At 44.0% G+C, this 71,874-nt stretch overlaps 1 protein-coding gene, 1 long non-coding RNA gene and 1 pseudogene across 3 annotated transcripts; 1 reads left to right on the forward strand and 2 right to left on the reverse strand.

Moving 5' to 3' along the window:
* Positions 1 to 2,381: 2,381 nt before the first annotated feature.
* On the reverse strand, positions 2,382 to 13,143 carry F3 (coagulation factor III, tissue factor). Its single transcript, XM_017664713.3, has 6 exons — positions 12,913 to 13,143; positions 11,657 to 11,768; positions 7,646 to 7,836; positions 5,401 to 5,579; positions 4,674 to 4,833; positions 2,382 to 3,321 (listed from the first exon to the last, which is right to left on the reverse strand). Exons 1-6 carry the CDS (start codon positions 13,010 to 13,012, stop codon positions 3,188 to 3,190), a joined length of 876 nt encoding a protein of 291 aa, XP_017520202.3. The 5' UTR covers positions 13,013 to 13,143; the 3' UTR covers positions 2,382 to 3,187.
* A 112-nt stretch (positions 13,144 to 13,255) lies between these two features.
* LOC108399763 (uncharacterized) lies at positions 13,256 to 18,350 on the forward strand. Of its 2 annotated transcripts, XR_005055875.2 has the most exons (5): positions 13,256 to 13,485; positions 14,583 to 14,674; positions 17,134 to 17,244; positions 17,371 to 17,485; positions 17,996 to 18,350. It is a non-coding gene; the product is annotated as an uncharacterized lncRNA (long non-coding RNA). The 2 variants fall into 2 exon arrangements; XR_005055874.2 differs by lacking the exon at positions 17,371 to 17,485 and having other exon boundaries at positions 17,996 to 18,270.
* Positions 18,351 to 23,101: 4,751 nt separating this feature from the next.
* LOC118968340 (U6 spliceosomal RNA) lies at positions 23,102 to 23,196 on the reverse strand (annotated as a pseudogene).
* Between the last annotated feature and the right edge of the window lie 48,678 nt (positions 23,197 to 71,874).

Below are 71,874 nucleotides of genomic sequence, written 5' to 3' on the forward strand. Positions count from 1 at the left end.
GAGCCCTGAGATTCATCCTCTGTGCCTACCTCACACCAGTTCTGCAGCCATGTGGAAGGAACGTGCTGAAAGGCAGAGCCAGAATCACCTCGATCCCCCCTTGAAAGCAGGGTCTGGAGGAAAGGAGAGCTAGTGTGTGCTGTAAGCTCTGCAGGGAACTCATGTTGTGATGATGATAAACCTTTCCGGCAGCCGTTGGAGAAAAATAACACATGTAAAGTATATGTGTCCTAGAACAGGTGAAAAATGCATTTGGAAATGAGTTCATTTGCTATTTGATGGATAGAGATAATTATAATTGTTCCTTTGTTTAAGAGACAGGTACTTAGATGACAGGCCATCTGCTGAAGGTAAAATGTCTTTGGATTTCACAAGCACTAGTTTTCCTTACGTTAAGTCCTTATGGCCAATAACTTGGTCAGTTACTGACCTGGTCAATACTTGAAGATGGCAAAAATCTCCTTCAGGGCGTGTAGGTTTAGTCTACTAACAGTGAGGTTTGTGGGAGACTTTAAGGGAGAGTGTAAGCAATGTTGTATAATTTGGCCCCCAGGAGGGCCATGGTTTTTGGGTGCCAGCCAACGATTTAGGGTTTTCTGCTGCAGTGCTACTTACAGTGTTGATGTGAGCAGCAGCTCCTTGATCTCAGTGAGAAGGACAGGTGTGGAAACTCGAGGTGTGGTGATAATCTGCAGTTTTGAAACTTCTGGATTATTGCAGCCTCAACTGGATCTGTAAGGAATTCTTCCTCTGTGAACAGCCAGGAATCTCAGTACTACCCAGACCTGCCAGTACGTTCTTTAGTAGGACATTCACATTCCTTAGATTATGAGGCCATGGAATTATATAATGCTGTAATTACTCCTGGCAGGGAAAGAGTAGCCTGATGGAAACGCCCAGCCAGACACCCTGTTGGGAGCTCACTCTGCCCCTCATGTTGTGCCCTCAGCAATGCACCCAGGCAGCCACACAGGAGCAGGAATTTCAGATAATACCAAAGCACACTTCTTTCAGGACATGCCCCCAGGCTGGCCTCTCTTTGTCGACTCCTTGCAAACACACCCACCCCGCTTTCCCTGGCACAACAAAACAGCCTGCAATTCAGCCTCTCCACATCCACACAGATTACAGCAAACACACTAACGAAACCGACCTGAAAAACCAGCCACTGGTCTGCTGGTCTGTTTCCCTTAATCTCTCCAAAATGTCTACCATTCTCTTTCTTTCAGGCTACCATTTTTATGGGAACAACGAAGGTTTCTTTTGCCCATTCTTCTTAGGATGGACTGTTATAGCAAACACTTCATGTTTAGAGTTATTGACAATGCTTAGTTCTTTGGAGCAAAGGACCAGATGGATTTAAAATTCATGGAACACCTGGACAGCGAACTGATTCTTTGCGTGCTTGCCCAGTGTCTCCTTGGTGTGACACTTCCAGGTGGGGGTCCATCGGGACGTTTTTCCTAGATGGCACAGGTCCAGCCTTCCAGAAGCAAGCAGATATGCTTGCAACCCACCTAGGTGCTAGAAACCTTTTTCCTCCCTAGTTAGGATCCTCTTTCAATACATTGGTGAGATTAAGACTGTTCTGCTTTTCTGCGCACGTGAATGGAGCAATCACTATTTGTACATTCTAGAGGGAGGTAGAAGTCAGTTCAGCTCAGCCATAACTAAGAGTTCACTGACCACCTTAAAGAAGCAGGAAACATCAGCTACCAAGTCCTGCCCGCAAAGAGCTCTCAGTCTAATTTGCTTTTAATTAACTCTAGAGACTTCACTGCACTTCTCTCCCTATTTTATATTGTCCTTCTATCCAATTTTTTCTCTCCATGCAAAACTCCAAAGAATTTTCCAACCTTCTCCTCTCCAACCTTCATCTGCAATTCGAACTAATGCCCATGGGAAGAAATCTCTCCTGGTCGGCAAAGGATTGTGTGATTTTCTCCCCTCCCCGTAGCACCGCACATCCCTGCCCACAGCAACACATGTGGTACCTCGCTGGAGGCAGAGGATTGTCAAAATTGGTTGTGTGTCTTTCTTGGGCCAGTGGCATGTGAGCAGAAGTGATAGTGGGGTCAGTGTGGAGCAGATGTTTTAAGAGGCAGCCTAATGTTTGAAGACATGGCTGCCTATTTCTACCAGGTTTTTAAAATTCCTTTGTCCTGATCCAAATAGGAGCTTCACCTTTGATTTGGGTGCTGGAATGAGAAGACATTAGGAAGAGCTGCAGTCCACCCACAGCCACTGAAATGTAATGTAAGTGAGAAATAAAGATACTGTTGTTATAACCACCAAGAATTTTAGGGTCATTTGTCACTGCAGCAGAGCCAACTAATACAAAGACCAAGTCATAAATAAAAATGCAAGATAAAATACAGCAGTCACAATTCCCAGTCACCTTTATTTATATAAAAGTAATTAAATAAATTATCTCAATATATACAAACAGAATATTATCTTTATAAATAGAAAATCCCATATATAAGACCTTTCTAAAAAAATTATGTAAATATATACAATGTAGACAATAGAGGCTTGAAGTACCTTAAATCATAAACTCCATGTAGTTTTTATAGTAGTCTTATAAAAATGTAGTTAGCTGTCAAGTGTTTAATCAACAGCATTTAAGTCAGATAAAGTGCTAAACTGTAATGCATGTTAGGAATGTGCCCCAAATAGAAGTCTTCTGCACTTAAGACGTTCACGTAAAAGTTTGCCAATTGTTTTGAACCTCCAAAAGAATTCAAGAAGAAGATCCTAAACACCATATATTATTAAAGAACCAAGGTTTAAAGAGGTTTGAAAGCAGCCTCTTGAAAATTCTCCAAAAGCTCACCCAGGGTTTTTTAAGGTACTTGTTCATTAGTTTCTGCTTAGATGATCTGGTTTCATCCTGGGTACAGAATATATAGTCTAAAGCATAATATGTGCAAAAGGTGCCATAGTGTTAAAATAGAAATTTTAAAACTTGGTTGTACCGTTCTTTACATTCCAAAGTGTCTATGCTGATGTTGACACCAGAATGCTAACTGTGAGAACAGGTCAGATAAAGCGCTTTCTTTGAACCCAAGGGTCTCTATGCTCCCAGACAATCATTTGTTTTTCCATATATTCTATCCTCTTAAAAGTTCTTGGCCACAGTGCAAAGTCAACTCTGCTACAGCGGGCAGTTCTGGCGGCACGTTCCTCACGCGGCGTTGAGCGGGGAGTTCTCCTTCCCGCTCTTGTCTGCTCTCGCCTTCCTGCACTTGCGCAGAGACACGGACAGGACAATGATGAAGATGATGGCCACGATCACCACCGCTCCAATGATGAACACATCTAAACACATACGGTAAAAGGTCTGTTGAGAGGGCTCTCGGATGCCATTCCTCAGAGGGCAGAATTGAGAGCCTAACTACAAATTACATCATCCTGGTTTTGCATAGCTTGAAACTTATTTCCTCTCCTCTTTCTACTACAATATTTGGACTAGAAAAGAATTTGTCAAACCCTAGGTGTTTCAGGGTGACTGGCGATGGCAAGAAGCATTTAATGGGCCAGCTGATGAACCAGGTAATGCCCAGACTCTAGAAGAGATCCAAGTGATGGAAGCAAGAACAGCTGTTAGAAGCAAGTGGCTAAAAATCATGCTAGGTGTGGTGGCAATGAGTATAGAAGATGAACTATCAGCGCAAAGAGACAGATGCACAGCCAGGATTCAGGTGAAGAAGAGATAATAGCTGGTTGGGCAATAAGAAGGCTTCCTGGTGGAGGTGGCATTTGAAAGAGTTCTCAGAGGACACATTTCCATAGGCAAAGAGGCAGGGGAAGCAGCAATCTGGGTGTGCAAGACAGAGGGGCCGCAGAACTCGAGCTGCCTTGAGGACAATGGATGTGAGGGCTGTGGGTGTGATGGCCAAGGAGAACCTTGCCTTCTGTCAGTGTTAGTAAACAGGAGAGAATTTATTTAAAAGTGTTTTAAAATGTTTAAATTTTGTCTTAACATTGAGGTAGGTTGTCATTACTCTCCTCTGGCTCTTTGTTCCCTGAACATATGCATGATTGATGTGGTTTCCCTATAAAACCTAGGGAGAGATGTGTCGGCTTTCAGCCTCACAGACATACCTGGACACCTGCGGCACTTCCAGTTAGGAGCCACTCCTCACATGGTGTCTGGCCCCCAGCGTATGTACACGCATGGACACACATGTTGGCCATGTGCACATGTGCATGTGGGTATATTTGATAGGCTCAGTCCCTTCCTTTCACGGGTCAGAATTTATATCCTCTGTGGTAATAGCCTGTAGTGGGTGCCCACAAATGTCTAGGGGGTGCTGTTGCAGCTGGTCCAGAAGCTCCCCTCAAACTCCAAGATCAGAATTTAAGTATGAAAAGATGCCCAGAGGAATCTGTGATTTGATGCTAAATCCTAAACATGTACTGTGCCCAGTGCTTAGCAGAGAGCTTAGCACATGGTAGGTGCTCAAGAAAACACTTGCTAATACAAGGGAACAACACAGAAACAGTTCTAAATGGCTAAACTTGTGAGAATACACAAAAAACCCACAAAACAAAACAAAAGACCAAAGCAGCTTCTCCCTGAACAAAAGTGCATCCTGGTGCTCAGGGTGGAGCTAGGCCCCTGGAAGGCGTCCACGCCTCCTGGCCAAGTGACATGCAGAGCCACTTACCTGTGAATGTGTCCTTCTCCTGGCTAGTGCACGCAGTGGGACTTTCTGTGCTTTTCTGGTTAGTTCTTCGTGATGAAATCACTGCTTGAACATTAAAACAGTAGTTTTCTCCTTTATCCACATCAATCGAAAACTCATTAGTGTTTGTCTTGGCTGTTTTCTGTCAAATAAAAAGAACTCTTAATCCATTCGGGCTCAGAGTGAATTCCTTCCCCTTTACTAAGTCACTGTGGAAGTAAAAGCCCACATGGACACTTCTAACAAATAAAGGATTAGAAGTGACTTGGCTAATCAGTTCCTTGTGATAACTGCTAAGGATGCTTTTTTCTAAGACTGAAGATACTCCATTTAGGCACATTTTAGCCCTTTAATACCCCAACTCAATTGAGCTCTTTTAGAAGATATTTGCAGTAAAGGAAAAAATGAAGCATTAAATGTTGAATGGAAAACAAATTTTGTCTCTGGGATCCTCAATGGAGGAAGAAATGTGGGAGCTGGTGGCAACTTTAGAGATGACCTAGCCTAGCCCCATGGCCGGAACCTGAGAATCCAGGGGGTCCTGCCCAAGGTCACAGGCAGAATCTGGGCAGCAGGCACCCCTCCCAACCCCTCACACTGCCCGCAACCACCCCACTCTGATATTTTTGAATTGGGGAAGAAGTAGGCTATACAATCAAGGATCCACAATTTAAAACAAGTCCATATAAACAAATGAAGGAATTCTCACCTTTCCTGTACTTGCAGCTTTCCAATAATAAAGTGCATAACTTAGGTTCTTGCCAAAAACATCCCGGAGGCTTAGGAATGTGCCGTTCTTTCTGACTAAGGTGCGTGCATCCTGCACAATTACATTCAGTTTTGTCCCAACCTGTCTAAAACTCTGAATTGCTGGCTGTCCAAGGTTTGCTAAAACAGAAATGAGCTTCGTTGGAACCAAAGAATTCTATACAAAGTAGAATACATTTAGTTATCATAGTTAATGACAATGTAGTCATCCCTCATAAAAGACTAGCAGAGAATCAACTGCTTGGCAATGGTAAGCTAAATGGAGTTGAACTCCAAAACGTTTTACTGGTCAAGGGAAATGTAATGGGAGCCAGAGATACAATTTTACATTTGCTTGTGGTAGCATTAGAAAATGTAAAAATGAACAAGTGAAATGAATTTTAATAATTTTTTATTTAACCCAATCCAGCTAAAATATTATCATCTTAACATGTAATCAACATAAAAGCTTTTGGAGATATTTTCTGAAATCCAGTGTGTATTTTATCCTTACAGCATTAGCCATATTTCAAGTTCTCAATAGCCATATGTGCTTAGTGGCTACTATTGTAAACACTCTAGTTGCATAAAATTTCCAATACCAGATACAATAAATTACAGGCTGTGGAAAGGTCCTTGGTACCTCAAGGAACCAGTTTCAGCCACTGAGTCTCTGCAGTGCTCAATTACCTCCTGTGCTTTAGTTGAATGACAGTAAAACAGAACCTAGTAATTTAACACAAATCATATGCAAGTATGTATGTGTCTATGTAAGCACATGCAAAATAAATCTATAAGATATTTCCTATCTTGCACCAAGAAAGGATTTGAAGTGGCTTACAAAATAACTCAAGAACTGTAAAAGGACATCATGAGACACCATCAGTGGAGGGAGAATGCGTCTCAGAGACCCTGCAGCATCACTGGGAGTGGCTGCCCACAGGGTGTTTCTGCTCTAGCCAAGTGCCCTGAGACACGCTGGTTGAAGGCACTAGAGGAGTCTGACAACAGGGAAGGCAGCCAGATTCACCGGGCCAGGCTGCCCCAGTTTTACTCTCAAAGTAGACACTAGAGGGGAAAGGTTGTAGACTCTCCTTCTGCCCTTCTCACCATCCCTGCCTCAAGAACCTCTTCTCCCTCACTGGGCAGTCAGAGGGGTAAACATGAAAACACCGACAACACAACACTTTCATTCTAGCTCTTCTTAAAAGAGCAGCTGATTTCACTCTTTTCAGTGTGCTACAGTATGCTATATGTTTATTTAAAATACCTAGTTCAGACCCATACTCATGACAGAAAGACTTAACTTTCCTACTTGGCAGGAATCCTCTGCATTCTCATAATAGATATTAACTAAGGTCAGCTTACTGGGGCAAAGGCTGGAGAGGGAAACATTCCCCATTTTGAAAAGCAGCATGAAGGAGGTAGGCTGGGAACTCAGGAGGCAAATCATGGTCAAGTGATTAAAAAAGTCAGCAAGGCATCAGGAACAACAAATTCGGGGCTGTGGAAAGGTCCTTGTAGCTCAAGGAACCAGTCCCAGCTCTGCAGTGCTCAATTGCCTCCTGTGCTTTACTTAAATGACAGTAAAACAGAACCCAGTAATTTAACACAAATCATATGCAAGTACATGTGTGTCTGTGTAAGCACATGCAGAATAAATATATAAGATATTGGAAATCTTATGCAACTAAAATAGTAGCCATTAAGCACATACGGCTGTTATGGGCTCAGACGGAAACTGGACTTTCCCCATGGATTTGTGACTGTGACCCAAAGCTGGGACTTTGAGTCTGCTGATGGGACATAAATATATAAATATAAATATATATATAAAAATATTTATATCTACCTTAGCTATAAAAATTCTCCTAAATACAGGAGCTCAGGGGAAACCTTGAAATCCCAGCTTTGGTGGCTTCCCTACTCCTTGTACTGCATCCAGCCAGTTACTGGTAAGGTCTGGGACAGACCAGCAGAGAAAGTTACTTGATGACACTGTTACCGACTCTAAAGCTTGTGTTCTGAGAACCTCCTACCATATCTGGAATGAGTTAAGTGACTGTGGCGCTTTCCCAGTTTCTGAAAAAGATGTATTTATGGCTAGATATGTTTTATGTAATGGCCCCTAGGGGTCACAAGCTCACAAGAATATTCAGAATAAGAACAAAAGGTTATTTAGAGTAAGAACAATTCGAGCTACTTACTTTCCTCATAAGGTGTGAACTCGGGGGAGTTTGTAAACGGAGACTCCCCAGCAGAGTCAGTGGCACTTGCAGGGTAGGAAAGGACCCTCGCCATGTATGTCTGTGTCACATCTTTCACAATCTCATCAGTGAGGTCACACTCTGTATCTGTTGTGTAGAAGCATTTATTTTTCCAATTTCCTAATCTGTGACTAAAGGAAGGAAGGACGAGAAATGGAACATTATGATTTGCATCCCACAAGACAGGCTGCTTCCTGGCCGTGGCGCAGTGTTAATAAAAGTAGCCACAGCCAATCTCGAGGAGGCATCTGATATGCTGAGCACTTTAGATGCAACCTTGAGGTGGCTCTGTAATTGTCTCTTGTTTTTACAGATAATGCAACAGAGGCAAGGTGAGATTGGGGGACCAGCTGAAAGTCACACAGCTAAAATGTGAGCCAGATAGCAGTTGGATGGCAGGTCTGTGCTCTTAACCGTTTTGTTAAATTTATTCCTTAAAATATGGGTGATTTGTCATGGTTACATGGAAGAAAGAGCAATTTTTCATCAAGCCTCATTTACTATAGTCGCTTATATCACATACTGCTTTTCTCATTCTATATGCTATGTTGAATATAATCAATGTAGCTGTAACAGCCTATAGAATAATATATTCTATACATTACAGTCTATGACAACCATTATTGGTGTGATGATTTGACATTTATGGAATCTATTGTATATGCCAGGTACTGTACTGGGCCCTTTATCCATGTTACTATTTTTAACATAACACTTCCAAGAAGATACTGGCTCTCCTTTACATATGAGAACACAACCTCAGAGCTGCTAAGAAACTTGTACAAGGTCACTTAGCTAATGAGGTGAGGGCTGGGTCTCATACAACATGTGTCCCTCACTTTTATAATGTGAACACATCCTATCAAAGATTACAGAATGACAATACAGGCAGTATCTGTCCAGCAAAGTGAGAGACTAAGACACTAAAGACACATCTTTCTTTTGTAAGGCATTATTGAAAAGGAAATGATTTAAAGACTTCTACTAAAAATGAAATTATTCTAAATGACCTAGACAATTCACAGATGAACATCACAGCATCTTGAACCACACACTTCAGTCCCACATAACTTGACTCTTTCCCTTCGCATCACTGACCATCAGAGCCCTTCCCATCACTCAAGGCCACATTCCAATCCCACTATCCCCAAGAATTTCCAGATCTTCTCGCTCAGAATTGACCTCTCCCTTGCTTGTCCCCCCAGTGCCATTATCTCCTTTAAAGCACTTAATGTGAACTTGTTACCAGGAGTCCATGCCCTTGTGCTCCAGTTAACAGCAGGGTTTCAGGGCTTGCACAGCTAGGTCTTGCTGAGTGTTAGATGGCTTGCATTTACCGGTTGAATTAGGGGAAAAACAAGCTGCTATATGGATTCGATTGTCTAAATCTATGCATAACAACAATGCATTTTTAAAAATCTGAACTAAATAATCAGGCTAAGAGGGTATGGATAAACACACTGAAATCCATAAACTAAAACTGAAAGGAAAATATTTGGGCTTCTTAGACTTATAATTTTCTAATTTCTCAAAGTGGAAAAGCTGTCTTACTTTCAGAATGAACAAAATGCATTTCTAAAAATTACATCACTTCTATTTTAAAAAGTGAATGAGCACATCATGGTTCTTCTGCATTGCTATGGCAAACAAGTTGTCCAGGTAACAGGGGCAAGACTACAGGGCTCCGTGGCTACATTCCATCTGAGAGAGAGATTTGCTTCCTTCCAGCTCACAGGGAAGAAGCACAGTGCTCCGTGGCAACATAGCTCAAGTGCCTAGTCACCAAAAGCGGTAAAGTCAGTGAAGTGTGAACAGGTAATGAAGGGCCAACTGTGCAGTGAGTGCCTTTGCACGCCGTTATCAGCATTAACCCTCGAAAAGCTTTCGAGGTTCCTAGGTATTGCCACACCTCCTGATTTGGAAATAATAAATGTCCCACCAGAACTACTAAAAAATTCCAACAGAATCTGGACTTAACAATTTAGGGACTTTTCTAGAAGCTTTTGGAGTTTACTTCTAGAACAAAGAACATTCCTATGGAATTAATATTACAGATGACAGATCAGGGCCAAGGCTCAAGCCAAGAACACTTCCCAACCACCACTCAAAGCCATTTGCAAAGGGGAAGAATACAGCTGGGGCTCCAAGCAGGGGCTTCAGGTACTGTGGTGAGGGCAGGTGGGTGAAGAAGAGCAGCAGCTTAAGGCGGTTTCTCTAGGGAAGGAAAACTGGGAGGAAGAAGGCCCACTGCCGAGAGGGTGTGTGCTGAGAGAGGCGTGGGATCAGCCCTCCTTCCTCCTCCCAGCTTTGGGGCCTCACATCAGGACGAGGCAAAGCCTCCTAAGGAGGTAGTAGTGTGGGGGAGGCTTGGTTTCAGACCTGCCTGGGCACTTGCTGTCAGTGCAGTCATGAATAAATCCCTCACATTCCTTGGCCAACAGTTTCTTCTTCTATAAATGATTGCTATGGCCCTTTCCACCCAGGAATGTCTTTACCCTTGGGGAGATCATGGAAGAGTTGCGGTTCTCTGACAGGGCTGGAGGAACAGCTCACAAGTCAGCTCAGGGCCCAGAGTGCGGGCAGATCGCCAGGATGGCAGGAAGCCCTCAGGCTGCAGTGTGCGCCAGGAGGTTTGCCCATTAGGGGCCACATTCACTTAAGTAACTGCAGTCTTGGAAAGTCTAAGAACTTGGAGCTAACAAAGTCTTATATTTGGAAATCAGGGAAATCATGAATACGTTTCCCTATGTTCACCAAACATAAGATTGAATATACTTAGGAGCTTAGCATTCCTCCTAAAATCTCATTTTTATGATCTAGAAGGAAGGTGTTTACAAAGGTAAACTTCAGTTCTGTTGCAGAGGAATTCATCACTGATTTTCAACTAGTGGAATCTGAATTGATAAGTTTGATCACACCATAATTGTTATCTTGGACTACTGAATTCCTTTATCTCTCTATATACCTGGACATGAATGCATGCACACACACAAATTCTCTTCCCTGTTGGTTTTGGCAACAGTCATCATGAAGTTCATTTTGAAAAACAAGAATATCCACCTAAAAGATCCACTCCATACTTAGAAGTTGTACACCTAATGCTATTACAGGGCTTGACGCAAGCTAAAACAAAACAACTAAATGCCTTTGATTTTAATGGGTGATACTTTTGTTCCCTTACACAATTAGAGTTAAAATAATTTCCACAGCAGCTCTTCTCTATTTAATAATATCTTTACCAAGCCTCCTAGAACATTTCAGATACCAAAACTTGCCAATATGGTGAAAAACATCAAGAAAGGTATCTGGTACCTGCTGCGTTTACATTGAATATGCTGAATTATCAGCTCTTAGAGAGGGAGCTGTCAGCCAGAGACCCAGATGACTTGGCTGAGCAGCCCTGACAGTTGAGGGTGCAAAGGCGCCTTTCTGCACAGTTTAATGAGTCATGAATTTGATTTCCTCTGAGACCAGGTATGCAACTGAACTTTGAATCACAGCATCTAAAATTTACTGAATCAAACACTGCTTAAGGGCAATGTATACATCTGAACTCCTCCCCACCGCCTCTTCAACACATTAGATGCAGCTCACAGTCTAGACAGTGATGTAGAAGACGTGTATGCTTAGACAAGATTACTTATCACTCATCCAGAACCACATCTCAGTGCTGCCATGACCTGCTCAAGAAGATTCACCTCTCCAGAGCTTACAAATTTTCCCATCATCTCCAAGAACAATTATAATGGTCTATCAGTTTAAGGTATGCAAGTATTGTAACCTTGAGGGAGTATGGCTCTGGCCACCAAATTACCATGAATGCCTCTTCATTGCCCTCTGTTGAATCTCATCCATTAGTCAGTTTGAAAGACATTTATATTCTGCACAAGGAAATGGAAACATCAAAAGCCTTAATTTGCTTTTTTAGATTACCTTAATTTTCCAGCTTACCTTATCTGAACAGTGTAGACATGATTGATGGGTTTGGGTTCCCACTCCAAAATTGTCTTGAAATTAGTTGATTTCCAAGTTAAATTATATGCTGCCACTACATCTGTAGTACCTTTAAACCAAAGAGAAACAGCTATTATTACATGAACTTTTCAGCACATGACTTCATGTTGCTGGTAGAAAACGTCTCCCCCACTCTCCCCAGCATCACCGTAAACCTCACATTAATTTTTTGTCCCAACCACAAATGCTTCCCTATTTCATCAAGAGAAAAAATCTCCAAAGTTTTTCTAAACCCAGAATTTCCTCATGGCAAGATCAATTTTGTAATCTAAGGACATAGGTGAGGATACTGAAATCTCCGTTTGAAGTCACTCATCCTGTGATAACCTGACATGGAAGCACAGCCGGGGAGCCATCAGCAACTCAGGGTGTCCACCGTCCAGTGCCAAAAGTGCAAAATACAGGTTCAACTCACTAGGAAAGGCCAGTGAGGAAGGGTTTTCACTCAGTTATGGAAATGGGCAACCCCCATATTTGTGAGAGAAGTTAGGGCTGCACACAATGAAAAAGCCATTTTCCCATTTTTATCTAACATGTCTGTACACTGAAGCTTCCACAACTAACCAGGCAGAAGTATGGCCTGTTATCCCCTCGGATGTATTCGGTTAGGAGGCTTTATTATTTAAGTATGCTTTGACAATACCCAGCAGGTCACAGTCTCTCCCCTGCCCCACACACCTAATAGGCGTATGGGGGCATGCACAATGTGGTGCCTGCTCCAATCTAAGAGACCTTTTGCAACAGGATTGCCTCTAACTCAGTCTAAAACAAATACAATTAAGAAAAGATCAAGAGCTGCTCTTTATTAAGGAAAGTGTGTCTGCAATGAAGGATAATAGTCAAACGTTGCAGGCCGAGGGCAGGTGCGGACTCACGTCTCACCTCCTTCAAGGTCACGGCTCACTGGGAAACTCTTTCCCCAAACTTAAAGCAGGAGCTGAAGACCCACTTACGCAACAACAATGGAATCCCGAGCAAGCTTCTTTAGCAGAAAGGGCAGCTAACCCCCTACCCTCCAGCTCCCGCCTGCGCGCCCCGGGGCCTGGGTTCATTGAAACTCGGCTGAAAGACAGCAGCCGAGTCTCGCGGACGCAGGGGACACCTTGGGGCATCTGGGCGAGTCGGATACCAGCCAGGGCTGACCCCCTCCTCCGGGCAGCGCGCCTTGGGTTTCGGGGGCGGGTGCTACTCACCTGTGGCTCCGGCCACCTGGAGAAAGACCCAGAAGAGCAGGAGTGTCCGAGAGACAGTGGCCTTGGGGACGGGCACTCGGGGCCGGGTGGGGGTCGCCATGTACACGAACTGGCGGGGAGGCCGGGAGGATTCCGCTGTGTCCCGAAGCCTGAGGATGCGGGCCGGATGCGTTTCTGGGATACCGGAGGTAGCCGAGGGTGCGCGGGGCGCCGCGAGTCTGGGGGAGCGGGTGCCGGGCGCTACTTATGAAGAGCTGCGCGCCCGCCCCCGCCGCTCCTCCCCACTCCCCGCCCCTGGCCCGGTTGCCCAGTCGCGGTGGGCAGCCCCAGCCAATCCACACCCCTGTCCCGCCTCCTCCGGGTAGGAAACTCCAAGACCCTGCAAGGGGTGATTCAGCCGTGATTCAGCCGCGCCGCCGCGCGCGAATCTGCCCTTCGGCTCTTCAGGTGCTGCGGTGCACCCGCCGTCGGCTTCCCGGAGCCCCAGGCACCAAGGGCCCCCAGCCGCCTGGCCCCCCGGCCCCCAGGCCATCCAGGACGGCGGCCCCGATGTCCAGCCTGGGTGGGCAGCAGGTCTGTGGGGAAGGAAGACGGGGAGTATTGGAAGGAGTCTGGAGGTGGAGGACAGGGATTCTTCCCTTCCACTTCGTGACTTAATGCAGGCCCGTGCGTGCGGTAGCACTAAATTTAATAGAAAGTAACCGGCCCCGGCTCCGCTGGCGCAGCCGACAGTATTGCTCACGTGGGGCTGAGCCGCGGAATCTGCAGCCAAGTAACGGTGGCCTGACCGTGAGCAGGGCCCTCTCCCAGATGCGGGTTCGTCTTCTACCCCGAAAGCAATGATCTCTGGCCTCCTACCTCGCGCGGCCCTTAGTGTAGGTGCACATTGTGCAGGTGGGGCGAATGCAGGTGCGTGCCCGCAGGCGCAGGTCAGATAGTCCAGCACAGCACAGCCCACCTCCGGTAGCGCCTGAGGAACAGCTGCCTCAGACCTGGCAGTTTGCCTCGCGGAGAATTCCAGGGTGACATCTGCAGCCCCGCGGTTCCAGGAAAGATTTTCTCACGTTGAAGAAGTCTGTGGGACTAAGCTCTTCCCAAGTGTAGAGTAACCAAAAATGAAATTTAAAAATGTAATCAGACTTTCGTGCCCCCAGTCTGAAGAACTGTATTTTTCTGAATTTATTTCTAGCTTGCTTTTCTGGGCTTTGCTCTGAAATTGTCAGGCAAGAGGATGTTAAGTCATATTCTACTGAGTGGCATTGTACAAGGTCTTGTCAAATTATTTCCCATCGTTTGCTTATTATTACTGAGTAGTTTTTCCCACTGCAGACGAGAGATTTTAGGGGGAGAGTGGAGTGTGTTTTCTCTCTTTCTTATTTTTTTCTAGGGAAATCAGCCGTGCATTCCAGTGCATACTGTATTCACATTCTCCATATAGCCTGCTGAGCCATAGCATTACACTCATTTTAAAAGAAATAAAACTTTGCAAAATTTTTATTCTTTCCCTTTGCCGTCACTGAAATAGCACAATCAGGCGTAGCTCTTGTAGTCCTTCCTTCCTAGAATCCGAAAGCTACACTTGCTGGTTTCCTTGTAGAGCTCTCTTCCACCTCTGAAACCCACAAAGTTTATATTTGCAGAACTAAGCCATGCAATTCTCCTTTTGGCAGTCTCTGACCTGAGTCAGCTTCCCTAACAGAGCTTTCACCCCACCTGGGATGTAATTACCGTTTTCAAGAAGAAGAGAAGGAAACGGGCTATGGTAAGTAACTTTTCATAGCAGTCTTCTCCTGGTTGCTCAGACTGGCAGGGGATCAGCTTTTGCTCTTCACTGTTAAAAGGACGTTCTTAAAATTTCTCTGTTGATGTTTGCTGCACAGGAATGAACTATTGATAAAATTATTCACTAACCTTAACACAATTTTTTAAAACCCCCTTCTGTAATGTGGAGCTCAGTGGTTAGCAAATTTCCTCCTAAATGATACAACTTTGAGATCAAGTTTGAAAATGTCCTAAATTATAATGGTAATCATGTGGCCTGACCAATTCCTTTATGAGCAGACCTTAGTCTATTGGAGGGCTCACAGACATCCTTTTTCAGATGCGGATCCTGCTACTAGCTGTCCTGAGTAAGATGACTTGCCTAACCTCGTCATGCACATCTGGTCTTGTGACCCCAGAAGCTATCTTTCTGTGACCATGCTTTTTTCTATTCCAGTGCATGGAAGTCATGTTGGGTCATAAGCCCAGGCTTACTTCATTAATTTATTATCCATAGATGCTCAACAATGCTGTACAGTTGGTGTAGAAAATACTTGCAGTTTGGGGGACTCACTGTTCTCCTGCAGAAAGAGCCTGATGGTTACTCCTTGAAACATGCATGCCTGCAGTCATGTTAAGAAAGACTGCGGTTCCCATTGCACACCAGTGATGCAATGTGGCTGATGAAGAGTTTCGAGAACTGGGATGCTGCTGCAGCCCTTCCTCTGTACTTTCATGGTACCCTACCAAGTTCATTGAGTTGATTTCCTCGAGGCCTTCGTTTGATTTCACCTGTGTGCTTGTTGTCTGTGTTCCCCACTAAAGCTACTGGCAGCAAAAAGGACTGTTTCTTTTTTTTCTTTATATCTCCCAATGCTCTGCATAATTACCAGCACATGATAGGCTTTTAATGTATTTTGAATCAATGAATACTTTTTTGGAATCATGCATGAAGTCAAATAGTTTCATTGCATTCAAGAGATGAAATTTGTCATTGCAATTTTTCTGTCTGGTGGCTGGGCAATGTGTGCTTTGTAATGCTCAGATTGGTGAGAAAATACAAGTCCATCGTAGGTTGCAAGGCAATACTTGACAGCAAGCTCTAGCTGTCTAGCTAGTGATTGATGATTCTTGCTACAACTGAAAAATCTAATCTGGAGGAGAAGGAGCTGAAGAGCAGAAAACAAATGTGGAAGTTGGGTAACTGGTTAGTGTTTTTCTAAGAGCCTGGAATCTCTGGTGAATCAGAAGAGTTTCAGTCATATGATGAGGCTGTTGATTAGCTTTCCTTGGATAGAAAGGCTTAATGACTTTCCAAAATAAATTGCAGAAAATGTATATCTCCCCAGGAAAGGGATAGGTTAAGCTTTATGATAGTAAATGAAATTGAGAGTAATCCATATAAAACTATAATACTCATAGGAAATAGCAAAAAGAGCAAAAAAACCATTTTACCCAAAATTCAGGTAAAAGGCAAAGCATGAAAAATGGCCAGGGGGAATTAGCAGTGGGAACATGGAGTTCTGCGGGAAAAAATGTGACTTAGCAGAAACTGAAAAACATCTGGTGGGGTAGAGTTAGTCATGGAAAAATCAGCAGTCATGATTATGCATTTTGTGAAGATAATTATATGCTAGTCTAACAGTTAACGTTTAGACTGAAATTAAATAGTTCAAAGCCCATACAATGAAATCTCTTATCCTGGTCATTCAAAATACTGCTATTAACTATCTAGATTAGTTTATAGGAAGCCTTACAAATAAGTTACCACATAGCAACAGTATTCTGAAAAGTGTAATTTTAGAGGAAAAGCTTCCAATTCAAACCTTAGACAAGATTAGTATTTTCAGCACACTATTATATTTATAAATCTAAGGCTTATCAAACTACCTGTGAACTTTCATTTTGGTGAACCATAAATATTTTTATTCTCTAAATATAATGTTGACAAAATAGACAAGTCATAAATGTAAACTGTGAATATTGTTTTAGTAAAATAAGGTCATTTAAAATGAAAACCTTTAATGTATATTTTTTAATATAACATGATTAAGGAGTTTTTATATTGTATCATTTTACGTAAACATCCCTTAATTCCCCATTTCTATAATTCTGTCATGCCTGACATACACACCAATTTGATGAACAGAAATCCATTCATTCAATAAATACTTGAATATTTACCTGTTACTGAGTTCTGTCAGACTTTGGATATACAGAATAAAACAAAAAGTCCCTTTCCTATGAAACATATCATCACTCCTGCTCACTGTCCCAATTTTAATGTTTGAATGACTTTCTGTCAGTATTTTGGATTGGATATAAAACAATCTTAACAATGTTATTATTAATAAATTTTATTCCATGTGAGAAAAAAAACGTTAAGATTTAGCAATGCAATGCTCAGTCCATCAAATGGGTATCTTTAATTCAGAAAATTATCTGTGGCTTGAAATGCAGGTACTTTTTCAGTTTGAATGTATCGATGAACTTGCAAAGTTCTGCATATGAAACCAAAAGAATCCCAATATGAAAAGACAATTCTGTAAAAAGGCAAGTCTAACAGAAAAGGTAAGTAGGTGTGATATTCCTCAGATGAAGAAAAAGCAATTAGTGAAACACCAGTTTAAAGGCATTTGCAAAGGAGGCTTCATTCTCTTTTTTAGATAATTCATTTGTTGACATTTTACAAAATAGTTTAATTCACAGATGCTCCAAAATTATAGCCTGTAGCCATCCAGCCACCTGCTGCTGTTACTGGATGATGCTCCATCCTATTACAGCAATTCTTTCAAACAGAGCTGTCAAGCTAGTAAGTAATTCCTGAATGAGTGAGTTATTTCCACACTGCAGGCATGTTTATAATGTTTAGCTAGTTTTAACAGCCATCTTAAACCATTATCCTTAAGTTATTTATATTGTTCCAACTCACAGTTGTAAATCAGCTACATACAAGTCAGACATGGGAACCAGAATTTGGTAAACTTCATCAACAGCTGTTAAAATGACTGAATTGAAAAGATTGGCCTTAAGTCTAGATTTAACAGTTGTTTTACATCTCCTACCCTTTTGGGATTTGTTGACCAAGATTGTGCCTTATACAGAATAATAATCCAAATCCCAGAGAGATTAAGTCATTTACCCAAGTTTACACAGCGGGGGAGTGGCAAAGCCGGACTTTGAACACAGGCTGTTGAGCCCCAGGTTCACCGCCACCCCACCCACCCACAACCACCGCGCCTCGCAGCCTCTGCTCAGTGGAGGCACCGTGGCACACACACTTCCCACCACGTGAACTCAAGTCCCTTTCCTTTCTCCACAGTGTTCCTGCCTTGTGGAGCTGGCCTTTGCTGAAGTTCCTGGCTGGGTGAATTTCCAAAAGAAAGCTAAGCCAAAACCAAGATTTCCAAAGGAAAGCCAAGGCCCTAGGGGAGGAGAAAGGACTCCTTCTCTTGCTTTTGCTTCCAATTCATTTAGTCCTCCATATTTCTCTGCATCCAGAACCTTTTCCTTTCCAGAGCAGGAAAAATAAAAGTCTCAATCTGGAAGAGGTTTTTTTTTTTCACTCTAACAACATGAAATAAATGCTCCTCTGCATTTCTGTTATTCATTAAGAAATAGGGGTCATGACTATAAGAAATAAACTATGGTTTGGCTAGGAGGGCCTTTCTGCCCTACTGCTTGCCTCTGGCATAATCATGATGAGTCAGTTTAATCCATAATCACCTGTCAGCCTTCCACACACCTTTCTCACTTAGGAATTCATGTACTATTTGTTATCATGGTACAAATGTCCAGGCTCAAGATTAAACTCGACATAAAATCACTTTTGTTTCCACTGCCCTCTGCGCACGGTGATGTTTCCCTCCTCGGGAGCCCAGCAGGGACGCTCGGGCAGTCGCACCCCCTCTTGCGGGCACAGGGTACACCTCCGGCACCAGCCTGACTCCCAGGCGACCTGTCACTTCCCCAAACCTAATTGAGGTTGCTCCATGCCGACCTCCAAGCCTGCCTCTGGAAGCAGGTCTGGCAGCACCTGTGCCTGGGTGTCTGAGGTCTTTCTCAGTTGAACAGTCACTGTCTTTGTGACTTTCCCACGTGCTCACTTCCACATTACCTTTAAAGCTGCTTGGAAAATGTTGATGGTGTCAGTACTCATGACTGAGGCCGACTCCAAGAAAAAAACCACTGTGTGCTCTTCTCCTCCCTCCCATCAGAAGCATTTTTACCATTTGACAATCAGGGTCCAGTGATCATTACAGGCAGCCATGAGAGCCAAACCCTGCAGGGGCAGCGGGAGTTGAGTGAGACAGCGGGTGTGATGTGAGGGAGGTACAGGCAGAGATGGTGAGAACATTCTTTTTTATCATGGTGAGGACTTTGGAGTTGCCTGTATGGACATGAACCACAAGGTCCCACTTGCTGCCTCTGAATTTTCCAAGAGGTGTTTGAGGGTATTCGAGCACCTTGTCCCCATACATGAGAAAGTCACCTTGCCTCTACCTACCTAGGGCAGGAAGATGATGTTGTAACTGGAGATATGACTCTAAGTCTACTAGGCAATTCCCACAGATTCGGGTTCCCAGCTTCTTTCTAGCCCAGCAGGGGAGGGATGGTTACCACAGCCTCCTATAGTGATAGATAACAGTAACACTAGGTGTGTGAAAGATGCCATCTCTGTACCGAGCATTCTACCCATGAAATTACTCAAGGGAGCTGCTTTCTTCATTGCTGTTTTAGCTCTGGCCACCACGCTCTTCCCTGATAGTATCTGGTGCCTCCCCAGATAACCTCCACTTATCTCCGCCTCTGCTTTGTTCTCTAACCATGGTTTGCTAGCTTGGACATGGGCTCCAGGAAAATCTGGTTCCCGAGCTCTGCCCAGGCACTTTCTGTTGCTAGAGAAGAATGCGGGCTGGCTCTGCAGCTTTCTGTGCCTGCGGTTTGTTGGGCAAGGCACTAATCCTCTGAGTGTTCCGAAGAGAAGATAAAGAACAAGTTAAGATTAAATAGTTCAGTTAATCCAAGAACAAAGCACACTGGGTTTTGAGGCCATGTGAACAGCCCACACGGGGTCTAATCTTAAAAATCCAAAGTGGTCATGGAAAAGTGGCACACACTTTCTCCACTAAGAGGGAGAAATTAATATGCTGCAGGTGTGTTGTGTGTGTGTGTGTGCACACATGAGTGTAAGACATTTAATTTCTCAGGGTTTTAGTTTTTCTATCTGTAAAATGGGCACAGTGAATCAGTGGTTCAGATTTCGTATTCTGTTTTTCTTTCTTTAAGACTTGGATATGTGGACCAGAATTATTTTCATGGCTGAAATATGTTGGTTGTATCAAATAGTTACTATTTCCAAATTTCTTTTTAAAGTTTTTATTGACATTTATCTTCTTCTGAGGATTATAGTTCATAGTTTCTATAGATTATAGTGAACATACTTTTTAAACTGACTTGGTTCAAAGCATCCAGTGTTCCCAGATACAAACTGGTTGTTAAGAGTCTGAGACCAAATTCAGATCCACCATTGCTTTGTCTTCAAAATGAACTCAGATGTGAGGAGCCCTTTGCTGTGGGTCTGCATATTTTGTTTCAGCATTGGCACTTGCATTCATTATGGTTATCACAGCCTCAGAACTGTCCATTAGCACGAGACCCAGCCATGCTGTAGGCGCAGTGAGCGCACGGCTCTCGGGGCAGAAATTAACAAGGCACTCCATCACATATGGGGACAGAGTGGGTGATGCCCTAGGGGAAGGCTAGGTGGCAGCCAGTGTGGCCAGGCTCTGCTTCTGCTCCTCAGTGTCCATCTCTTTCTAAGTTCAGGAAAATGTGCTGTTCTGGGGAGGGCTTTGGGGAGGAGAGAGGTCAAGAGGGACAGCTCAGAGAGTGAGGCACAGAGCAGTTTTCTGGGATTCTCCTACTTGTCTGTAAGACTTACCTGGGCAAACTCACTGGGTTCGCCATTCAACTAGGTGCTCCTGAAACCTAATTATTCAAAACCTTCTTGACAATACTGGACAAATAATGGTGGTTTTCCTCCCATACCCACCCCTCACACTCCTGTGTTCACTGAGGCTGGTCTAAATGAGTAGGTTTCCCTTTGCCTGAATGCTTTATAAATAATTGTTTACTAGTGTTGATGAATTTCTCTGTCTAGATCATTATGATTTAGTCATGAATAACATCCTAAATGTTTTGAGTGCTTGCCATGTACTAGGATTATCTACTTTACTTCTCATGAAATTCCTGGGAAGCAGGTACTGTCATTTCCCCCTTGAGAAGAGTGAGGCTTAGCAAGGCTGAAGTAACGTGGTTAAGATCACACAAGGGGATAAGGCAGAGCTGGGGCTCACAGCAGCTCACTTGGCTCCAGAGCATGCATGCTTGACCATGGCCTGGCTACTTGCAGCCTATCCTAAGCACTCACTATGTGCCAGCTCAGGGCAACGCACCGTGGGCAGAGGCGGGGGATGCAACAGGAAGACCACAATGTTTCCCCTGACCTCAAGGAGGCCTAGGCAGGGGGAGCCAGAAATATGGACTATAATGTAGAAGGTGGGGTGCCAAGTCCACGGCCCAGGAAGGACAGAAAGTGCTGCAGGGACTGAGACAGGAGTCGTCGGTTCTGGGTGGGCAACTATTTTACGTTTTCAATCTCACCTCAGTAACTTGAAATTTTGTATTTTAAAATGATAACTCAAACTTTGAAAACTAGAAAAAAGTGCATATACAAAAAAAAAAAAAAAAAGGCTGGCTGGCCTGTTTTCTCACTCACTTGCATCCTCTGGTGACTGGTGGGCAGTTTCAGATTCCCTCGCTTCTGTTCACTTTCTGTTCTTTCCTGTACTGTCCATTCTCTCCAAAGGTGAGTTCAGCTTCCTTTAACAACTAACTTCATTACCTTCCAAGACATTAACCTTGATATAAAATCTTTTAATTAACTCTAAGGAGGAAGAGCAGGCCCTGAAGCTGATCCTTCCCTCCCATACCTGTTAAACTGCTCCAGCTACTTTCATCAGAAGCAAACAAACCAAAAATGCACCTTGTCCTCAAGTTGTTGGATTGGTGTGTCATGTTTTGCCTCAGTCACTCTAGCCACTGGCAACAGGGACACTGTTTTGAGCAGGTAGACAAAGCTTAAACTTTCACTGGTGTTCGCGGGTGCTGAAAGTAACAAGCCCCTCCAATCAGTGTCATGATTTAGATGCTCCTTAGTAGCAGATCTGGGCTGACTAACGTGTTCTCCTAGACAAATTCACAGCATTCAGAAACAGGAAGCCAGGAGGTGAGGCAGATGAGAGGCCTGTCCTGGTCAGAATGGACGAGAGGGCTCCCAGGGCGATCCCACTGTGTTCCAGGCTGCAGCTGGGTGGGCCAGAGGTGGGCAGGCCGCTAGGACTCTGCAGCCCCTATCCTCTCTGGGCAACACAGACTGCGGACTCAGTACAAATTGCTGCCTGATATTCAACATCCTGTGGCTGAATGAGCGGGCACATGGCTAGCTAAGGCTTTGATTAGTCTTAAAAACTTAACTTTTTAAGGCAAACAGGTATTACAGGAAACAGAGATTCTACATCAGAGATGTCCAGGTTTGGACATCACTTAGTCTCTCTTATGAAACAGAGCTATGCCTTCACTTTTAAGATACAATAGTACTGTGCCAGAAATGCAGTTCTGAACATAACACCAGAAGAAATGAGTATCTTAAATAAAAAGCAGAGTCTTCTTTTTCCTTATCAGCCCAGAGGAACACGTTAAAAAAAAAGACTTACAATGTAAGAAATTTATACAGATGTATGTATTTTTTCCCTAATTATCAATGAATCAAGAAGCAAACTATAGTACTGGACTAGTTAAACTACTTAGGTGTTTTCTGCAAGGCAGTAATATAAGAGGAGAAAACCGATTCAGATATACTGGTCTGCACTCCCTGTCACCTTCTGGATGGGGAGAGAATGACTGTGAGGCTGACCAGGCCCTGGGGAACTGTTACGACTTCCTTAGGCCCCTGCAGGCTCAGGAGCCTGTCTTGTGTCTGTCTGACTATTCCAGGAGTTTACTCAGCTGCTAACCTGCCTGAACTTCTTTCTCTTTTTAAGTCATTTTTAAAACATTAAGACTTTATTTTTAAGAACTGTTTTAGATTCACAACAAACCTGAGCAGAAGGCACAGAACTTTCCCATCTGCCCCCTGCCCACACACATGCCCAGTCTTCCCCATAATCTGCAGGCCACCAGCCCCATACATTTGTTATGACTGATGAACCTGCACTCACACATCATTATCACCTGGGATCCATGGCTGATATTATGGTCCACTCCTCATGCTGTACATTCTGTGGACTTGGACATGCATCCATTATTATGATATCATATGGACTATTTCACTGCCGTAAAAATCCTCTGGGCTCCACCTACTCACAAGTAGATGAAACACTTCATGAATTTGCATGTATCCTTGTGCTAACCTTCTCTGTATTATTCTAATTTTAGTATATGTGCTGCTAAAGAGAGCACTGAACTTCTTTTTATGGGCAAAATCAAAAGAAAATCAGCTCTTAGCCATAGTGACTGATGGCTGCAGAGCAGGCCCAGGGCAGCTTTGCATTGCCCTGACCACCCTCACCACCACTGTGCCCTGGGGGGCACGCCTTTCTCCTCCCTCTGGGGGAACCTGTGGAGGATTCAAGTCTCTGGCAGCAATTCTCAGATTTGCAATTGCATGGAGTTGCATTCCTGCTGTGCTGAGGGCAGGGTCATGCATTTTTTAAGAAAATATTCTCTCTGTAGTTCCAGTTCCAGGCATAGACTTGGCACACGGTACACATTTGTTGAGTTGAGCTACATAAACTAGGATGCAGGGGAAAATATCACTATTCTTTACAAATACCTGTATTCATGAAGCAGATGTGTCCCTATTGCACGTTTAACTGCCATAAATGTGTCTACCAGAACGGGAGTAACAGAGGCGGTAGGCGCTGAGGACTCTCTCTGACCACCCCTGATTGATGGGTGGGCTGCACTGCTGTGGTACCTGCAAGGAGTTGGGATGCTCCTATTCTCTGTTTTTTCTATGCCATGCTTAGAATAGTGCCTGCTACATCGTAGGGGTTCAACTGATTTCTGTGGAATGAAGGAATGAATGATACTCTCTCCAGGGATGGGAGGGCCTTGCATAGCTGCAGCCTGGGCAATGCCCTCTGCGATCCTGGACTTAGATGCAAGCAGGCCTAAATGCACAGCCTTCCAGTCTCTGCCAGGGCTGGCGCTGTCTCTGTCCTGGTTTGGCTCTTCCTCCTCAGTCAGCTACTACTGTCAATCTCCATCCTACTGAACCAGCTTTATTAGAATGAGCTGTGTCTACAAGAGGTGAGCTCTGTGCTGCTTCTAGATCTTGTATTTTTGCAAACCAACCATGAATTATTCTTTAATAGTTCCCTGGAGATCATACTTCTTGGATTTTAGCCCATTCTTATGAGCCTCTTTCTCACTTTCCTAAAAACACTTTAAGATATTTGAAAAATCACATTTGCAGCAATGAGAAGAAAGTCCTTGCATACTACACACTCCTCTTTAATCAATAGCCTATAGTAATACTCTCAATCTCTCCTTTCCCCACCTCACCCCATGCATTGCCAAATTGCAGCTTATTTGCCACCACATTGTTGATTACTGCATAGCATGTGTTTGTTCTTAGATTCAAGATTGGTTCTTCTCAGTCCAGCCCTGTATGGTGGAGAAATACATTTCCCAGTTTCCGTTGACCTCTAGTTTCTGAATTCACTCTTTGGAGGAACTGGGAGAAAACTGGAGGGCACGAGGAAGGGAGAAGCTGGGATACTTCTCTGCAGCTTCAGCCCCCACTTCAGTCGGTGTGCCCACTGCTGGCTGCCCTCCTCCACAGATCCAGCAAGTCCTGCCCCTGGGATCTAGCAGCAGATCTGTTGTTCCTCCATCCCTAGGAATAGTAGCTGATGTCTGCTCTTGTTCCTCTGGAGATTATCTCCCTATGTCCTCTTCCACTTCTCAGCTCTTCCATTACTTTTCTAACCAATTCCCTGTATCACATCCTGTGTTTGAGAAACTGTAGTGGTATCTGGTTTCTGACAGATGAAGCATGCAAATACTCCTGCTGACTGCATGTGCCTCCCTCACTTTCCTTCTGACCGCTCTGTGCAATGAGGCGCCTGCCTCCCAGGATACTGTCATCGTCAGTTGTTGGTGGAAGATCTCTGGAATCCTGGGATGGCGGGGCAGTAGTAAATAAGTACAATGTGTCCTCAATTGGTATTCACTCAAATACTCTCTACATGCTAAAAATGTTTAATTTCTATTCTTTTTGGAGCAACCAATCAAAAGGTCCCTTGTTGAAGAGGTTGAACCACTCTTCAATTGTTTTGCTTGCTTTCCAAGCCTGGAGGCAGCTGTGGTACCTTACTGACCCCCCCCCCCCCAACTCAAGCCAGGCCACCTTGTACTTATGCCGAAGCCATTTGCTCCTTAACTTGTGGATGCCAGTGGCTCCCCAGAGCTAGACTCATGGTGGTAGCCCAAGGGGCCTGGCAGAGGATTCAGGGCTGCTGTTTGGGTTGATGAGGCTCACTGGGAAGAACATGGCCTTGAGACCAGATACACCTCGGTTAGCATCCCTGCTTTGCATCTCCTGAGCTGTGTAAGTTTGGAGAAATTACTTCTTCAAACCTCAACTTGTTTCTAATGTCCAATGGAGGCAAGAAAGCTTTACATCAGGATTTACATTAGGTGGTTGCCTCAGAGGAAGAGACCTGCCATCAGTTCCAGGCAAGCATTCATATATCTAAAACTTAGCTACTGAGAGTTGGCTTTTCTCTTTCCCATCAACACAGTATGTACTGTAAGTCATGATCTATAGGGTCTATGAAGGACACAAGTCTGCTCCCATCCATTTCCTGACATGCTCAGAAGTAACTCAAAATCTAAGACCTTTTAAGGAATGCAATAACTCTGTTTCTACTAAAATGTCAGTCTCCTTAATTTGTTTTCTATGTTTATTCATCTTGGCAATTTATTAAACACATGTCTGATTGCTTAGTCTTTGCAAGTAGGATATAAAAAAGAAGAGGTCAGGAATGTTTAACTTTGTATAGCTCTCTGCTCAGACCTGGTTAATACCGGATGGTGTTGATAGGAATACAGGCCCTGAATGTCTGACCTTGAGGGACTAGACAGGTGTGTTCCATTATGAGATGTGGTCTGAATTCTGGCATGCCAAGACTCTAAGCTGGAGGGCATTGTATCAGTGTTATGCTTTTGTTCTGAGCTCCCTTGAAAGGAACTGATTTCTGCTGTTTAGGGCAGAAATGGTAGAGCAGACTCTATCATTAACTTAATTTTGATCTAATAACTGTTAAGCTATTATTAGCTGTTGCTTTTATGACTTAAAAGATGTAAGCCAGTTAACTCATATTATGATCTTCTAAAAAGTAAACCCAGGGATCTGAGTAGGAAATATGGGAGAGGAAGAATCCTGAATCTCAAGCCACCCTACGAATGTGCATAGATTTGAAAAGCATGGTTAGGAAAGAATCTAGAGCATAGCTGTCCCAATGAGCTATCACAGACCTAAGGATTGAGATGTTCTGTGATTAAGAGGTACAGAACTTCAACCCTTGTCAGGGAGGGACTTTTGCCATGGGAGGTGGCCAAGGGGCTTTCTGGGGCAGCTGAAAGGAGCCTTTCCCTTCTGGTCCTTTGATGGAGGGAAGGGTGGGCTGAGTGTGAGGAGCTGCTAGTTTGTCAGAATGCAAATTGATAAACAGCAGCAGAGACAAAGTACTTCTGACTTTGAAACAATAATAGATTGACAAGCAACATATATGTGAGGATTGGTCCTAAAGTAACTCTTACTGAGAATACAGGGAAGGCCCAAGTGAAATCGCTCTTATTTAGAATAGATGATTTTCAGTTTTCTTCCCTGGTCTGTAGGTTGTACAAATTAGTCTTAAAGAAAACATGCATGGTCCCCTGTTTGTTCTCATGGCCTATGCTCAAAATGGATATAAATCAAACAGCACTCAGTTGAGACTTTTTAGTTTTGCAATCTGTCCAACAAGTGTGCTCAGTTCTCCTTACCCTATACCACTTACCCCTTTCCAAAATACTCATAATTTCAAAAAATTATGTTAATGGCTTGTCTCTTCCCTGCCCACCTTCCTAGACTATAATTTCCTTGAGAATACATATCACTTAGAACAGAGCTTAAAATATCAGCAGATGTTCAATAAATATTTGTTGCATGCATGAGTGAATAAAGCACAATACTGGTTTTATATTTTTATACATCAAGGCTGATAATAGGCTTGTATTTTAAAAAGATTTAAGAGCTCTCTTTGGGTAAATAAAAATTCAACTCAGTGTCTTTGCCTTCTCTACACTTGTAGTTTACACAGCTGTCCAAAGTGTAGGGCTGTGATCAGCTGATAGATTTGCAAGATTCTTAGCTGGGCAACTCAACTGGATTGGAACAGGATTCTTTGTGCTCATTGCTGAAGATTGTTCTGGAAGGCAGTGGAATTTAGTAAAATGGAGGGCTCTCACTAGGAGGAATACCCTAGCTGGACTTACTAAATTTGCCATTTGAGTAAGTCTTGTAGACTAAGAAACAATGCATTTATGTTCTTTGTTATGTGGATGACCTCCACGTTTAAACACTCACAAGCCACACTGTCTCTAACCATAAATTCAATTAACTTACCAGGCTCGAAAAATAAAACTCTTAGGTGGGCAAGTTGGATAAACAAACTGGGCTCAAAAGCATGCTCCCTCCCATTGAAAAGCCACACAGGAAGCCAAATGAGCAGCAGCTTGGTGATATTGGATTCAGAACCAGGAAACCCAGTTCTAGGACTCCGATGTGGGATGGCTGAGGTTCTGTACCTGGATGCATCCTTGTTCACAGCTGGGAACTCTGTGCCTTCACTGGCATCCAGTCCACCTCTAGGCAGGACACCCTTTCGTCTCGGGATGGTATAAAGGGGCACAGCCCAAGTTTGCTTCTGAAACTCTCCCTATTTTGTGCTTCTGTGGGTGATTAACACATTCCTCCATGAAATATGTTATTACTTCAGTCTAGTCTTGTTCTGCCCAGGGAAGCATCCTGTCTCACTGTTCGGTCAGACATTCATGTGAACCATGACTGTTTCCTGAGTGCTCACTCCAAGCTGTATTTTATTCGGTTAATACAAATGGCTCTTCTCTGACCCATTGGGTGATGTGACTTTATAGTTTAACTCTTCAGAGGGATCTTCATTTCCTTTTTTTCCAGATGTTTCCCATACCCTTCCATCTCTCCTATTTACCACCTTTGCCAATCAAGCACCCTCCAAATGCTGATGGATTTGCTCTCCCGAGTGGCCTGTCATGCAGATCAGAGGGAAGTGACTTGCTGACCCCAAGATTCTTATCTCTGATGATTTGTGTCTTCCTATAAATCAGTAAGTTTTCTTTTGAGCCTGTGTGGCTATTTCTTGTGAACTTGAAGTTCGACTTGTTCCTCTAATGGAGCGTGATCGTTCTAGGAAATTGAGACATTGCAAAGTCACTGTGGGATTGAGAGAGATGCTGCCTGAGGTAAACTCACATCTGCAGCTGTCTCTAGGAGGGCTCCTACCTGTTTTCATACCACAGGCTTGCTTGTAAAAATTCACTGGCCTTTAGAACCTCTCTGCTCCTGCGCAGTGGATCCACCCTGCAGCTCTCATTGCCCTACCTGGGTTTGGAACCCAACCCACCACATAGATACCTTTGGGAGGTGAAAAGATGAATTAGCAAGAGGCCAGACACAATGACCCAGAAAAGCCTGTCCTTCTTGAAAGTTGCCATTCTCATACCAACTCTTGAGAAATGTGTTTCTAAGATTTCAACCAGGAAACCTCTCAAGCTCACGTTCTGAATCGGTGAAGCTGAACACCCAAGGCCAATACTCCCTCTGAGGGCAGGGCCAGCATGGTATTACCTTTTTCCCATCTTCAGGACAACAGGGCCACTGAGAAATGTTCAGAACAAAGCTTTGATGATGCAGAATCACTGACATAGCCCATTAAAGCAAATTCAGTTACATTTGCTATACTTCACATGATTTTGTTTATTAAAACCAGAAAATGGACAATACATTTTAGAAAAAATTGTCAGCAAGTCTTGAAATAACAAAGTTATTGTGTGAACCACAAATGTGAGCTGCATGCAAAAGTGTTTTTAAACTTTCTAATAGCCACATTCTAAAAAGTGAAAAGTAAAAAAAATTCCCTCCCTACTTTTGTCATGTTCTAATAAAATATAAGATATGGGGGAAAACAGTAAAAAGAAACCAGTGAAATTAATTTCAAGGGTATGTTTTTTCAGTCCTGAGGAGGGCTTGCCTCTTCCCTGCTGCGGAGATAATCTTTAGTCCGATTATCTGGATTCAGTGAATCCTAAGGCAGGTCTCGCTCACATTCATCACTGACAGCAGGGGACATTCAGGACTGAGCCCTGTTGCAAGGGATGATTAGCAGGCAGTGGGGATCAGAAGCAGCAGAAGAGAAAGGAAGAGCCTGTCACCAAAGCCTTTGACTTCATTTGGAAAATGTGGTCCTTACTTAAAAGTGAGATGACTTTCTTTTATCATTACTTTGCCAAATTAACTCCTCTGAGAAGAGAAGCCACATATGCTTTTTATTGCACCAAAGGTTGCTGTATATTTAGATGAACGGATCTTGAAAATTCTGAGAGTAGCTTGCCAACAGCTTGGCATTCATTACTGTCTCTTTGATACAAGATCAAGCATTTACAAAGCACATATTGTTTGACTACTAGGATACAGGGCCCTGTAAAGTATAAAGAAACAAATACAAGTCCTTCTCATTTTACTGAAATTAGGCTTGGGCTAGAAAATAATACCATAGCTAATAATATACTATATACACACATGTGTTATCCATAATAAAAGTGCTGAGGAGAGAGACAAAGGAACTATGTCTTACTTAACTCAAAGTATCCCAGACATTATCATCTCAATATGTAATCAGCATAAAAATTATTAATGAGATATTCACATTGTGGTTTTTGGGTTTTTTGGGGGACCAAATCTTCAAAATTCAGTGTGTTTATACTTATGGGCCATCTCAATTCAGACTTGCTGTATTTCAGGTTTTCTATAGCCACATGTGGCTAGTGGCTATTACATTGGACAGTGTAGTCATAAGACTATTCCATCTTGTAAACTTTCTGATTAATTGAAATTCTGTGGCTTTAAATTTTGATTCAAGGAACTCAATATTAACTCACCTTGACCTGGGCTTCCCAGTATGGATGATGGAGCTCATGTTAATAATGTGCTAATGATCGCCACCCTAGCCTCTTTTCCAGGCTATTTCTGCTTCCACTTTATTTTGCACATGCAGTCAGAGAGATCCCTTTAAGGTCTAAGATACCATCACTTCTATGCTCAAAATCTTTGTGCACCTTCCCAGCCTAGCCCTTTTGTGGCCTATAAGGCCCCACATGATCTGGCCTCTGCCTCCATCCCTGGTCTCATTTCCTATCATTCTCTTCCTGATTTGCTCAGCCACACGACTCTGTTGCTATTCCTTGATCACGCAAAGCACTCTACTAGCCCCGACACATGACATTTGCTTCTCCTCTTCTGCCTGGAACTCTCTCCCCTACATCTTCCCAGGGTTTTCTGCACTTTCTGCATAAATGACACTTATCAGAGGGGTCTTCTTTGACCACTCTCTGTAATAGCTCCTATAAAGAGTTGCTTTTAAGACTCCCTTCCTATCATCCTGTGCCCCTTATTACCTGATTTATTGCTTTTCATAGCACCTGCTTATTTATTAATTTTCTGTTTCTCCCAGCATGTGAGTTCTGTAAGAGCAGGGACTTCCTCTCTTTCATTGGGAGGCACAGAAGACCCAGTAGCAATAGTATGTGGCACATAGTAGATGCTCAACAAATATTAGTGACTGAATCAAGGAGGGAATCCAATCTTGGTGAGAAATGCTTATGGGAATTATACACTCTCATAACAACAGTAGATTTATAGCTAAGATCTTTATTTGAGTTTAGTCTTGGAACCAAGTTAGTGTTTCCCCACAGTGGGAAGGAGCTTGTCTGAACAGAAATGCCAAGGACACTCATCCAGGTCACTCAGCTCTGCTTGGGGGTTTCTCTCTCTGACTCCCTTATGGCTTGTTATCATTTCTCATCTCTTAGGCCCAGATTAGACACACTTTGTTTTTATTTGGTGAATCATAAACTGACAGTTGCCTAAGAATCCTAGATGTGTTTCTTTGCTAGTGGCACCTGCTCATAGCACCTCAAATCGTTTAAAACCAGATAAATAATATCTGTCCAAGGAGTCCTGTCCCGTGACTTTCTAATTGCCCTTTTCTTTTATTAGTATTTACATATTCCCTTCAGGAATGCAGGGAGGGACATTCCATATTTGTTTTTCAGATTGCTGGATTTCACAATTTCCTTGTCTGGGTTGGGTGTGCACAGACACAGCCATCAGCAGCTGCTTTCTGCTTCTTCCGCTCCTGTGTTTCTTTTATCTTCTTTCTGAGAGGATCGGGGAACTGCTTCAGAATGAACCATTTAATTGGACTCATAAGCACCCTCCAGCATTAACTCTGGGAGGTTGTGCAGTATCTGCCCTAATTCATCTTTGCTCTCCCATGGTCCCTCATAGGACTTGCAGAACAAAGCTCTGATGTGGATAGTCATGGGTGGAATGAGCTTGTGGCTATGGGACTGACAAGGTCACCAGGCTCTGACCTGAACATCCCCTGGACACACCACAGACACCATGTTCTAATCAGGTGAACTGTGTAGCCTAAAGGGCTTCTGGTGTGTGGCTGTGGGGTTGGACCCATGTGAACCCACAGAAATCTGCATGCTTGGAACTTCTCAGAGGGAACAATGTCTTTGGGAAGCACAACTACAGATGCTGTTGCTCAACCCAGCTTAAGTGAATGATGAATATGCTCTGGGAGATGAAGAACAGATCATCATCTTCTTGGTAAGTATTCATACTTTACAGTGCACAATAAACTATAAACACACAGTGAATTCTGATTAGTTGTAGGACAGAGCTAAAAAATATTTTTTTATAAGAACATAGAAAAAAATAATGGCCACAAGACATTGGAAGCTACCTGTCTGAATTAAACAAATTAAGTAAATTATTTAGAATTGATTAAAGGCTGTGAGATCCAGTCATTTTTTTCCACAACTGAGTCAAGGAAATGTCAGACATTCCCTGACCACACTATGCAAAATTCTACATTGTTCTCTATCCTCTATGCTTTATATTAGTAGCATGTATCATAAGCAATAATTATACATTTATTTGTTTTCTTGTTTCTTACGTGTATACCTGATAAGACTGTAAACTCCACAAGGGCAACAGAACATGTGTATTTTATACTCAGGAACAGGTATTGTACCTAGCCCATAAAAGTACTTCAATAAAATATTAATTATGTATAATATTAATTGAATGAAGTGATCAGTGACCCTCTTTTAACAATTAAAAGAAAAGCTGTTAAATAAAGCATTTTCCCCAAGTCACTGTTGCCAATATCAACTTCAAAACTTCAAAGTATTTTTGAAAGAGATAATCAACTAATTCAATTTCTGAGTTAAAGAATGTTCATTCTTGAATGTTATTTTAATTAGCAAATAATAATTTGTCTTCCAAAATTTTATATTCATCTGATGCAGGTTTCCCCTATCTCTTTGCTTAGTGAGATATCCTTCTCATACTTTCCTTTAGTTCCTCAGACTTGGTTTTCTTGTGTTCACTGAACATATTAGAAAAGCTGATTTGAAGTCTTTGTCTAGTAAATCCAGCATCTGGGCTTCCTCAGGGACAGTTTCCAATGGCTGCTCTTTTTCCCTAGGTATGGGCATACTTGTTTTCTTGCATGTTTCATAAAATTTTTGGTTTAAAATTGGACATTTTAAAAAGCATAATTTTGTAATTCTGGAAATCATTCTCTACCTTCCCACTTCCCAGCATTTGTTGTTGCTGGTTTTTTTGGTGACTTTTCTGAACTAATTTTGTAGTCCAATTCTTCGTCATGTGTGTCCATGGAAGTCTCTGCTCATTTAGCTTAGTGATCAGTTAATGATTGGACAAAAATTTCAAATGCTTGGGTCCAATAAGCCTCACAGTCTTTGCTGAGGAGGTTTGTGAGAGCATTGGGGGCACACCTTCAACATCCAGACAGGCAGTTGAAAACTCTGTCTTAGCCTTCACTTCTTGCTTCTGCAGAGCCTCAAGGTCAGTTAGAAGTGAGAATTTAGGGCCTTCTCAGGTCTTTCGCAAGCATGTGCACAGCCCTGGGGATGCATGCAGGCTTCTAGATTCCTAGGAATATGTCAAAGCTTTTCAAAGCTCCCTATAGACATCTTATTCCTCAGCCTTTTCTTTTAATTTTTTTGTTTGCCTATTGTTTGATCTACCTGCTATCCACCACCTAGGCAGCTATAATGTTTTCAACTAATGCCTCTGGGGAAAGGCTCTTCACAGTGGGTAAGCTCCAAGTCAATTCAAATAAAGACAGCTTTATGAGTGGGGTCATCTAAGAACCACCAGATAGATCAGGTAATGACAATTATCTGGAAATAGTGCTTTAAAGGAGCTCCAATCCCATTCTGGCTGCCAGACTGCTAGTTTTCACTGAGCTTGTGGGCTATGGTTACCAGGGCTACTGTTAAGTTGGGGAAGGGAAATGAAGATAGAACAAATTAAAATGTCATGAAAATTGCTGCTTTTCCTGAGATCCAGGCTTTCACGTGAGTAGACATTCTCAGCTTCACACCCTTGATTAATTTTCTGAGTTCTGAAAAAGTGGATTCTGATTATTTTTGCCAGTGTTCTCATTGCTTTTATAAAGAAGATTTTCAGAGGCACTTAGTCTGCCATTTTTGCTGACATCCTTTCACAGATTATTTGGTGGAATTTATCCTTCCCTTGACATGAGCTATTTTCTAAACACTGACAATCTAAAGCCCTGAAGAGCTTAGATTTATTCTAAGTTTTCAAGAAATGAGTCTTCTGAGACAAATATTTGTTCTTATAAAGCCACCAAAGAAACAAGGCAATTAAAGGATGTGTAAATAAGTAAGCCACAGAGAAAAGATAAATTGATCATGGCTACCATAAACTTTCATTATTATTTATATCTTTTTTGCTTGTTTGTTTCAGTATGAACCTGGTTAACTTAAAAATATTTGGTTAAGGTTTAACTGTGTGTGTTAGTTGCCCATCTCTTTCCTGGGCCCAGGCAAGCCTGGAGCAGAATAAGACTGAGGTAGAATTGGTCTTCAGCTGGCCCTCGCTGTTGACCATTTCTGCTGTATTAGTCTGCTTGGGCTGCCATAACATAAGAACACAGACTGAATGGCTTGAACAACAGAAATTTATTTTCTCACAGTTCTGGAGATTCAAAGCCCAAGATCAAGGCACAAGAAGGCTTGGTTCTTCCTGAGGCCCCTCTCCTTGGCGGCAGCTGGCCACCTTCTGGCTGTGGCCTCACACGGCCTTTCCTCTACACACACGTGTTCCTGTTGCACCTTCCTCTTCTCATGACTCCAGTCCTATTGGACTAGGGTTCATCAATGTGACCTTATTTAACCTAAATTACCATGTTAAAGGCCCTGTTTCCAAATGTAGTCACACTGAGGGGTTAGAACTTCAATATACAAATTTGGGAGAAATAAAGCAATCCCTGACGAGTGTCTAACAGTGAGTAGGTTCTCAATAAGCATTTTCACTGGTGACATACGTCCCCTTCTATCCCTTGCCCTTTATGCTTCTGTATCATCCTTTTCCCCTCTGTAAGTACCTCCCAAGCCAAGCACAATGGCTTCTGGTCTGTTGGGAAAGCAGCACTGTGTGGGGCTGCCAGACTCATCTCAATTCTGGAGATCAAATCCTCACTCTGGTACCAGGTAGCTGTGTGACCTTTAGCAAGTCAGTTAACTCACTGGTTTTTCTCCAACTTTTTCATTCTTGGGTGCTTTGGCCCAATTCTCTTTCACTTTTCTCCACCCTCTGGACTCTGGATTTGTCTAGACCCTACCACTAAAAAATCCCCTCATCAGCCTCTGTGTGGCATGTCTAGAGGTCAATTAGTGAAATACATCCTGGTAAATACACTGATTCAATAACTCTGAGGTCCTCCATCTCCACCCAGATGATATCTTTGTTTCCAGAGACACTTTCCCTGCTATTGCTGCTCTGGCAAGAGTGGTGCTCACATTGTTGGGTAATTCAGTCCAAAAAGAAAGGCAAACACAGTTTGGCTTCAGAGCGCATACTTTAAACACTATACTATGCTGCACCTGAATAACTGATTGAATCGTGTTAATTAGAGGTTTCAAAGTTTAATACTATGGGGCAGTATAGTACTCCAATACCTGCCTGGCTGGACAACTCCAGAAGCAGTCTGATGTTTGGTTGCCTGAATATTTTTGCTTTTCAGGAAATGGGGGCTAATCTGACTAGTGCTGCTATAAATATTCTAGTGTGTGTCTTTACTGAATCTTTCTACTCATTTCTGTTCAGTATATACTTGATAGTTCCATTCCTAAGTCACTGGAATAAGTGAGTCATTGCAATACACAGAGAAGTGAAATTTCTTGGGGGTGAGGGAAGATAGGGAAGATGCAGCAGGGAAGGGCTAGTCGGGACATAGCTGGGAGTAGACTGGAAGCTGGAGTGCGTCACATGAATTTACCCAACCAGCTTTCACTGAGAATATGCCTTGTTTCAAGTATTATACAAAATGATGGGCCAGAGCTCATGTCAGGGGCTTTTCTGACTGTAGGATTGGGCTAGGCATCTCCTATAGGATAGTAGAAGAAAAAAAGATGGGCTGAGTTTAAGTTTTAATTATTTGTTTCTTTTTGTCTCTAGGCAAGCCACTTAGCTTCTCAGAGTCTGTTATTCCATTTTTAAAATCTACACAGGTATTCTATATAGTCAGTTCTAGTGCTTAGGCTATCTCCTTCTAGAATTCTGTTTTACTGGGTGTAGAATGTGGATCCTGCCTAAAGAAAAGTCTGTATTTTTGAGCTTGATTTTAGCACAAGGCTGCTCTCAAGCTGGGAAGACGAGAGGACAGAGGTACATACATGTGGTAACAGTTTGGTGAAGAAAATTAAGCTCACAGTTCACTCAGAAAATTTGGAAGTAAACCTTTAAAGAACCAAATAGTTACATTTTTATACTGTCCTTCCATGGTGTTATTCACGAATACCTCACATATGGTAAGTAAAGAACTTCCCTTAGCAGTTTAGACAAAGAGGGGTATATTGTGGGTTATTAATCCTAAAGGGACTGACAAGGGTTCATAGTAAATGCAGATTCAAGAGATAAAACTCTCGTTTGCCCAGTGTCACAGATGCAGTAGTCATATGTTTTGTGTGTTTTGATTCAGGAATGATGTTTTATTAAATTCTTTGTTCCGAGCACCTGGTAGCACAGAATAGACATTCAATGGACATAATAGTCCCTGTTCTCTAAATGGAAAACCAAGACCAAACTTTAATACTGACATTGTCCCCTAAATTGTTGGAGAACTAGATCTTATTATGTTTAACAAATTCAATGAAGCTGACCTCACCTTTGGAGATGTAATCTAAGCCTTTGGCTCTCCAGGGCCCGGCGGTGCCTCCGCGTCCAGGCGAGCTCGGCCTCGGTGCCAGTCTCACGGGCAGCTTGTACGCAGGAGCTGAGGCAGCGCGGAGCAGCGGAGGCGGGGGCTGCAGGCCGGAGCTGGATTGGAGCTGCCTCTCTGTCACTCACCTTGTAACTTTGGCAAGTTGCTAACCTGTCTAAGCCATTTTCCACATCTGTAAAGCAGGGATGATACTATTACTACCTCACAGAGTCATTGTGAAGATTGAAGTTTAAAATGCATTAAAGTACACAGAGACTGGAATGAAAAATTAAAGGCACAGAAACCACTGGTTTAAAGAAATGACAGTCATGAGCTATGACAGTAAAGGAGAATTTACTATTTCTTTTATTTTTTTCAGGATACAGCATGCTGTAATAATTATTCTTATAATTATACTTTTATAATTATTTAAATGTAATTATTTTAATGATTATTGTAAATATATCATAAGAAGGTAAATAAGCCTCTGCATTAACTTTATCTGGAGACTGGAATGCATGTGAAACAGGGGTACTTGCTCAACCTGAGAAGTCATTAATTCATCTTCCAGATGTCCTTTTGGAAATGTCTCATAAACCACAATCTCATATCATTGGAGTGACAAAATTTGGAAAAAAACAAGTCAAAAGATGGATGCAGTCAAGGGAAGTCACAAAAAAGAAAAAAATGTCACTAAAAGCCTTAATTCTTTTAGAAATTGTTTATAGTCATCTTTTATGTTTGTGTTTATGAACAGTAGCATATTCTATATGAAAGAATGCTTAAAATCTTTGAGTATATGCTTATAATTTCTCCAAAGCCTTGTGAAGAAATGAAATATAAATAATTTCTGAATAGTGATATAAATATTTAAAACAAATGAATCTAAACATTACACTTGTTGTACTTTCCCAGCCTCCCTCCTTCAAATGAGCACTCTTGTTTTCTTTAGGTCCCAAAGGCTCTTTGAATTTATGTGCTGATGATCAGAGAGGAAAATTTCAAGAACTTCCTCTTTAGAGTATTTAGAAATAGAGTAGTCCCCCCCATCCACTGTGGCTATGTTCCAACACCCCCAGGTCCTACTGAACCCTCTGTCTCCTGTGTTTTCTCCTATACATACATATGGATGGTAAAGTTTAATTTATAAATTTGGCACAGTAGGAGATTAACAATGACAATAATAAAATAGAATTATTATAACAACACACTGTAATAACTCTCTTTCAGTATAGCTTATTGTACTGTCCTCACCCTTCTTTTTCTTGTGATAACGTGAGATGGTAAAATGCCTACGTAATGAGGTGAAGTGAGGGGAATGACGCAGGCACTGTGATGTAATGGTTAGGCTACTATTGACCTTCTGACAGCATGTCAGAAGGGGAATCATTTGCTTCCCAATCATGGGTAACTGAAACCATGGGTAAACAGGGACCACTGTATTTTAAACCATTGCACCCTGTTAAACAGAGACTATCTGGAAATAAGCTAGGTTTGCCTCAAGTTACTGGAGATGTGGTGAGAAGTTGAAATTTAGAATCCCCAAAGCAATCTTAAGCAGGGTAATTGTTGTGTTCTTGGAAAGGGATCAAAATAAGAACTATATGCTAGAGAAAGCTTTTGCCCATAGTTACATCAAAAATAGGAAGGCAAATTTGCTGGGACCTGATTAAGCCTGACTGGATCAAATATGCATCTTATAATCTCACTTCTCCGTGAGTGTTTTGTAGGTGAGAAATGGATAGCCATGCTCTTTGAGATGCTAGAGCTGAAGTCACAATTGCATGGAGTTGAGTGAGGTGTCTGAGACATTTACAGAATTCCCAGTGACCCGAGGCTTCTCTGAAGTTTACATACGTGTGCAATTCCTAGGTCCACACCCTCATTTTTTGGAACTCCAAATCACATCCTGCCTGTAACAGTTACACCCTCACAAGCAAAACTCACAATTTTCTGAGTCTGGGGTTCAGGGCTAGGGGCAGGGGAAGCAGAACAGAATGCAGCTAGAGATCTAAGTAAGTGAAATGGCCCTCTGTTTTCTTTCTTTATGTCAGCACAAAAATTCCCTAAGTGTCTCCCTCAAATATGTGTTTTTAAAAAATTTCCCAAACCAGACAATGGCCTTTGGTTCACATATATGGACCAAGTGCCCATCAGTAATAGAATGAGTAATCTGAACTACATTCAACACAGTGGAATGCATGACGGCAGATAGAAGGAACAGCCTGGTGCTAATGCAACAGCATGGATTGTTGAAGGAAGCCAGAGACACTACGGGGTATAATCTCTGCTTTCTTGTGTTAAAAACACAGGAACAAGCAAACTAATTAGGTAGTTATCCTGTGAGGGAGGACATACAAGAGGATCCTCCAGGCCGCTGGTGATAATCTGGTGTTTTATTGCTGTTGTTCTGAGTACTGGTTATACAGCTGTGTTCTTTGTAAAAATTCACAAATTTGTACATCAATAATAGGTACTCTTTCTGTATATTTCATTTCATTAAAAAGTTTTTTTAAAAAAAACGACACATGGAAAGCAAGAGACTCTCAATCCATTGGCCAGAACCTTCCCAATTTCAGTCCTGCCCCCTGTACTGATGCTCAGGTCATTTTGCTGTGTACCATCTATGTCAGGAGAAAGCTTTAAGATTCTTCACAGTCTTCCATGATGGCATCTCTGGTAAACACAGTCAAGTGTTTGTGATTTGGGGAGGTCTAATGATGTACAGATTTCTGTGTCAGGGATTTTGGACACTGTTGATGGACAAGTTATGAAGAACTTCTCAAGGTACTCTTCAGGGGTCAAGTGAGCAGGCAGCTAAACCTATTCTTTTGTTCACAAAGATTTCAGGCAGATACAAATTCTTTTATGGAGGGATTGCAGGGGTGATAATTTGCTGGCATGGGTTTTGTGTACTTCACTTGGCAATGTGAGATTTCTTAGAGTGGCCCGAGTGGTAGGGGGCCACTGGAAAACTCAGCTATGAGGATGCTGGGACACAGGTCACAAAAGGCCTTTTGAGCACCGAAATCCTAGCCATGCTTTGACTGGTTTATTTGTGCTTTATTTTTATAGAGATTGGTCGATGGTCAAAGTTCTCCCATGGATTTTTAATAAGCAAGCAAAGAAAGCAAATAAATGAACTGATTCACCTTGGTATTTGTTCAGTGAAAGAACAAAGAGGGTTTTAAAGTTGTTTTCTGCTAGTAATGATTGTGGGAATCTGGGCATCTTGAATTCATAAGATGGATTATCTTAAGGAAGTTTTAAAATGCTTGAGTCTTGAAAAGACTGTCAAAATGAAATTTTCTGGGTATTGTTTTTTTGATTTAAAAAAATTATGTTTAAGAGCAAATCAAATCCATATGGTTTTATTTCCTAATACTGAAAATACTAAAACATAATTTGGGACATGATTATATGACCAAGAAACTTAGAAAGCTTTAAGGAAGGCCTTTTCAAAATTCCTTCAAATAAGAAACCATATTTTGCCAAGAAGATATTTGAGTTTAATTTAAATCCTGAAACATATGCCGGTGGTATATATTCTTCATTTAAGCCGATCTCATGTCCTGAAATAAAAGAGTAAGAAGCTGCTCTACACACTTTTTTTCCTGCTAGCCTCATTTAGTGATGGGTTAGCAGCCAAAGGAAGATCTTTTCTTCTGTATTTCTGTGAACTATTAGGAGCTTTGCCTTTAGCTTCAGCTTAGGTGATGAGCTATTAGGCAACAGGTAAAGTGGACATAGAATAATACAGGTGGATAGCCCTGGACCTTTCATCAGGATTCAAATACTAATTCTGCTGTGCACTGGATATGATAGAACAGGGTTCAGAACATAATGCACTAAAATATGAGAACTTTTGGTACCATATACCAGGCATATTGAATATTTTAAGCTGAAGGAGTTTGAAAAAAATGGCAGAAGCAGGAAGGTCTCTCTGACTTTCTCCCACTTTTCTTCCCTGAAGCAGGTCATAAAATCCTCATGGGAGAGGTGCCCTCCCTTACACACAGAGAAGGACTGTTCTTATCTTCAAGATGAGGGACACCAAGAAAAATCTGAAGGAACAGGCCTTGCTAAGTTCCCCCTTGCTAACTATGCTTATCTTTTGTCCTGTGGTATTTCTCCACGACTGTCCAAGCTTCATCTAACCTACCATAAAAAAGCACACACGTTTAAACCTGTTTCCTCAGGTTCTCATTTCCTTATGAAGGCTTCTTGTCACAGAAAACTTGTGTTACATGAAGTTGTATGCTTTTCTCCTATTAATCTGTTTTAGCAAATTCAATTTTCAGACCTAGCCAGAGACCCTAACAGGGTCCAGGAGACCTTTTATCCTTTGAGCCTCAGTTTCCAAGTCTACAAAACACAGTAACTCCTGCCTTGGTGAAATCACAGGGTTGTTGTATCACTTGAATTGCAGTAGTTAGGAATGTTTCAAAATTTACTGTTGTGAAATGTAGGTTTAAAAGTTGCTACCAATTTTTTAAAATAATGAAAACAGTAACAAGGAGTAATAAAACAGCAGGAACCATTCCTAAACCAGAGGCCCTTTGTTTTCAGAAAGAGCTGGCTTTTTGAGGCAGTGGAACTTCTGGGTACCAGCCTTTCCATGCAGAGCACACTCCTTTTGCAAGCCAGCCAGACACCGCTGTCTCCATCCCATGCCAGACGGTCATGGGCAGTACCAGCAGCTCTCAGTCCTCCTTCAGTGACAGTTGCTACAATTCACTGATCTCTCTCTTCTGCTAAGAAGTATGTGGTATCGTGATTTGTAATAAGCAATATATACTTTGGTCTTTGTAGTTTCTGGCTCATGTCTCCCAAATCTCTTGTAATTTCCTAACTAACTAGAGCAACAGAGTGATCTTTTAAAATAATATTTGTTTTTTTCCTCAATTATTGGAATAGCTTCAGAGTGATAAACATGAAGTGGGTATCTTTCATTGTTCCTAACAAACCCCTTTCAAGAGCATCTGATTTATGTTAATGGGGTGGCTTCTGGAAAGCCCCTAGATAATCACAGGGTGGGTGCTGGTGGCCAAGAGCACCGGCCACATGATTAGAGGGCTGGAACTTTCAGTCCCTCCCCTCCCTCCGCTGTGGAGCTGGGGGTTGAATTAATCAACGGTTCATGATTTAATCAACCATGTCTATGGAATCAAGCCTCCATACAAATGCAAAAGCATGGGGTTTGGCAAGCTTCTGGGTTGGTGAAGCCCTGGAGGAGCTGGCGGGTGGTGCAGCAGCAGAGAGCAGGAAGGCTCTGTGCCCCTTCCCCCATGTCTCACCCTATGCAGCTCCTCCAGCCCGCTGTTCCTGAGCTCAAGTCTTTTATAATAAATTGGTAATGTAGTAAGAAAATTGCTTTCCTGAGTTCTGGGATCTGCTCTAGCAAATGATTAAACCCAAGGAAGGGGCCGTGGGAACCTCCACTTTATAGCTGTTGGTCAGAAAGCAGCACAATGTAAGGCAATAGAAAAAGTATCTCTTGGTCTCTGCCCTGAGTTCCTGACACAGAGCTCCTAAAAACCTGGTAATTCCCCCCTGAATGACAAGAGCACTTATCACTTAGGAGCATCTTTTGGTTTATATTTGGTTTTTGACACTGGTTCTTGACAGAGAGTTCCTAAGTCCCTTGGGATTTCCTGGGTGATAGGAGAGTCTTTAGTTCTTATAAGGTGATTCTGGGTGGGCTCCTGGATGGGCACTGGTCTCCAGAAAGACCAAGCCATGATTAGAAGTTTGGAACTTTCAACCCTACTCCCCACTCTCCAGAGAGGCTTGGAAATGGAATTAATGATCCATCATGCCTATGTGATGAAGCCTCCATAAAAATCCCCAAAGTACAGGGTTTGGGGAACTTCCAGGCTGGTGAACACATGGAGGTGGTGGGAGAGCAGTGAGTTCAGAGAGGCCGTGGAGCTCCACACGCCTTCCCACATGCCTTGCCCTACTCATCTCTTCTGTTTGGGTGTTGTCTCTAGACTTTCTCGTATCCTTTTATAGTAAACTGGTAAACGGTTTTCCTGAGTTCTGTGAACCACTCTAGCAAACTGATTAAACCTGAGGAAGGGCTGTGGGAACATCAGATTTATAGCCAGCTGTCAGAAGTTCACGTCACAACCTGGACTTGGGACTGGAATCTGAAATGGGGGACTGAGCCCTTAAGCTGTGGCGTCTGATGCTATCCCCAGGTAGAGAGTGCCAGAACTGCGCTTGTGTCTGAGAATATCTACATGTGGGGGAAAAACTCACTCACATTTGGTGACCAGAACTGAAGTGTCGAGAGAGAAACATGTTTTTTTCTCCTTTACAAAGCACCAAGATCCTCTTTCTGGGGTCAGGCTGAGGATTGTAAGAGCGTATCTGTTATAGAGAGGTTGGGACTTACCACCCCCAAATACGATTTCTCCCAAAAAAACAAATTGTCATAGTCAACCCTTCCTTCAGGAACGGATGAAGTAATCTGACAAAGGCAATTGGCATGAGCAAATGGGAAGAGTGGCCCCCTCTGCGGGCTCCTGCTGGCCAGAGCAGCAGCAGCAGCCTGGGAGCAGGAGAAATTCTCCTTCAGCTGGACGCTTGGCTTTGACCTCCCTCTCCTTTGACCTTGGCCCAGAAGTCGTCTTGGTTTTCTGAAGTTCCTTGGATTTGATGTAGAGCTAGAGAATTCCTTCCTGTAGGACCAGGGTGCCTGTGTCAAAAGCTAAGAAGACACTCTAAGCCTATCAATTCTGTGTGACCTCCCAAACTAGCACCTTGCTTAGATCTGATCCTTCACAAAGACCTGCAATTCACTGAATACTGAAAGCACTTCATAGTTTTTCCATGTCTGTCCCTTTGAACATGAAACAGATTTCACGCAAAAGGAAATAATTTCTCAGGATGCTTGCCTAGCCAATGCAGAGTGTCAAAAACCGGCATGTCTTGGTTAGCCAGAGCGAAGGGGTTGCCTACTTTAACATCATACCCACAGGTGTTTCTGCTGAAGGGGCTGCATTCCTGTCTCATACTTAGGATCCTCTTTATCACCCTCCCTCCTCGATGCTCTCCTGCAGCCACAGGAAATGGCTGGGATGGGTCCTATGCAGTGAGTCCGGCAACCTCTGACATGACTGAGCTCAAAATGATGAGCTCACCCAGGAGTTTCAACTAAAAATATTGAGAGGATGATTTAGCACCAGGAGCTGCACCCCAAGGGGCATATTCAGAAGCAGATGAAGCTGGGACTGTGTAGGGTCCATGGTCATGACGTCCAAAGTTAAGGGTGAGCAGGAGGTAAAAACCCTAAATAAGCACCAATCAGGAGGAAAAATAATCCTAAGAGGAGGAAAAGAGCACAGTAGAAGGTAGAAGAGCAGAAAAAGAGTAGCTGAGAATATTTGCTGAATGTTCTGTTTCTCTTCCTGCATTTCGGAGCACTGCCAATGATAAACCTCTATGCTTTTGATCTGACCTGAATAAATACATATTCCTTGAACCCTCAAACTGGAAAAGTCTGAGTAGCTGAATGCACTGCTCCTTCCCTCTCACTCAGTGATTGGGAAGCAGTGGCAGGGGAATCTCAGATTATTCTTGTTAGGCATTCTCAGTGCTCATTTTCACTTGCTAACTCATCGGCAACCCTACAAACTGTGCCAACCTCAGACTGGCATCTCTAATTTATAGGACTGAATAATTACATAGCACTATCATCATTTCCGGTTCCCTCAGAGGTCTGTTGACAGGGGGCTCATTTCTCTTCTTTTGGCTGAGAAATAACTGAGGGTCCTAGAGCTCATTGAATCCCGTGGCCTTTTCTCCCTGGGATTTGTAGGGAGGGGGAGAAGGGAATTCTTCAAGAAGGCATTTCGGATTTCCAAACCTTAAGAGAATGAAAGGCCCATCGCCATGTGACACTATCCTTTGATTTTGTGTATCAGGCTGTCGGGCACTTAAAGAAAAAGCCTCAGGCAGCAGCTGGGAACTTTCCGGCAGTTCCTGCTGGCCCCGTGTTGACTGGTTGGACTGGTATCGGTCAGGGCCAGGACTCAGTGGGTCAGTGTTCATTGCACTGGTGCAGGAGCAGAGGTACCCATGCCTGCTGTAAGGCAAAATTGCCAGGACCCAGACCCAATCCTACGTGTGCTTTTCATCTTTCTATGTTCAGAGCAGGTTTTTATTGCACAATCGAATGCTTAATGGTTTGTTTGCACTCACAAGTTTACCTAAAGTTGTTTTTTTTGGTTCATTGCTCTTAAAAAGAGTCATTTAATTGTAAACTTGCTTTGCAAATGAATTTAAAACAGGTCAGGCTGATCTGACTAGCTTTGCTTCTGCCATTGTTTTCTACCTTGAAAAGCATTTGAAGCTACTTACAGGAAACCACATTTTCTTAAAACACTACAGCTCATTCTTTTTAAACATACAGAAAATCTGACTATTCAGGTTTTGTTGCTTAGTCTTTTCAACGTGCAAAAGCAATTGGGGTCAAGGCTGTGGGCTGAAGGAGTAGAAAGCATGTCCCCTCCCCAGAATGGAGGGGGCCAAACAGCTTTGGAAGGCCAGCTCAAAGGGAACAGTCCAGAGAATCCTAACTCACAGGTCAGTGGAGGTGCCATCCTAATCTGAGGCACCTTCACCCCCATTTCTGAGAAGCTCAGGAGACCAGTTCCTGTCCTGAGGGCAGCACCATGGCTGGGACTTAAAAAGACCTAAAAAGAGACAAAGGAGTGCCGTGCTCTCCCTGCCAAGCATGAAACAGAGGCCCCTTTGTGCAGCTTCTCTTTGGTCTCCCTGCCTCTGTTTCAGAATAATTTCCTCCATGAAAAGGGTGGGTCAGGGCCCCAAGCAGCAGCCCCCACCCCCACCCTCATAGCTCTCCCTTTATCCCACTGGGAATTCCCAGCAGAGGAGTGTCCCCAGTTCACCTCAGCATAAAATCCTCTTTCTTCAGGAAAAAATGTCCAAATGATCCTCCGAAACAACAGCTCTGATTAGCACGGTGGCATTCTTTCCTTGTGGGGCGGGGAACCCTGGGCCTGATGAATTAGCACCCTCCCTAAGCAACCAGCTCTCACCCCTGTCCAGCATGAACAAGAAACTTATTTCCCAGTCTCCGCTAGTTACCAGTCACAGTTTCAGCTGAACAGACTGAATACATTAACATGTCCTCAGGCTTGCTTTAGTGGAATGCTATCTTTGTGGCACAGGGACAGAGACCACCCTTGGCCTTAAAACAGATGGGGCCACTTCCTGCAGCCCTAATGAGCTGTCCCAGCAGCAAAGCATCAGGAACCCACCGCATACAGTGTGGTTGTGTATACATATCTCATTGAAGCCACACAACCTGGGAAGAGGGCGTGAGCTGCTTTACAGATGATGGATCCAAAGCTCAGAGAGGTGAAGTGACTGGGCTAAGATCACACAGCAAATTAGCAGCTCAGTCGGCCTGAGGCCCGGCTCTGTCTGGCCTAAAGTGCTCACCCGTAGCCCTACATCCTCTGCAGCTGCAGACTTCTGCTGGCTTGAAGGGAAGGAAGTGCAGCAGCCAGCTACAAAGGGAGTGCTTTTTTTTAATAGGCTAAATATTTGTTTATTAATAGACTAAATGAAAAAATCCTATTGAGTTGCTCACCAGCCAATCATGATCTGATTTCTTTCTGGCCACAATAGTTTACTGTTAATGCATAAATTATGTTTGTGTTTATGGAACAAGCTAAGGCCTCCAGCTTCATGCAGAGGGGATGAAGTCAGGTCTTCATGGAGGGCCAGAAGAGAACCATCCTGTTACCCCACTCAGAACACCCTTCCAGGTCCACCAGGCAATACTAACCCTGGATGCACTTCAGCGCAGATGTCCTAGCTGCTTTTTCTGCCCACTGCCCACAAGCTCTTCTTATCCTATCAGGCCCTTCTCATTGAAGCCTTCATGATCCTCCCAGGCAGTTCACTGACCCCGCTCCCTGCACTCAGAGCATTCTGGGCGAGGTGGTGGTGCTGTGATTCACCACCCAGATGCCCCTAATTGGATGACTTGTTGCCCAACTGCTGGAAGTACTGTCGGTACACAGCTGTCCAGCTCCCCAAAGATTTCCCCGGCCACCCAAGTCATGCCCCTTTCTGCGGGCTCACACTCAATGACCGATCAGTGCAGAGTGTGATGTTATCTCAGCCTAACTCCGAGGGGCATTTCCAGCACCAGAGGTCCCTGTGGTGACTGAGGCCATCAGCAGGCCTACATTGCAGCTCACTATCTCCTGCTCATCCTGCTTCCTCCCCACCCTTCCACAGAGGTTGATCCCAAGGGCACCCTGCATGCCCAGCTCTGTCTCAGAGTCTGCTCCCTAGGGGGCCCAGCTGCCCCATTTGCCCTTAGACCTCTGTGCATGACTGTCTTGTCCTTTAGTTTCTGAGCTCCTCAAGGGCAGGAGGTGAACCATATTTATTTCCAAAGTCACAGTGCCTAACTCAGGCCCTGGCATACAGTAGGTGCTCAGGAGATGTTTGTGAAATGAATAAATGTAGTCACTTACAAGCTGTTATGAAATGAGAGATTGAGAGTCTGGATGCTTGCAGATGGGACACCTCAGTCAGTGTCTTCTGTTTATTTTATTTGTCTATTGCCTTCCCAGAAGAGTATGCATTTCTATTATCCCCCCAAGCAATTCCACAGTCCAAACTGGAACTTGGCTGGACTCCTTCCTCTTCCCCTAAACTCATATCCTTCAGGACAAAAAAACTGGGACTCAGGATGTGGTCTCTCAGGCGCTACTGCAGTAAGAGGAGAAGCCAGGACCAGAAGCTGTCAGCAGCCCAGGCAAGGCGGGAGCCTGTTTATTCCAGAGCAACAACCTTGTGCTCTGTAGCGCCCTCCACGAGTATGTATTTTTCTCTTAGTTGATTTGTACTTATTTTAACCATTGCAATTTTTAAAAAATATCCTGTTTCAGGTGAGATAAATGTGTTATTCACACCTGGCCAGGTGAGTCCCAGGGGCTACCTGGCGGTGGTGATGGCCATTGTGCTGGCCCAGATGGAGGAGTGTCAAGCAGACTGGGGCAGAGTTAGCAATCAAGGCCAGGAACTTGGAAAGAACAGCGATTCCTTTCCATGATTCCTTCTTGAAGGCACTTCAGAGATAGGGGTTCCCATCTCCATTTCCCCTGGCTGAGTAAGGAGGAATGAGCAGTCCTTTGAAGGGAAAAGCACCAGTAAGCTTGACATGAGGGACCCCAGTGGGCACTTTGAAGCTCCATGGATCTCAAGTCATAACCCTTTATGACCTGGGGGTTATTGTATCGGGGGCTTCAGTATTATGGCCCCAGGTTTACCTGTGAAGTAGCCTGGGCCCAGCCACCACCAGCTGTAGCATCTCTTTGCTGCGTTGTGGAGTAGTACTTAAGCCAAAGGAAAAACAGAAAGAGAGGCTTGTTCCCTCAGGGAGGATCTGCCTCCTGCCCTAACCAGGCCAGGCACATTCCTCATGGCATCTCCAGCTCAATGTGGCTCTCTCTGAGGTGACACAGGAGTCCCTCCTCAGAGAGGACACACCTCTTGTGTGCAGCAGGGTGGGGGTGTTTGTGTGAGCACCAGCATATAAACAAGTGTTGCCTGTGTGCTGCACAGCAGACTTACAATGTAATCAGAATGCATCTTTATTTGCCATCTCTCAGCATTCTTTATGATCTGTTTACTACTGGTGATACTTCCCTGCCCCTGGATGAGAACTCCAGCAGCCCCCAAGAATGTTTTGCTTATTCTTAGATAAGGGGCAATCCTACAGTCTTTTCAGACAGCAAGCATGGAGCTGATGCAGCAATACATGTCCATCCGTGAGCACAATCAAAACCATGAACCTGATAAAATGCCAAACCCTGCCTCCTTCCCCAGAGGGACCCCTGTGGGCTGGAAGCCAGCTGTGGAGAACTGGGTGGTGGTCTGGCAGACTTCTCCCCAGTCCCTCTGGGGTTGGCCCATGGGGAGGAAAGAGGAGAGAGGTGAGGAAGAGCCTCATTTCCTAGATGGGATTGTTATAATCTGGCCTCACCTCTCAGGGCTGCCAATCTTCTAAAGCTGGCTGTCCATCGCTTGGGGTGCTCTCATGAGCAACTTACAGGTTCCCCACCTCCCTGACAGATGCCCTGGGCCTCAAGTCAGGGCATCTCTAGTTTGAGGGTTCCTGGCACTCCTTCTTCAGCTCCAGGCATTTACCTTCAACTTCTCACTGCTGGGGGCTTTCTGCCCCAACAAGTGATCTTTAGGCCAAGATCCTACATGAGATCTCTCTCCTGACAGTCCATTGTCCCTATGCCACACAATCCTCATCCCCAAATTCTTGGGCAGCAGGCCAGCCATGCCCCAGCAGCAGCCTCCTGGCTCAGCTCCCAAAGCCGGGGGTCTGTCCAGCTCTTGCTTTTGGACTCCCAGGTGGGGTTCACCCTGGCCCCAGTTACAGAGGTCACACATGGAGCTCTGTGGAGAGTGAGGAGGCAGGCAATCTTCCCTGCCTGGGGGAAGAGAGCAGGTGGGCCCATAGCATGGCCTCCCCCACCTGAATCCTCATGGATTCCTCCTTGCTCCCCATCTCTTGGTTCCTTCTCTCCTCCAGGCAGTGAGGAAGTTCAGGGTCATGGAACAGTTTCTGTTGAAACTGTGCACATGGAGATTTGGCACCTTGATTTGGGATTGCCAACACATTGTGTGTTGGTGCTTAGTTAAAGCTTCAATTTAATATCCTGTTATGTAAGGTTTATAAGTATTGTTTATTGTCTAAATGTTGATCCTTACATTCCAATCATGTAATTAAAATGATCCAGTGATTAAAATACTGTGTCAATGCTGTTATAAAACGATATTTTAGTCTGAACACATCCTCAGAAAAACTCAGGCTCTTCTTCCACAAAATGTGACCAGTTTATATAGGTGTCCAGTGAATTGATTCAATACACATGGGTGAAATTCTAAAAGCTGAGCTGAGGGAACAGTGGATGGTAGAAATAAGCTGTTTATCTTGAAGCTATAGCACAAGTAAACACTACGAATTAAACAACCTGCAGGATTCATGAAGCTGACTCATAATAAAGTGAACACAAAATCTTGTAGTTTGGGCTACATTAAGATAAGCGGTTAGTTCCAAGCCTGTTTCTTTAATGATAGGCTCTTTCCTGTTTAGATAAAGAGTATATCAAGGAATTGATGCAAATGTGCTTCTGCCCACTGTTCTCATTGTTCCCCTTTCTTGCTAAAGTTACCAACTTCACAGGATGCGAGACTTAAATGAGATACGTGTCACTAAGCTTGTTGTACAAGAAAACCTAAATAATTGTAGTTAAATAAGAATCTGAATTATGCTTTTCTTCTTCCTCCTTCTTGAACTTCTCCTTTTTCCATCCTCCTCTGCTGTGTTGGTTCCAGAGAGAACTGACGTTCTCTGGCCAGGGCTGAGGCAACCTTGCTCTATAGGAACTTGGCTCATTCATTTACTCAGCCAGTATTTATTGAGCTCCTACTGTGTGCCTGTCTCTCTTCAAGGCCCTGGAGATTCAGTGCTGAGAATGACAAAGTTTACATTTGAGGGGCCATAAACAAAGAGATGGTTAGACCTTTGATGTAATTTTGAAGACTGTTAAGTGCTATGAAGAAAGGGAAACAAGGTAATGGGGATAGAGGAGAGCAGTGGGGGCTGGGGACTGTTTAATGTGGAAAGACCAGAGAAACTTCTCTGGAGAAGGTGACATTGGAGCAGAGTCCTGAAAGAGGTAAGGAATAGAGCCACAGGAGGATCTGGGCAATGTAAGTGGCAGACACAGAAAAAACATGTGCAAAGTTCCCAAGGTGGGAAACAAGCTTGGCTTAACCTTAAGAAAACAAAAAAGCCAGTGTGGCTGGAACAGAGCGGCTGGAGAGAAGGTTGTTGGGGATGAGCCTGGGGGCATGGTCAGGGTCCAGATCACATGGGGCCTCATGAGGCATGCTAAAGAGTTTGCTTAGGTCATATTCTAGGAAGTGATCAGAAGCTATTGGAGGGTTTTGAGTCATGATAATTGCTAGGTATATTAAAAGGATAGCTCTGATTCCCATAGGGGAGCAGGTGGGGGGATAGGTGAAAAGGATAAAGAGGTTCAAACTTCAAATTACAAAATAAACTAGTCACAGGGATGTGAAATACAGCATAGGGAATATAGCCAGTAATATTATAATATCTGGTATGGTGACGATCAGAAACCACACTTAGGGTGGTGAGCATTTAGTAATGTATGTAATTGTCAAATCACTATGTTGTACATCTGAAACCAATATAATATTGTATATAAGCTATATTTCAATAAAATGGAAAATAAATGACAGGCTCACTCTGGCTACTGGAGAATACAAAAGGGCAAGAGCAGAAGCAGAGGGAGCAATTAAGGTGTTAATGAAGGGATGGAGAGGCAGTGTACCATGCTGGTTAAAGCTCTGGAGCCAGATGCTGGGGCTTGAAGCATTCCTCTGCCACTAGTGAGCAGTGTAAGTAAGCATGAACAAGTTAAATAACTCCTCTGTGCCTCAGTTTCCTCATCTAGAAAATAGAGATGATCATAGTAAGGGCTACCACCTTGTGTAATTCTAGGTGGAATCACCCCCTGGAGCCCAGTGAACACAGTGTGAATGGGACCACACGGAGTTGTGCAACACAATGATCTAGATAATAGTTCCTACCTCATTGGGTTAACTGTCACACACTTAGAAAGTGCTTAGAACAATGCCTGGCATCTAATAAGAGCGCAACAAATATCAGCTATTATTTATAGTTGAGGGGGGAGAAGATGGCAGCTTCGGTTAAAGTGGTAAGAGTGGAGTGATACTAAGTGTTAAAGTTTGAAATAAAATGTGAAGAAAAAGCCTGCACTGACTCCCAGGGGCATAACTCAATACTGAAGATGGAAGCTAAGGACTTGGTGGGTTTTTCTCAGTCTAACTCATTTTGGAGGTATGTTTTTCAGTATCTTCCCCACCAATACATTTTCCATCTAAAATGATGAGCATATGTAGTACATTTTATAGAGTGAGAATGAGGATGAAATAAGATACTGCATGTAAATCCCCCAGCTTGGTGCCAAATACACTTTGCATTGTAATAAATGTAAGCTACCATCATCATCACCACCATCACCACCATCACCACCATCATCACATTCACCATCATCACCATCACCATCATCCCATCATCTCATCACCATCATCACCATCAACATCACCATGATCACCATCACCATTATCATCCCATCATCTCATCACCATCATCACCATCACCATCAACATTACCATTATTGCCATCACCACCACCATCACCATCATCTTCATCACATCACCATCACCATCACCATCACCATCACCATCTGAGCGGCTCGGTGTTCCTGCATAACTGATGCATAGGCCTCAGACTCCAGGAGAGAGAACTCGGTGGTTTTCCCCTATTGTGAGGATAACTTAAGGGACTAGAGGTCTTTGGCAATTACTGTCTTGAGGCTCTGATGTCCTGGTGGTCATCAGGGTAGTTCCTAAAAGGCCTTTGTGCCAGCAGACACATTCCATGGCCCCCAAAAGATAAAAACCAGCCCAACCAGGAAAAGAAGCACCAAAACATTAATAATGGGATATGATTCAAAAGGCATGATTCATATGTATTTCACTGATTTTTCCAATCATAAAACCCAAATCAACCATTTAAGGTTAGGAAAGTTGTTTAGGTTCTGTACCCTCCTCTCACACTTGGCCCTAATGAATCTCAAAGGCGAGTACTGGAGGTGGCAGGGCCCCGAGCAGGCCCAAGAGCTGTAGGCACCTCCTCCCAGATCTCCTGCATTCTCCCAGCATGGTGGCTGTGGAGTAGCAGGTGTGGGCAGTTCTAGGTAGCTGCTCTGTTCCCCTCAGCCTTAGGCCCCAGTCATGATGCTGGCGGGTTACTCATGCACTATGAGGTGATTATCCCATTTTATTCTTGATGTGTAAGACATATAATTCCTTCAAAAGTTGTAAAGGTGAGACTCTGGCCAATAACTTGACATAAAAAGAAGCGTCCACTTTCGTGTTCTCATGTTTGGAAATGATTCCTGCTATGAGCCAGTCGTCATGGAAATGACTCAGCCTTTCTCTCCTGTGTTAATAAGATTTTATTGTCTTTGATCCTGACTCAGACTGGCTGGGAGCAATGCTGGGATCATAGAAGCTATACCCAAGTATGTCACTGTGTAACTGTTTACTTGACTTACCCTGATACTATGCAAATAGGGACAATTCTGGCCCATTGCCTGCCTTCCAAGTAGGCTGCACTCTTAGCCCAGTGCATTTGATGGACATTTGTTACTTGTTGTTCTCTCCTGTCAGGGAATCTAGGTCACAGTTCTGCACTCAAAACAGGGCATCTGAGCTCTTTGCATCTATAACATCAACCATGCTTAGTGTCTTCTCAGGGGTCCGAGTGTGAGAACTGATCCAGGTCTAGGTTTCAAATGAATAATTAGGGGATCTCTGGTCTTTTTTTAGTTGAAATGATCAGGGGCACTTCTGCGGAGAGCAGCCAGCAGAAGAGATCAGGATCCAACCACAGGAGGAGAAGCATCCCATCCATGATGTGAGCTTCCGTGGACCACTTGGTCCTGAGAGGAGCCTCTTTTCTCATCAAATTCCCACACCAGCCCCCCTCTCTCTGCCCCCTAACCAAGACCAAGGAAAGGAGCCCAAATCAATGCCTGCAGATTTCCTCAGAGCACCGAATTAGAATTGATTAGCTGGCAGCTGGACATGGCTATGTAAAGCATTGTAAAGATGGAGAATCCTGCAGCTGGGTGACCTACTCTAAGTCCTTAATGGGGAGAAGCTGCCTTAACAGCATCTGGCAGAAGTCATTCTTCTAGTTCACTGATAAATATCAGCTGAATTGGTTTAGATACTAGGAAGTTATCTGAAAATCTTGATAAATAAAACCTGCAGTATGATTCCCCCTCCTCTGCAGGCTCGGGAGGTTGTATACATTCGCAAACGATGCTCTGGAGACCTGGTGTGGGGTGGGAGCTGCCTTGAAGCAAGGGGAGAAGAAAAGGTGGTTAATTTGTGCTGGGTAAATGGTGATCCATCCAGCATGAAAACCATGTATACTGAATGCCACCTGGAATTCCTTTTGTGATTGCTTATTTATAAGCAGGATGGGCCAGAATCTTTCTGGGAAGAGTCTGGGGGAATCAGGTGGCCTCATGAGGTGGGGTCCTTGTCCTTCTGTAAATATGAGGACACAGAGAATGAAGGGAATCTTTTCCTGAGGCCTGGCAGCCATAGCTGTGGTTTGGGGAAGACAAAGAAAGTGACAGTAGTGTGCCAAGTGAACAAGTGTTTCCTGAGAGGAGGATTCTTGGAGCTCCAGGGGGCTTGAGGGCGGCAAGAAGGGGTTGACAGAAAGGGGCCTGTGGGTGTTTGCTCGAGCACTTCCCGATTTCCTTCAGGACAAAGGCTCCCATTTCATAGTCCTGGTAGCTTTTGTCCTGTCCCCCCAACAACTTTGCACAAAATACCCACTGAATATATCCATGAAGGCTTGTCTACTTAGTCACTCCTTCCCTATCATTGGTGGTCTCTCTCCTCACATCCCACTCCCTTGCTGACTCACAGGTCGCTTCAAAGCTGCAGTTTATGCACCTTGGCAACATAGTTTATAACACCACAGCTGCTCCCTGGCCTGTGTGCTGTTTGAGTTGCTGTGTTATGAAGGCCATAACAACATCTGAAGCCAAGTTCACCACCCAGGTCAACAGTATTTAATGTAAAGTCCCTGGTTCCATTCCCAAGTCTCCCTCTCCCATAAGATATTTAGAAATGTCTAAATAGCAATGCAAAAAGAAAGAACTTAATTTACTTTTGTCTCTATAAAAGAATAGTATTTTCCAGGCTTCCCAGGTCAATATTAAGATGTCTTAAGTTATCAAAGTGCTAATAGCAACAAAGCACAGTGAGTCCTGGATGCAGGGAAGAGGGAAGGAGCAAATATTCCTAATATTTACTGACTGTGCTGTGCCAGGCACCATGGGTGCTCTGCGCACATTTTAACCCTCACAGGAACATGGTGTTAAGAAGCGTGATTAATCTCATTTCACAGCTAAAGAAAGTGGGGCTCAGAAAGGCTCAGTGCTGTGCGCCAGTTCACAAGACAGAGAAGGTGCAGCCAGATCCACATCTGCAAGACTTCAAAGCCAAGATCCTTCCCACCATGTTCTCACCACAAAACCCCAGGATGGCTTCTTCTGGCTCTGGAGTCTCCCTCGACCACCAGCACAGACAGTGGCTCTTGCTTTCTGTTGTAACAGCCAAGCATACTACTATCTACGTTTTTGTGTGGGGAAAAGCAGAATCATCTGCTTAACAATAAAAACACCTTTTAGATGTAATTGCTTTCTGATTTACAAACTTCTTGACTCCATATGATTTAATTCTTACCACCACCCCATGGGGCCCCATGGGGTTGGCATTATCCTTAGGGATCGTGAAGAACACTTGTTTTGCCAGCTCTCACATCCATTTCTTTTTTCTGAGTGCATTTCAGGGCTTCCTTAGGGGATTACCCTTCCTCCACCTTGGCCCATACCGTTTGCATACTTCATTCCTTTCTTTGGCAGTAGAAGAAAATGTAAATTTTAGAGCAAAATGCCTTCAACAAGTGTGACCATAATGAAGAGTTTCACTTTGAAAATAATTTCAGTATGTCTGAGTTTTGTTTTTCATGTGTAATTTTGTACAGGCTACATTTGGAATCAAAACAAAACAAAATAAATGCCCACCCAAGTGATACAACTGAAATATTATTTTAGAGCAGAGCCTTGTCAATTTTTTGTATAAATCTGGGGTCATTTAATTATTTTGAGAAGTCTGCAGGCTTGACAACACATCCTATAAGAAGATCGTATGCTGATTGGAACTGCTAAGAGAAGTCTGCCTGTAAGGATTTTACTTCTTCAGACTTCATGGAACAAACCCTTGTTTATCCAGAATGAGAGAGAAAAAAGAAATGGGGATGTATGACATTGCTAAGCGAAATGCAAATATCCTGGATGATTTTAACAGACTGAGAGTTGTGTTAGTGAGTCCACTTGGTTTTCAAAGCATTTCACTGCTTTTCATCATGTAGCACCCTGTCTCTCCCGTTTGCTGATTACGGTGCTGATGATAACACCAGCCCTTGCTCAATAAAGTCCTCTGAAGATAAAGCTCAGATTGGCTGTGCAGAGCTCGAGGCCATATCTAGAGCTGAACACCACTTTGAGGGCAGCGACCCACCCAGTGGTGCTGTTGACATCTGAGATGGGATGTTCTTCCTAGTGTAGAACTTTCTCCTTTACTACAGGATGTTTAGCAACTCTGCCCCCTTCATTAAATGCTTGCAACACTCCCCAGTCGTTGTGACAGCCATGGCACCAAATTTCCAAATGCCCTCCCAGAGGTACTGCCCCCGCCCCCTTCTGAGTTGATAACCACTGGAGAATTGACTCTACGGGTCTGAAGATGTTAGCTTTGGGGACTTCAAAGGAGTAAATGTTTAAAGATTAACTGAGGCATATTAAAAAGTTATATATTATAAGAGTTTATTTGCACAAAAATAAATTTGAATGGAACAGTGCCAAACCAGAAGTGGTTGGGGTGCTGCAAGGACAGGAGCTGGGGATTGGGTTAGACTTCTATAGAGAAACTGCAGAAGCCAAGAATGAAATTTTTTGATTATCTCTAGCTTAAATCCTAGTGGTTGGTCATCCTTAGGGTTTGATTTCATAGCCTTGGGGCACTTACGGGCTTAGATTTTGGTTAGTTTACATAGGCTTTCACAGGGCTTTCAGACACTTCAATCTAATGACCTCCTTATTTAATTAATTTAATATATGAAACCTGCACCTTAACTCAACCTTAACCCACCGTGCATCTCTGCTGTGAATGTGCTCCTCTTGTCCCTTTGGTTGTCAGGAGAAAAACAGAGACTTTGGGATCTTGGTGTTCATGACCACATCCACCCTGGACCTGCCTACTAAATTACTTGCACATGCTAAAGACCTCGTGCATTAGAATTCAGATTCCGGAGTTACTCCCTGAGAAGGAAATGTTCTAGAATTCTAGGAAATGGTGTGGAACCAAAATGAGAGCAATATGAAGCTTCTGAAACCCTTGTCCTGGGCAGTGGTGTGGGTAAAAGATGACCCCAGCTGGTGCCACCATCCTTGCCCTTGACCCCCCCATCTGAGGGGCTCACCCAGAAGCTCTCCCTGTACCTTTCCTTCAGGTGGCTGGCTGTGCTCCCGAATGAGTTGTTTTGTTTCCTGTTGATCTCTGTGTCCAGGGCCCTTAATGCATGGAAACTTTATAGCTGGTCAGTGTGCTATTGAGAGAAAACATTTTAAGGATATTTTAGACAGGTTACAGAACTTAGAGGGGGAATACCTGGGATGTCCTTGCACAGGTCTGCTTTCCTACAGGAATTAAGATATGGTCTCTACAATATTTGCAAGACCACCTGGATGACCATTCCATTTTCAAGTACATCTAGATCAGAAAGCCAATCTGAGCAGCTGCCTTAAGGGAGCTTATAACTGCTTCCTTGGAAACTAATTTATCTAGAATAGAGTGACCACTCAGCCCACAGGAATGTAAATATGTGGACCACTAAAAGCAATGTAGAGGACTCATGAAGGTCTGGAAATTTGAAGGAAGAAGTGTAGTGATGAAGAAGAGAATATTTTAGACAATGACATTCTAGATTTATTTTAGATTTACTCTACTGGCTGTGTGATTTTGGGAAAGTCACTAGGCCTCTCTGATCCTCTCTGCTATCAAACAGAACTACATAATAATATAACAGGGGATTATAATAAAAAGTTGTTGAGAGAATTACATAAAATAAAGTGAAGAATTTTGTTAGTTCCTGGCATCTAGTGAGTACTCAATACAGTGTAATTATTATGGTGATTATCCCTTGGAAAGAAGACACTCTGGAGAAAATAAAGCTTTTGTGGGAGAGAGAAGGTAGAGGGAGAGGAAAGGCAAGTCCTGAGAAGTAAAAACCTTTTCTACAATTAGGAATTTGTTAACCACAAAATATTGTTATGGTTTCAGAGAAACATAAGGGCATAGGAAAAAAGCAAAAAGCTGTGGTGATGCATATAGGATATTTAAAGGAATAGTTTTAAGAGGCAAAAATTTTAAGGCCTGGAATCAAGCTACTAGAATTTAAAGTAGGTCTCCTTGCCCACCAAGAGGGACTGTTAATCTGGATTCCTTAGAGTTCAAAGGGATTTCTTACATTCTTCTGGGGGCAGTGAGTAACCCAAGCCTGCATCAGCCAGCCCCATTTAAGGGCAGAGCCTGCAGGCTCCAGATTACACCACAGATAACACAGCTGCCTTCTGTACTGGCGCAAAGGACTCAGGCCTTCCCACCTTCAAGGGGCAGGAGGGAGCCAGCTCACAGAGCAGGGCAGGTTATGGTAAGTGCCTGCAGAAGCATGAGTGCTGAACTTGATTTTAACTGAAAATAATACGCTGACCATTAGAAAGCCTGGTGGAAGGGTGGGGCTCAGGGGTCTGGAGAAGGAAGAACAGATGTGTGAGATGTGTTGCACACCACTAGGCAGGACGGTGCTATCAAGCTCTTGGATTGAAACTTAGCTCTGACCCACGGTGCCCCACTCCCCTCCAGGGCCCTCTCAGGCCTCCTCTCTTCCAAGAAGCATTAATGCTGGCCCATCCTGAAAAGAATGGAAAGAGTCTATTGACAGTTGCTAAGGTAACTACCATTCGTTCAATACCTACAAGGTGCTCGGCCCTGTGCTGGGAGCTTATCATATAACATCTACTTCCTAACAACAATCCAGTCCTACAGACAACCCAACAAGCTCTATTTACATTACCTCTCATGCTTATAACAAGCAAAGTAGGTTTTATTATCCTTGTGTCACAGAGGAGGAAAAGACTTAGTGGCCCAGGGCCACGTAGCCTGCTTTTGCGTATACATCCTGGGAGCGGCAGAAAAGGAATGCGGACATGGTCTCTGAAACTGCCCAGGCCACCAGCACCCACTTGTCCTGCCCCACCGGCAGCCACGCTGCCTCCCTCCAGTCTCACTCTTCCGCACCTCAGAGAGTGCCAGGAGTTAGAGCTGGAACTGGCCTCACATGCTGCCTGGCTGCATCCTCTTCATTCTATAGATGTTCCCATCTATAGACATCTACAGCCTTTTTGGCTAAGGCTGAGTGAGTCAATCAAGGCCATGTCGCTAGTGAGTGGCAGGGCTGGCACATGCATGCAGGCCCCCTCCTAAACCTTCAGCTGGCCCCTTTCCCCTTATACAACAGAAGACAGGCCTTGAAGGAACATTAAAACAGAAGGGGTCTTGTTCTTGCTTAGCCAGCTGTGGGGATGCTGAATTTTGCTGTGAAGCTGAGGTGGATGACACAGATCACTTGCTTGCCTACAGATCACTTGGTCTGCCCAGGTATCACTTAGCAGAAGCCCAGGGGCCTCTTCAGGGCAGGTAGGACATCAGCCTGTCTGGACTATTTTGTCTGCCAAGAGTGAGGTCTCGGCAGTGATTGACAGTGTGGACTAAGGAAGGAGGTTTATTTTCTGCAAGTTTAGTTTTGCACGCTCCCTGTAAGACCCATTGTTCACCCAAGCAAGCTGCCAGTTTGTGGTCGATGGCTCTCAGTGGCACCTGGCTTGCTCTGTTTGTTCCAGCTTTCACCTGTTATCCCTTAGATATCTTGCTAAGTTATTTTAAAATATGCAACTGAAAAAACTTGTATTGAACAAAATGACCTTTTCAAAACCTGTAACCAAGTTTGATGAATTCACTGATTTTTATTTCCTGAAGAAATAAAAATCTTACACAATTGATCGAAGTAAATCAGCACACCCTTGGGCACATGTTATATGAAAGGCCTGGTGGGAGATACCACACTGCTGTGAAGATTAGCCTCTATCCTCCAGGATGTATAGTACAGTTGTAGAAAAAAACAGTAGCTGGCAGATACTGAATACTCTGCAGGGCCAAGCCCAGTCAAGACTATGTTTCTCCTGGAGTCTGTCGTCCATGACATTTAAAGCCATCAGAGATGTTTCCGAGCAAACCTTTAATTCCTGGGGTGAAGGGGCTTGGAAACATGCTTCTGCCTAGTTTCCCTCAGCCCCGCCTTTCATCAGTGATTTCTTTTCCAAGAAGGTAAGGGCGCCACCCGTGTGAGCTGGCCAGGCTGTTCTGCAGCCAGAGAAGCCACGGGCTGGCTAGGTCTCAGCAGCCATACCACGCCCAGGTCTGCCTGCCCTGTGCTTTTCTCCATTTTGGTCACATTGGTCGGGGAGGAGAGTGAGCTTGCCTGGTGTGACTCAGGCCATGGAAGTGAGAAGCCCAGACACAGTGGTTCATCAATTCCTGCCAGGTCTTAGCCAATGCTTACTAATCAGACGACATACATAGACACTGAGATCTCAAGCCAGTAACTGGGAGCCCCTGGGACCAGCCGTCTAAGACCTGTGGGGAATGAATACTACTTGGTGATCTGGGCTTCATGTGCCAGCAGCTTTCTTTCTCTTTTTCTTTTTCCTTAAGTTATTAAGGACATTTTTAGAAGGGTTGTATAGAACTGACTCCTCAAGCTCATTGCGAAGCTCAGATCTAACCAGGATGTTTTGACATTTTTCTGGTTCCCTGCCCTCCAATTATTAGAATAAAGAAATGCTATGACCAAATGTTGTTACATCATGAGATCAGCACCCATGGTGAGTCCTGTGGAAATAGCATGTAAGGGATCCCTGGGCATCCTGGTCACAGCACTAGGGACAGGGCAATATTCAGTTCAGGGCTTGGCCTTCTGCCTGGAGGGCAGGCCCAGCCCCAGGCTTCTCTCTCCAGAAGACTATCTGAGCCCTTCAGGGAAAGTTTACTTCTCCAGTGCTGCAGAAAAACGGCATGTTGAAATGCTTAAAGTACTGCTCCTCAGTGGCTACAGAAGAACAAAAGGTCAAAGAGCCATTCCCTCTCATCCCTGGGTTCTTTAAAGAGCTGCTTCTACTGAGCGTCCCTCAAGTGAGCTCCACTTAGTTTAGCATTTACTCAGAACCTACCAGGTGCAACACCTGGGCCAGGCACCAGAGAAAGAAGGATGAATATGTCACAGTTTGTGTCCCCGGTGGCCTCAGAGGACATACTACCCTGTGGCTGCTGGGACAGATGTGCTTATGAACACAGACAGCAATGAGAGCCCACTGCTCAAGTGAAGTATGCACTGCGGGCTGCTTTTCTCCTGGGCTTGGACTTGGTGGGATCCTCAAGGAGGCACTTTCTCTCTGATGTTTCCTCTCCCTTTCTAACATTCCTGCCCATTGTGGGTGTACATAGGTTGATAAGGGAAGGAAGCAAATTCAAAGTGTGTTGAATCAGCAGGTTGTTTGTGGACAGATGCTCTCATTCCCACTGGGCACCACTGGGAAACGGTGTAGAGCTTGTCTCGCGACCCAGGGGCGGGGAAGCTGAGGATGTGTCTTCAGTTCCCTCCATCCCTGGTGGAGGGCGCTAAATCCCAGCGAGCCTGTCCTGCCCTGCCTGTGGGCTGGCATGTTCTTGCAAATAGAGAAATTCCTCAGACAGAGTCGTAGAATATGTAGGCCTGTGGAAGTGGATGTGGGCAAGGCTCTGGGGCATCCTGGGCCTGGGCCTGGAGCAGCAGCATGGAGGAGGCCAAACATCCGGAGGACAGCAGGAAAACCAGCAGGCTGTGTGGGAATGGCAGCACTGATACCCAGTCTGGTGAAGAGGAATGTGGCCCCTCGGCTGTTGGCCTCTGCCTCCCACTAGCAGGAGCAGGGAATGTGGGGGACAGTGGTATTGTTTCACACAGCTTTCTCTTGAGAGAGATTTCCTTATGAAAACATGTAAGTGCTCAGGGAAATAGATTTGAATTGACCTTACCATACATATAAGGTTTCCCTATTCCATTGATGACTTGAGTACAAGCCCTAAGTACCACCTGTGTGTCCTTACGCCAATCTAAGTAGAGGATCTGTAGGTGGCAGGGGCGGGCTGCTGGGCAGGCATGCCCTCTGGTTCCTGCTTCCATCCTCACATAAATGTTCTCTGAGACCAAGGACGGATCTTGGATCTTCTGGAATAGGCTCCATATCTGAGTATCAGAGAGAGCTTCAGTGTTCATGCCTATCTGTCAGCTGAAATCTCTGTGGCCTAAAAACCTGCCTAGGATGCCCAATTTAGCTGTGATGAGCTAGCTTTCAGGAACAGCAGGCAGTCATCCTGCCTGCCTCATGCCACCCAGACTTGACAGGGGTTAGGAAAACCCTGGAACTGCCCTGGGGTCCAAGTGCCAAGGAGTTTGTTAGTACTTATGAACCATTCATTGGCATTGGAGCAAATCAGGGCAAACTCCGGTGGGAAGAGAGGGCTGGAGAGGGAGGCTGCCTTCGCTCTGAGTTTGTCTGAACAGCTGGGCACTTGTCAGTCATCCTCCTGTTGGTGAGGTCTGTGGTGCTGCTCAGCCGCACCTTGGGGCTGGCTGGGAGAAGGGGGCTGGCAGCCACCGTCTCCCTCTTCCCCCAGGTACTAGGTGCAGGAAAGGGAACGTACAGGGGTCAGCCACGTTCATCCTCCCACTAATTGGGCATTGAAGCTCCCACCTTTTTTTTTGAGATTGTTTTTTCAAGTCTCTCAGTTTTCAATTGCATCACACCTGAATATTTCAGTTGGGAGGGCCAAGTGTCCCCTCATGGCGGAGCGCTCGCTCTGCGGTGGGGCCTCCACATCCCGAGCCAGGGTCAGGAGCAGTTACCTCCGGCTTGGCCTACCGAGCACCTGGGATTCCTTTTGGCGCTTCCTCTTCAGGCAAACATACCCTCCTGGGGAGAGAAGGGAACAGCAGATGCCAGAAAAAATGGTCCTTCCCCAAAGATCCTGCCTGAGAAGAGAGCAATCAAAGCTAGAGCCCAAGTTCTGTAGCAGATCAAGTGGACCCCACTCACCTCAGCTGAGCTGCAGCTTTTCCTCCTCTCATGGGAGGTCGGGCTCCTTGGGCTGCCTGGTGGTGGTTTATTTTTAAAATGTCTAAGAGCCTCCTGAAGAGCTCGTTCCAGGGAGAGATCCAGGTGTGATGGGCCAAGCTGGAAGCAAAGCGTTATGTGTTGTGCATTGCAGGCCAGGTGTGATTCTAATTTCTGCTCAGACAAGGCCATCCTCAGCCTGGCCCCTCAGACACATCATCTGGGCCGCAGCGAGAGGAAGGGCTGCTAGTAAAAAAAAAAAATATATATATATATATATATATATATATATATATATATATATATATATATATATATATATATATAAGTGACTTTGGGCAAGCCACCCAAGCTTCCATGTGGGTCTCTCCTCCATCAAATGGAGACGCCTGGGTCCTAGGGCAGAGGGGTGCTATGAGGTCATATGAGTTAATATGTATAAAATACTTAGATTGCTTAGAAATGGTAAGTGCTTGTTAAATAAACGAAACCCCAAACATCTGTAAGACATAAGGGCACAGGTAACATTAGCGTGGGACCCTTTATTGGTGCACGACGAGGGGAAAGAAGCACCTGCCCCCTTCCTGCAGAGCATGCAGGGCTCCAGAGCATCAGAGAACAGGACCCGGCACCATCGCTGTGGAGTGCAGGGGCCTCCCACACGTGGTGGGATCCTCTGGGACACAGAGACACCTGGGGCGGAGCGGTGGGCCCTGGGAGGAAGCCCTGTGCAGGTGGGTAAGAGGCAGGGGTATGCGGGTACAGAGCACTGTTAATGTGGCCTCACCTACACCCACAACCTACTGATGCCCGAGGGGTTGGGTCACAGGTGGAAGCCCCAGTGTGGCTCCATCCAGAGTCAGAGTCCCTTTCCAAGCAGCTGGAAGCTCAGAGAATGGTAAGGGTCTCAAACTCAAAGAGGGGTTTGGCTTCTTGCCACACCAGCTATTATTTTATTGTACTTTATAGAACTCTTCAGTTCTTTTCTATTTTCTACTTCTAGAAACCAAATGCTTTAAGACCTTACTTGGAGAAACAATTTCAAATCTTCTGTCTTACTAGTTAGGGTGGTTGTTAAAATGGACCAGGAAGATTTCTTAAAAAGGCATCATCAAAAAATGGGATTCTGAAAAGCAGCTGGAATGGAAAGCAGAACGGAAAAGGGAGGCGCACCCTACGTGTGCCCTGAGAGTGAGGACGCTCTGTCCCGGCACTCCAGGAAGGGCCGGGCCGCTCGCTGCCCAGTGAGAGGCTCAGCCGGCCACTGCTGGCTCTCCGGCCTTCAGCCCAGCTCCCCTCTGTGACAGGAGCAGAGAACCAGTAGAAGGAGGGTAAGAGGACAGGCACGGTGTTCACAGGGAAAGGGCACTTCCTCCCCAAAGTGAGCTGGCCATGCCCTCTCTGTGGCTGAGGGGCCATCTGAGTGGAGCAGAATGTGGTGAGTTGGGAGAGGTTCTTGTGGGACCCAACTTGTGTGACTGGAGTCTGGAGGTCCCCAGGAACTCTGAGGCCCAAACCCAGAGATGTCCAAAGGCAGAAGGCTGGTGGGAGCGGCCTGGGCAGAGGGCCGAGGGGGGCTGAGGGTAGATCAGTGAGCCAAACCCACCCAGAAAGGAGGCTAAAGGCCCAGATTAGTGCTGCCAAAAGGAGATATGACTACCCTAAGGGGGCCTCAGCCCAGGGGTGTGGCTGGACATGGTCCAGAAAAAACCTTGATGACTTTTATGCTGAGACCATCACACCAGCCGAAATGTCCAGTATCACATGGACCCCAACTGAGACAGGGCAAGACAAGTGGTACCTCCCCAGCACAGAGCAGTGGCGTAACCAGTCGCGTGAGACAGCCCTGAGCCCCCGTCCTCTTCCCTCTCCTCCTCCAACCTAGAGCAACTGGATGTGTGAAAGGGAAAGTGGGAAAAGAGAGGGCAGATCACACACCTTTCACACAAGTCTCTAGCCAAAGCCTGGCTTTCCACAGGGGAGAGAGAAGGTGAGATTTCAGTGGGAGCTGAGACTAGAATTTTGTCCCAGCCTGGGCTGCACTCTGAGGGTAGCCGGCATCATGGAATCTCCATGCGACGTCATTACAGGATAGGCAGACGTGGTGACTCAGGAAAACAGTACCTACTTAGACTTGTTCCCTGCTTAGTTGAGACTCCTTAAACTGTCTTCACATATTAGCGATATACGCATGTGGTGCAGAGCCAGAATCTTCTGGACTCTCACTGGGCAGAGAGTGGCCTGGCCCTTCCTGCAGTGCCAGGACAGAGCGTCCTCACTCTCAGGTCACACATAGTGTGCACCTCCGTTTTCCGTTCTACTTTCCGTTTCAGCTGCTTTTCAGAATCCCATCTTTTGATGATGCCTTTTTAAGAAATCTTCCTGGTCCATTCTGAGGATTAGGACATGGACAATTTGAGGAGCCATTATTCTCCTACCCTGGAATATAGGTGGGCCTAATTCTCCTAACTATATTATCGAATTCAACTTAATTAAACAAAAATGCATGTCATCTTCGCAATACACAAGCCAAGATTTGATCATCTCTCATCACCTTGCCTCCACGGGGTGGTGGGAGACGAGGCTCACTATGAACTGTGACAGGCAGTACCCAAGAGACCCCTGGACTTTCATTATGTTTGGAGGGCCACACAAGCTGTTCAATCCCACTTAGGCCCCCAGCTGGGGCGACTGGAGGGACATGTGTTCTGCACCCCTGGAAGTAAGGGGCTCAGAACCCCCAAGCTGCCCTCTTCTGCACTTGCCCTTTCCACTGACAAGCATCTTCTGCTGCCAGTACCCAGACTGCAAAATCCCAGTTCCAGGTGATGCAAGATGCTGCTGACTTAGGGAACAAGAAAGGTGGGCAAGTGCCCTATCACCAGCATTCCCGAGTTTTCAGCTTGCCCCCTCTAAGGGCAGAATCTTCTGGTTAAAGATTCTTCATCTTAAAAAAAAAAAGCTGCATTTGCACAAGGGCTGCAGCCTGTGTCAGAGTGAGAGCAGGAGCCAGGCCCTCCTGATGTGTGGGAGGGTTGGGGAGGAGGCTGCCACATTCCCTGGGCCTCAGAGGTGCCCTAGGATGTGGAAAGAGGGGCAAAGAGCAAGTCTTCATTGAAGCTTCACTTCCTCACACATCCATCAGTCAGCTGGGCACTCTGAGCTTAGGGGTTTTTCCTCCTCACTGCCTGGTCCTGGCATGTTGGGCCAGTCCTGGGGTACGGACAGGCTTCTGGTGCAGCCTCGCACCTGCATATGATGTTTCCTCTAGTGCTCACTCCCCTGTCCCTTCCCTGGGACCCACGTTCACACCACCCTCAGCCATGGAGTCCCAGCAGCCTAGCCATCCATTAGTGGCCCTTCCCCTGGAGCACGGCCCCCCACCCCAGCCCTTATACACAAATGCTCTCATTCTTCTTCTTAGGCAATGAGGCTGACCAGCTTGTTGAGAAGAACATGTGGCCTGCTAAGCCAAAAAGTCAGTCCTGGACATAAGAACCTATTTATACTCCTAGAGAGCAAGAAGGGCCCAGTCCTTCCTCAGAAACAAAACCAATGGGATCTTGAATCTATGCTCCTCCAGGGGTATTTTTCCTTTAGGATGAGGTCACCTTCCCCCAAGAATGAACCAAAGGCTTTCCTTCTGAAGCACAAAACCCACAAATCCACTTTCTAAGCACATTTTCTAGAAAGATCATCATTACTATCATAATGGGGAAAAAAAATCACCTGTATTTCTAAATGAATAGCAAGGCCATGCAGATCGCAGCCAAATGCAATCACGTTTCCAACTGGAAGGAACGGATTTTCCTGTTAGAATGAGAAGACATGGCCTTACACTGATTTTAACAGTTATTTAAGGCATGAGTATATTAGGACGTTTGCTCTCCCAGTAAGGGCTCTAAGAAGACCCGGTTGCCAATCCCAGCTTGTTTACTGACTTGACCTTGAGCCTCAGTTTCTTCTCCAGGCAGGAGAACAGAACCCTGCCTGCCCCCTGTCTGCCGGGGCACCATGACAAGCTAACGAGGGGGCAGTACAAGCACCGTGGAGGCTCCCCACTGCAGCACACCGTCATAGGCGGCCCTGGAGAAGGGCGCAGGGGAGATGCCCCTGTGGTCTTGGTGATTCTATCAGGGGAAGGTAGCTGAGAGCACCTGCCCCAAACTCCAGCTGCCATTCTCAACCCTGCCCCTGGCCCACTAACAAGCACCTCATCTGAGAGGGACGCTCTCAGCAGAGAACAGGAGAGCAGCCACAATTCCAGGATGAGCCTGGGAGAGGCTAGGGCTAGGAGGGGGAACCCAGCACCCAGCACCAAACGGGAGGCCAGACTTGCTTTTCTTCCTGTGTAGCATTGCGGTGAGAGAGCTCCCTCACCTGGCAGCGGGGCAGAGCAGGGCTCCAGGGGCACATCTCCAGCAGAGGAGTCACTTAGGAAGCATCACTGCAGGGATCGCACCCCCACACCACTGCAGCCTGTCCCATGTGTCCAAGCTGGGGCTCCAGGGCGATAAGACCTGTTGCGGGCAGTTGAGGCTGTCCCATCTGTGCCCAAGACTTCCCCTCCAACCGTGCCCCTTCTCAAAGACAGAAAGTGTGCATGTTTTTCCCTATCAGCAAGAATTGCTGGTACCTAGACCGCATATTGTCGACTTCCTAGAGTATTGCTTTCATTAAATTATATTTTAGGGTTTGATGTCATAGGCTTATAGTGAAGGTGTGAGCAGAAACCATTTCCACACCCAAAATTTACTGCAACATTAACACCACTTTACTATTTCAAAAAACAGTTGCTCAGGAAGATTAAAGTTGCAAATAACTCTGCTTACCTTAGGAACTTCCCTCAGAACAATTTAAATGACATGTAAACTGTTCAACTTTTCAATGATTAATACCAAGCAACTACTCACTTTCCAAGATTCTTTGAAACCCTGCTCTCAAAACCCTCACTTTTCTGTGTTCATCTATTTTTTTTAATTGATATTCAGTCTTATATTAGCTTCAACTATACAACACAATGGCTCATCAGTTACCCATATTACTAAATCCTCAGCACCACTAGTGCAATCTATCAAAATGGAGAGATGTTACAGACATTGGCTGTATTCTCAGTGCTGTACTACTATCCTCACAGCCAACCTACATTATGATTGAGAATTATTGTGCCCCTTACTCCCCCGCAACCTCCCCATCTGCCCCTCCCCCATGGTAACCACTAGTCCCTTTTCAATGTCTATGTCTACTGCTGTTTTGTTCATTCTGCTTTGCTTTGTTTTCATATACCACAAATAAGTGAAAGCGTATGTATTTGTCTTTCTCCTCCTGACTTCACTGAGCATAATATCCTCTAGATCCATCCATGTTATTGCAAATGGCAGGATTTCTTTTTCATTGTGTATATTTATCACTTCTTTATTCATTCATCTATTGATGAACACTTAGGTTGCTTCCATATCTGGGCAATTGTAAATAACTCAGCAATAAACATTGGGGTCCATCTATCTTCTCAGGGATTTTTGTTTTCTTTGGGTAAATTTCTAGAAGTGGGATTGCTGGGTCAATAGTATTTCTATTTTTAGTTTTTTGAGGAACCTCTACACTGCTTTACACAGCAGCTGCATGAATTTACATTCCCACAACAGTCTAGGAAAGTTCCCCGTTTTCCACATCTTTGCCAACACTTGTTATTTCTTGTCTTTTGCATAAAGGCCATTCTGACTGGTGTGAGGTGATATCTCATTGTGGTTTTGATTTACATTTCTCTGATGATTAGCGATGTGGAGCAGCTCTTAATGTGCCTGTTGGCCATCTGTATTTCTTTGTTAGAGAAGTGTCTGTTCCGGTCCTCTACCCATTTTTTAATTGGGTTATCTGTTTTTTGGGTGTTGAGACATATGAGCTCTTTATATATATTGGATGTTAACCCCTTATCAGATAAATAATTTATAAATATATTCTCCTTTACTGTAGATTGCCTTTTTGTTCTGCTGATTGTTTCCTTTGCTGTACAGAAGCTTCTTAGTTTGATGTACTACTACTTGTCCATTTTTTATTTTGTTTCCCTTGCCTGGGGAAATGTGTTCAGAAAAAAATTACTCATATTTATGTTCAAGAGATTTTGCCTATGTTTTTTTTGTTGTTTTTTTTTTACATATTATTTTTTATTGAAGGGTAGTTGACACACAGTATTACATTAGTTTCATGTGTACAACACAGTGATTCAACATTTATATACATGATAATTCTAGGTACCAGCTATCACCATACCAAGTTGTTACAATATTTTGATTATATTCCTTATGCTATACATTACATCCCGGTTACTTATTTATTTTATAATTGAAAGGGTGTACTTTTTTTTTTTGTGAGGGCATCTCTCCTATTTATTGATCAAATGGTTGTTAACAACAATAAAATTCTGTATAGGGGAGTCAATGCTCAATGCACAGTCATTAATCCACCCCAAGCCTAATTTTCATCAGTCTCCAATCTTCTGAAGCATAACGAACAAGTTCTTACATGGTGAACGAATTCTTACATAGTGAATAAGTTACATGGTGAACAGTACAAGGGCAGTCTTCACAGAAACTTTTGGTTTTGATCATGCATTATGAACTATAAACCATCAGTTCAAATATAAATATTCATTTGATTTTTACACTTGATTTATATGTGCATACCACATTTCTCTCTTTATTATTATTATTTTTAATAAAATGCTGAAGTGGTAGGTAGATGCAAGATAAAGGTAGAAAACATAGTTTAGTGTTGTAAGAGAGCAAATGTAGATGATCAGGTGTGTGCTTGTAGACTACATGTTAATCCAAGCTAGACAAGGGCAATAAAACATCCACGGATGCAGCAGATTTCTCTCAGAACAGGTGGGGGGGGGGAGGTTCTAAGCCTCACCTCTGTTGATCCCCAATTCCTCACCTGATGGCCCCCCTGCGACTGTGCCTGTCTTAGGTTGTTCCTCCCTTGAGGAATCTTACCCGTCTCTGGCTAACCAGTCATCTTCCGGGGCCATACAGGGAAATGTAAAGTTGGTAAGTGAGAGAGAAGCCTTATTGTTTGAAAAGGTTAGTTTTTTACTTCTTTGCATATTTATGCCCTGTGGCTTCTATGCCCAGCATTTGTCTTGAGGTTTCTTTACCACTTGGAAGAATTGTGATACACGGTAAATTCGATATGAGGCACGAATTCTATTTAGGGGTTGTAACTAGGAAGGAAGAAGAAAAGCTATAGAAGTAGCAGGCGGAAGAAAACATGGGAAGATTGATTATTTCTTTGACATATCTTCTTGTAGAGTAACTTCAGCATGTATAGGTTTTAAACTACTAATTAAATTGCGGACACACATTAACATAATAGGAGTACAGTTACATAACCAAAGCATACCTATAATTACCAGCCATCTCCAGTGAAACCAAGAAAACCAGTTAGGCACCTTAGGCATTTGTGAAAACTTATCTATGATATGGTGGATATTGTCCAACTGAACTTGAACAGTCTGAGAGAAATCAGACAAATTAAAACAACCCATTCCTGTGGAATGTTCACATCCCATATGTTCTTTTAACAGTTGTAAGATTTTGGAGCGCTACAATTTGCACTTCTCCTAATTTTTGGTTGAGTTCCAACAGTGTAGATCCAGTCAAATTTGTTGTTTTGCTGTATTCACAGGCCAGCTTAGATATCTCCTTCTTCATTCCCACGGCAAGTCCAGGAACCTGTGGGATGAGTGCATCTACACCTGTAGCAGCATGTGGATCTTTGTTGGGTTTTTTTGATAATCATCTTCTGGCATGAGTCTTCCTGAGAGTGCTGATGTTGGAAGTTCTTTTTCATATCGTATCTTAGTTCATTTTCGGGGTAGCCAAATTAGACTTTGATCCTCTGCATAAGCACAAACAAACCCTTTGCCTACACTTTTATATGCCCTTTATACCATTGAGATCTACAGATCTCATTGGAGGTCACCACACAGGAACTGCTTTTTTTTTTTTTGTTATCATTAATCTACACTTACATGATGAATATTATGTTTACTAGGCTCTCCCCTATACCAGGCTCCCCTATTAACCCCTTTACAGTCACTGTCCATCAGCATAGCAAAGTGCTGTAGTCACTATTTGTCTTCTCTTTGTTGTACAGCCCTCCCCTTTCTCCCACCCCCCATGCATGCTAATCTTAATAACCCCTTTCTTCTTCCCCCGCCTTATCCCTCCCTACCCACCCATCCTCCCCAGTCCCTTTCCCTTTGGTACCTGTTAGTCCATTCTTGAGTTCTGTGATTCTGCTGCTTTTTTGTTCCTTCAGTTTTTCCTTTGTTCTTATACTCCACAGATGAGTGAAATCATTTGGTATTTCTCTTTCTCCACTTGGCTTATTTCGCTGAGCATAATACCCTCCAGTTCCATCCATGTTGCTGCAAATGGTAGGATTTGCCCTTTTCTTATGGCTGAGTAGTATTTCATTGTGTATATGTACCACATCTTCTTTATCTATTCATCTATCGATGGACATTTAGGTTGCTTCCAATTCTTGGCTATTGTAAATAGTGCAGCGATAAACATAGGGGTGCATCTGTCTTTCTCAAACTTGATTGCTGCGTTCTTAGGGTAAATTCCTAGGAGTGGAATTCCTGGGTCAAATGGTAAGTCTGTTTTGAGTATTTTGATGTATCTCCATACTGCTTTCCACAATGGTTGAACTAATTTACATTCCCACCAGCAGTGTAGGAGGGTTCCCCTTTCTCCACAGCCTCGCCAACATTTGTTGTTTGTCTTTTGGATGGCAGCCATCCTTACTGGTGTGAGGTGATACCTCATTGTAGTTTTAATTTGCATTTCTCTGATAATTAGCGATGTGGAGCATCTTTTCATGTGTCTGTTGGCCATCTGTATTTCTTTTTTAGAGAACTGTCTGTTCAGTTCCTCTGCCCATTTTTTAATTGGGTTATTTGTTTTTTGTTTCTTGAGGTGTGTGAGCTCTTTATATATTCTGGACGTCAAGCCTTTATCAGATCTGTCATTTTCGAATATATTCTCCCATACTGTAGGGTTCCTTTTTGTTCTATTGATGGTGTCTTTTGCTGTACAGAAGCTTTTCAGCTTAATATAGTCCCACTTGTTCATTTTTGCTGTTGTTTTCCTTGCCCGGGGAGATATGTTCAAGAAGAGGTCACTCATGTTTATGTCTAAGAGGTTTTTGCCTATGTTTTTTTCCAAAAGTTTAATGGTTTCATGACTTACATTCAGGTCTTTGATCCATTTTGAGTTTACTTTTGTATTTGGGGTTAGGCAATGGTCCAGTTTTATTCTCCTACATGTAGCTGTCCAGTTTTGCCAGCACCATCTGTTGAAGAGGCTGTCATTTCCCCATTGTATGTCCATGGCTCCTTTATCAAATATTAATTGACCATATATGTCTGGGTTAATGTGTGGAGTCTCTAGTCT

Source organism: Manis javanica, chromosome 4, assembly GCF_040802235.1.
Source record: "Manis javanica isolate MJ-LG chromosome 4, MJ_LKY, whole genome shotgun sequence".
Taxonomy (NCBI): domain Eukaryota; kingdom Metazoa; phylum Chordata; class Mammalia; order Pholidota; family Manidae; genus Manis; species Manis javanica.

Coding starts and splice junctions, on each gene's coding strand:
- F3 (XM_017664713.3), bottom strand. CDS start 13,012: ATGGCGACCCCCACCCGGCCCCGAGTGCCCGTCCCCAAGGCCACTGTC. Junction 7,837..11,656: donor GTCTACACTGTTCAGATAAG/GTAAGCTGGAAA, acceptor TCCTTCCTTTAG/TCACAGATTAGGAAATTGGA. Junction 3,322..4,673: donor GGAGAAGGACACATTCACAG/GTAAGTGGCTCT, acceptor GTATGTGTTTAG/ATGTGTTCATCATTGGAGCG.